A 72,089-nucleotide genomic window follows, 5' to 3' on the forward strand; every position below is an offset into this window, starting at 1 on the left:
AGAAGTTTAAAAAATACACTGCAAGTCCAAATTCCTTCAGCGGTTTCATCAATAGACCTAACAAACCAAGGAAAAAATTAGTGAGCTTGAATGTAGGTCATTAGAAACTTCACAAACTGAAATGTGATGATAATAAAAGATAAAACAGACCATTCAAAACTGTAAGATAATGTCAAAAGATGTAAGTGTATGCATAATTTGAGTATCAGAAGAAGAAAGGATGGAGCAGAAGACATTTGAAGTAATAATGGCCAAGAACTTTGCAAAATTAATGACAGACAGCAAACCACATATTCATGAATCTCAGAAAACACCAAAACCTTGCAACTGTAGTGAATAGAAAGCCCCACCTCAATGTTGCCTTAACCTTCATGACAGCGAGTACCGCTACAATTCTAGTGATCCTTGGAGGAAGAGACATTGCACTCCCCAAGGATGTAGTAAGGGAAGGCCCCGTGCTAAACTGGTGAGAGTTCCTAAGTTTATAATTTTTTGATTTACTCAAATATCTTCTTTCTCATGTTACAAATATGTTACCAGAAGAACTGGTTAGGGTAATTAACCAGTTTTGAAAAAAATTGATGGGAGGCCATTTTTTTTTAACTAGGCTGTAACAGATGAAACCAAGCCAGAAGAAAGTCATTTGTGCTAGGGGCCACGTAATCAAACTGAGCTTTAAAACAGACCAGTTTTCCAAAACACAGGAGATTCATAGCAACTGATCTAAAGAGGCCAGTTAACTTGAGCGAGCTTGAGAAAGAAGTTCCCCCTGCCTTAACTCTATAGGAAAATAACTTTAAAATGGCCAATTCACTTTTTCTTACTTATTTCTGTTTTCTTCAGCACTTTTCTGCCTACAAAGTCAGCTCAGCTCAATGAAACACCTCTCTGGTTCATAGATGGGATGATACCCGAATCATGAATCACTAATAAAAGCCAATTAGATCTTTAAACACAATTGGTTGCAATTTTAGTTTTAAAAGGACACCAGTTAGGGTCACTACCTCACAAACTTGGAAAATATATTATACTTTATCTACTCAGTGATCAGGGCATGTCACTTATCCATTTATTTCTTCTTTAAAGGTAATTTTATTTCAAAACTTTTTATTCCTGCAGGAACTTTGTCAGTATCCCTCAATTCCATCTTAGCCAGTTTCCCTAAGTTTGATTTTTAGTGAGCAGTGGTGTTCGTCCATTCTCTCATAGAAGGTTTCTGGCTCCTGCTTAGACAGGGGGAGCCTTCACTTCATCCCTCATCACCACCATCACCCATCCAAACAAAACACACAAACCCCGGCACACTGGCCATAGACTTATTATTAAATTATTTTAAGGTTCAATAATAGGAAGATGAGCATTTTATGTAACCATTACTGAACAACGGTGCTCCTCCGGATAAATCTCATTTAAGCTTTTGAGGATAAGCAGCTGGGGACTAATTGTGCATTTATGAGAAAAATGAAATAAAAAGACATGCCTCATTAGGCCACCCAAAATCTGGACTAAGTCACAGTCCATTGATTTGGTCTTCTCAAAACAAACAAGCAAGCAAAACAAAAGCACTTGTCAATCAGTTTTAGCTCCTTTATGTAAAACGAAAGGAATTATGTATTTTAAGAAATCAAAAAGCCTTTAGTATTGCTGATGTTACTTATAAAATTATCTTTCAAGATTTACAAAAGCTTTCATCATAAAAAATCTTTTTCAAAATAGACTTTGGCTCCCTAACCATTATAGTAATAGTAACACGTCACAACACTACATTTATGGTAGCCTTTATATAACAGTGTTTGTGTGAGTCAAGCATTTCTCAGCTTATTCTCTAGGGTGTACTGTCCAAACTCTAATCTCATGGAAAGGTAAACATAACTGAAGTATTTGGAGAGTTGAGGGAAAATCTCTTCCCTGAAGGAGCATTTCGTGTGTTTTTAATCATAAATGCCAAAGGATAGGGCCATAAGTTCTTGTCTCAGTTTCTTCAGAGTGTTCTGAATTTGAATTCCATTCTTTTTCTTTTCTATCCACCTCTGGTCAATGGCTATTGACCTGACCTTCCAGTATTTGTTCTTTGAACATAGCTGTAACTACTCTGATTAGTAACATGATATATAGTAAGCTATATATAGTTTCTCATTATAGTGACTTACAGGTATCTCCTAATTTTTTAAGTTCTTATCCTTTATTATGTTGGTGCCGTATTTGTCCATGCTTAAGGAGTTCCTAACTGAAGCATACTTCCAGGTACGGTAGCTGTCATGTGGCAGATTCTCCTCAGATTAATTGTTTTCTAGTATTTCCTGGTATGCCAGGTAGACCTTTACTTTCAGATCTTGGACAAAATTGGCAAATCATACCTTTCAACATCGTGCCCCTAGAAATGTTATCTGCTATTTGGCCAAGATACACCATTAATAGACTCCAGTATCGTATTCCTAGGTTTGTTAATTCAATGTATATTTTCTAAGCATTTATAGTAGCTGTTACCACTTTAGTCTTAGGGTCACAAAAGTAATTAATATGATCCACTAGGCTCAGGAGTTACAAACAGATACATTAATTGATAAACAGAAAGTCAGGAAATTGCTACTACAGGGCACCAATATTTGGACTCCATCAAGTAGTGGATACATACATTACTTTATAAAGATACCAGAAGGAATATGGAGAATACGCAAACACTGTCTTACTTCTCACCAAAGTGGAAGGTGAGTTCTTAATTTTCGAGGGTCTGACATGAGTTCTCAATTTCCCATTAATTAAATAGTGATTACACTTAGGTAATGTGGTTAATGGAATATGATGGTTTCTCAGAAGCATACTAATTCATGGCTTCATAAATAAGCACTCACATAAAAACACACCCACGTAATGTACTCATAAATTCTAAAACAGTGAATAACTAATTTTAAAAGTAACCAACCCAGATGCACAAATATTATCTTAAAAGCAGATTACCACAGATCACAGGTGACCACTCTTGCTTCCATTAGAGCAAGAGTGATCTAGAATTAATTCCATCAAAATCCCTATTAATAGGTTGCTCTGCCATGCAATCTATTATATATATTTTGAGATTGCTATGCAATCTAATATATATATTTCTCTTAAACCAACTTATTAACTCAAGAAATGTTACATCTATTTACTTTTCCTCTCTCATATTCTCATCTTCATGACTGCTTTGTTCTTCTACTGCCATAAACCAATCTTCCCTTCCTTCTTAAAGCTATGTCCTGGATACTTTTACATTTAATTGAATGTTTGCAAATTCTTGCCTTAAATATAATGTTACTTTCTCCTGAGGTCACAGCTCCCATTACAGCTTATTCAAATGCAAACTATAAAATAACCCAAATGCAGCACGAGAGAAGGCATCATTGTTATATTTGATTTTCCTTCTTTCTAAGGATTAAAAAAATCTGTCATATCTTCTGAGGCTCATATTTCTTGCTTTACCCATGTCTATCTACTTTTCCTAATTTCTTTTAACTGTCAAGATGCTTAAAAGCTAGATCAATCTCAATTCATTCTCATAGCCCTCTAAAACAGCTCTAAAATTTCCAACTATTTTTGAACAAATTTGTCTGCAAAAACACTAGGTGAACACACAACATTTCATGAATCAAATCTGGACAAATACACAAAACACTCTTCAAACGCTACCAACTACTTGAGTTTACCACCTGTCTTATGAAACATATTTTCCAAGTTTGGCATATAACTTTCCATCAAATTGCATATAACCTTCCACCCACCATTTCACAGTAAATCAAAAGCTGCAACCATTCCAATGTCCACTTTTACAGGCAAACTTCAGGTCTTTTCTGAGATAATGTGACATATTTCTTGTAGTGTTGTTGCCTTTCTTACCAGTAATACTGTGCTACTGTCTTTATTTTTTTTTAAAATACATCTCTAACAAAGCTTTAGAGTGTTGTGCCCTTACTTCCAACTTTTCATAAGCCTTGTGGCTTCTATTATTTGAATTTACATAATACAACTACATAGCGATTTGTAAGAATGCATGTACTATATTATAGCAGAAATGACTGTATCTCCATGGGCAAAATTTTCTAAAAAATGGAACTACTGTCCTAAGATGTTCTGGAGGGAATAAATTATACTGCCACATGTTTCCAACATTCAGTCACACATTAAAATCATCACCTTTTCCTCTGTGTCAACTATCTGTTCCATTCTCAGAGGTTAATTTTTCTATATTTATCTGTACTTTCAAATTTCATCTAGAAAAGTGAGTAAATTTGAGATAATAAGCTTTAGTAGTAGTCAAAACAAGAAAGCATACCAGTTTTTTTTAGATTAATTACAAATATGCAAACAAAAAAACATGGAACTGGACTATGCAAGAAGATTCATGACATTAAGTAGATAAACCTTTACCATTCTGGCTTTGATGATTGGATAAATAATTCTACCATTAATCAATATATACAACATAAAAAGGGAGGTTTCTTTTTGAAAAATTTTTTGTTTTGTTTTTTTGAGACGGAGTCTCACTCTGTCACCCATTCTGGAATGCAGTGGCGTGATCTCAGCTCACTCCAACCTCCACCTCCCGGGTTCAAGCGATTCTCCTGCCTCAGCCTCCTGAGTAGCTGGGATTACAGGCACCTGCCACCACACCTGGCTAATTTTCTTTACTTTTAGTAGAGACGAGGTTTCACCATCTTGGTCAGGATGGTCTCGAACTCCTGACCTCGTGATCCCCCCACCTCAACCTCCCTAAGTGCTGGAATTACAGGTGTGAGCCACAGTGCCCGGCCGCTTTTTGAAAATTTTGATAAATATAGTTTCATTGAATTTGAGGGATATGTAGATTAGCATATAGAAAAACACGGAGATTGAAAGAAGAACTAAGAGAAAATTTGTTCACTTGATAATTGACTTTAGTATTGGAGATGTATAAACACTGAGGGAAAGACATAAACCAATGTGGAGGAAAACTAAGGAATCAAGAAAAAAAGTTGAATCTACAAAGGAACAAATTCTACTCATAACTGAGTTTAATCCAGATAAATGATTAGATGAGTAGGGTATGAGGCCCTCCCACCGACTGGAATGCGGGGCAATGAAGAAGCAGGTACAATTGCAGGTGGCAGAGAAAGTCCAAAGCAGTTCTAGGCTGATATGGTCTCTTTTTCTAAATTTATGTAATTTCTATTTGATCACCTTCCAGAAGAAAGTGTCTGCTGTTTCCTACCACAGACAAAAAAACTAACAGAACATAGAGCTCTTACTTATTCCCTAATTGCAACCTTCAGAAGTCAGTCAAGCAACACATTTGTACATTCCGGGGGACTGGGGGGCAGGATGTATGTGTGCGTGTACATTTTCATCCACTGCCGCACAATTCCTGAATCGGTGTGAGAAACAGTCATCACTTGGTTAAAGGAAAACCAGCCAACCACAAAGAGCCATTTTAAATGACTGCCAAGATGACCAATCATTTTTTTCAATATTTCATTTTTTATGATATTAAAAAAATTCACAAGCTTCTCAAAGAAGGAAGGCATGTAGTGTTACCTCATGGCCATACCTTTATTCTTTTTCTCCTATACACATAATCCCTACTTCTGTGATGTGAAATATCAATTAAAGTATTTAGGAGGAGTATGGGATCTCTTTACACATATCTGCTTATTAAGAAACAACACTATTATCAATGTGAATCTTGGCCTGTGATATAGTTTTTTTTTCATGTTCCTAACATCATATTGTGAAAATCATTGTTTCAGTCATGCTGGAAAATATCTACTTTTTTATCCCAGCTTGTGTAAAATTTAAAACAAGCTCTTTAAAGTGATACAATCCTTTCCGGCGGTGATGACCTACCCACATGAGAACATGCCTCTTGCAAAGGATCTCCTTCATCCCTCCCCAAAAGAGGAGAAGAGCCCCAATTCCTACTTCATGGACGTGAAATGCCCAGGATGCTATAAAATCACCACGGTCTTTAGCCATGCACAAACGGTAGTTTTGTGTGTTGGCTGCCCCACTGTCCTCTGCCAGCCTACAGGAGGAAAAGCAAGGCTTACAGAAGGATGTTCCTTTAGGAGGAAGCAGCACTAAAAGCACTGAATCAAGATGAGTGGGAAACCATCTCAATAAACATACTGGATTTAAAAAAAAAGCTATACAATCATTATTTATTTAAGCAAAATACTTTATAGCTATATGTCATATGCTTATTTCTTTTGGAAGAAATAAAAATGAATAATTAATATAACAAATGTTGGCTAACACTTACGAATAGTATTACTATTTCCCGATGAGAAAGAATTATATAAGGGTCTCTGTGTAATATTTTAGCTAGTCCAGGCCAGAATTGCCCTTCTAAGAAAATTTACATTGCCCATCCTTGACATAATTATAAAACTTACCAAATGGCAAGCATTTTTGGGGAGCCAACAACACAACTTAATAGATAATGATGACAAAATAAAGAAATAGCAGCCTCCTAAGCAAGAGTGCCAGTGAACAAATGATTTTATTATGAAGGATTGCTCTGGTTGAAATTCCAGATTAGGGATACACAGTGCCTATGAAAGACAAAATTATATAGCTGAGGACATGCGATAAATACTACTGAGAAAAAATGTACAAAGTAATTGTGAATTAGGTTTATTTGATTCACTAATTTTTTTCCACTTTACTACCTATGTGTGCTGAAATGAAATCAGATGAGAGAAGTAAAATCTAAACTGATGAAAAAATGCCTTTCATGCTTTTATACTCTACAAAATCATAACTTTCTATCAAGCTTATGCTTAGGTTGTGACACTTTTTTCGTAGCAAAAATTTTCCACTTGAATACAAAGTTAAGAATTACAGTGCCATGATCTCACAAGAAGAAAGTAAAAATGCCGGAAAAAGGGTGAAGAAACAGGTTGATCTGTTTGTTGTTTTGGTCAGTTAATAGATCTGAACAATATTTTACGTCATACCTGGTTGATTTTGGCATGAGTGGTTAAAGGTTATACAGTTTGTAGACTCCAATGTTAATGGAGACTTGCAGGGTATTGTCACAAATGTTTTTAAATATATATACTTAAAATAACAAAAAAGCAATAATATATACAAATATTTAAAATATGTACTTAAAATAAATGGCATATTAATTTCACTGAAGTATTATCAATTAAAAAACCTAACCAGTTACATTTTTAATTTTGACAACTGTGTTAATCATTGTATAAAAACAGATAAAGACATTCAAGTAGTATATATATGGCACATTATGTGGCAATTTGAAAGGGTTAGATATAAATTATATATTTAAATAACATATATAATTAGTACTTTTTTGTAGTAACTTAAATAATAACTGGTATTTATTCAGCTCCTACACATGTATTACTGTTATTATGGAGTACAAAAAAGCATAAGATGTGTTTCCACCAATAATTTTGTAATTATGTAGATATAACCAAAGTACATAAAACAATTGAAAATAGCAGCATTATATACTGATTCAGGCATTTAGAGACAAGTTGAATACATGAAAACATACTAGACACATATAATTCTTTATTTTCTTTTTTAATTATAGAACACTATTGAAACAGCCCTATGTTCTGAGGTATTACCCGGAGTTATTTGAGAATAAGGAACATTTCCACCAAGGGTAACGTTGGAGCAAAGGTTTAGTAAGCTAAAGAGAAAATCTTTCCATAGTGGACAGAAGGCCTGAAAGAGGGTCACCAGCTGTGAGGCTGAGTCTAGGTTTTTATGGACTGGAAGGGAAGGAATGGGCTTACTGGTCTTTAGGCTGTCCTGGAGAAAGCACCACTTGAAGAGGCATAACAGTGTAAAGAACCAATTGGAAGTAGAAGTGAAGGCTTGGCCTGGAACCAATTGGAGGTAGAAGTGAAGGCTTGGCTGGGACCGATCAGGAGCTGAATTGATGATTCACCCTATGTAAATGAAGACTTAGTCCATAGCCAATTATAGAAAGATAGGCATATGTAAGATAGGTGAAAAGTAAGAGACCAGTAGGTGAAAAGTAAGGGGCTAAGGCATGCCAAGGGGAGAGAAATGTATCCAGAAATGAGTGAAATTTGTTCATCTGGGTTCATAGAGTGAGAGTTTCTGTTCAAGGACACAGGCTCTTTCTTATCTGGGACCTGAAATTTGATTATCAGGCTGTTCTTGGTTTGAAGGAGTTTTACCAAGGACCCACCCTAACTGCCTGCCTGACCAGTTTCTTCCTCCTCTTTCAGTATGATCTATACTGAGTAGTGATATCATGAGGGTACCGGAGCTAGGGTCTTGCTGAAAATGATGTGTAATAACAGTAGTGTGAAAATAAGATCAAGTAGAGGCAATTATATTTTGTTAATTGACAGACTAATTCCTATGCCATATCACCAGTTGTGATTAACCAAAAGCTGATTTTAAAAAGTGAATTAAACAAAATAGAAGCTCATATCTCTGAAAATATATACAAATGCCTACTGTATATATAAGTGTGAAATAGTAGCATTTCATGGTTGATATGAAAGGACCTGTGGGGTGTCATAGGTCCTAGGGTCCTGGCTACTGTTCAACAATCCTCATCTCACCGCTTGCATTGCAGGTCACCGCATCATCCGACAGGTCTGTGGGAACCCTAACTTTATGTATATACTCTAGGCTGAATGCATGAGATCGATGACAAAGGCTGCCCCTCATTTTAGGAAATGCTTCTTGGAATTATAACACAATGTTTCACTTAAATTATATGAATGGAACTTAATAATATAACCTAGCTAGCTTCAATAGAAGTCGGGACATGTGGTGTTTTAGCTGTGCATATTTGATGATATTTTATTACTAAATATAGGAGATTCTAATTTATTTGAACAGATAAACCCTGAATTAGCAAACATGGAACCATCACTCCCAGGGAAAATACAGGGTTAGGTTCCTGCGAGCCTCTGGACAAATTTTCATCAACCTGTCAATACATGACTTAGATTTATGTGTGTTTCGTTTTAAGACACCATATTTAATGTACATAGTTAATTCATTAACATTGAACTCAGAGAGAAGCTTACTCTTTTTCTTCTATTACAGGAATGCTTCCAATGGACTAGTGTAAAAGCATGAAGAAATGTCCTCCACTTAACAGTTTCTGTTGACACAAACACAGCAATACTTCACAATGTTAACCAATTACGTTGAGAAAAGTAAACTCCTTCTCCACAGTAATGGCAAATAAGGATAAAGATTGAAGAAGCAGACTATAGGAATCATCTTGGGCATTAAAAATAAATCTAGAAAGCAGACAATAGTGTGTGGATTTATGCTGCTTTTCTCTGGAAAGAACAGATGGGATTACGTAAGAAACCTAGATATACCAGAGGCGATTTTTTCTACTGTAAGGAATGCCATATTCAGAGGCTATATAACAAAATCAAAATGTTGAAATTTAGTGGCTGTCCTTGCACGCACACACACACACACACACATAAAATGCTTCATTCAGTGAGTTTATAGAAATCAATTTTCTGCACTAAAGGGGAAAATTAATATAAAATTCCTCAACACATTATTAAAGTATATAAATCCCTTTAAGGTGAAAAAGTCAATTACTGTATGTATACTTGTTCATTTTTATTTTCTATTTTAAGAACCTTAATTTACTAAGAGAAACCAGAAGTAACCAAAAAATACTAGCACCAATTAAACCCCATTGGTTTTTCAAGAGAAGATACTGTGATCCAGAGGCATAAGACTTGTCTATTCAGATTCCAGATAAAGGCATAGAAAATTTAGAAGTTAGGTGCAAGCCCACTGCTATTATTTTTAAGACTTGACAAAGTATGAGGGAAGGTTCCCAGTTGTGAAGCAAATTCAGTGTACACGGGTTACCACTTCAGCCCACTGCATCTTAGACTGCAATTTCTACTGCTTGCACCAGTCCTGTGAGACAGAACAGTCACACAAGTTACCTGAAGCAGACTTGTTACAAATAGGGAGCAAGGGACAACAGAAAATCAGAACTCATGACAAGCTAGCCCGCCTAGGTTCAGGACAGCTAGGCAGGGTAGATAGTTTTGTCTGTGTGTGTCCTAATTGCACCACAGCTGAGGGGCCCCAGAAAGTAGGCTGTCCTGTTTTGTTTGTTTGTTTGTTTGTTTGCTTGTTTCTTATCCCAGGGGCAAACTTGAATAGCTGAGTGAAATATTGTAGGACACCCTCTTCTAGGATGGGCTGGAACAAGGCCCAGGCTTTTCTGACTAGTTTCACCCTATCTCAGAATGTTACATTCCCAGCATATTCTAAAGACGACAAGCAAGAAAAGAGGGACAATTGAATTTGTTCAAGTCCACCTAGAAAATGGCCCGCACCAGTTCACAACCTGCCCATTCCATACTTCTCACACTTGGTTCCTTTTGTTCTTTGACTGGTGTCTGGACCATGCATTTAGATAATAAAATCCACACAGTCAGACTTTATCTACAACCTTAAAAGGCCTACACCCTCCATCATCATCCTCTTTCATAATTTCTTTGGCCTGAGGGTCTGCACAAATGAGGCTCTCAGGAAAAGAAGACAGAGGGCCAAGGAGAAGGTCTGGCCCATTGGATGGGGAATTCCAGGTCCAAGATTGTATTTTGGAAGAGGGATGCAGGCTCTGTGTGGGCATATCCCCTCAGTACAAATGACTGCCTGGCAGATGGGTCATGGCTGGGATCTCTAAAGCCCTAATTCAAGAATGAGATCCCTTTACTTGGGTCACAAGATGGGGCTGTCTAACTGTTTTACTTCATATCCAGGGTACATTCAGATTCCTTATAATTCCCATTACTCAAAATTGTTCACTTGTTTTAAATTTGCATTCTTTCTTCATTTGGAACAAAGAGATCAAAATCCTAATTTATTATGTGGACTCACTGCTGCATACATTTTTCTAAGTAAGTATTTTATCTTTTATCAAATGTTTGTCTCATCTTAATTTTTTAAGTTGCAATAAGATACTACATTGCTCAATAAGTGTGTAATATGTCCAACATTAAAATGGACATTCTATATTTTTAACTCTGAAAATTTTAAACTTTGCAAAATCATACATAAAAAGGTTAAAAGACAAGATGAAATGTAAAAATAAGTGCAATAAAAACATTAACTCACATATCTTAGATATAGAGGAATCATAAATGCATAATAAGACAATAAAAATTAAAAATAAATGCATACAAACTACACAGAGCACAGAAACAATGAGTAGTAAAAACACAGAATCATGTAAATAAATGTCTGAAAATGTGATGATCTACTCAGGCTTACTAATCATAAAAAAAGAGAAAGATAAATAGAAGGAAGAAAGAGGAGCAGAGAGAAAAAGACGAGGGGAGAAAAAAAGGCACAAAATATTTTTCTTACCTTTCAAAATGATAAATTTCTTAAATACAATAATGCACAATGATAGATGAAATTGGCATTGATAGACTGATAGAAATGATAATATAATATTTCTGGAAAACAAATTACAATTAGGAATTAGTTAAGACATTCCACTTATTACGTGTGTAGAAATCTAACCTAAGTAATTAAATGTAACAAAAATTATAATATATGGTCAGAAAAACCCCGAAAACACCCTAAAGATACCATATTAGAAGAATGATGAATCAAATGTGACATGTATGTAAAATCAGGGAATCTCTGAAACAATGCAAATTTTGAGCAACGTCATTTGTTTAAAAAATCCTCCAACTGAAAAAAATTATTTATCCTCAGGGTACATGTTCAGGGTTTGTTATATAGGTATTTGCATGTAACGGGGATTTGGAATAGAGATTATTTCATCAAAAATTGACAAATGGGATCTAATTAAACTGAAGAGCTTCTGCCCAGCAAAAGAAAACTATCAACAGAGTTAACAGACAACCTATAGAATGGGAGAAAATATTCGCAAACTATGCATCCAAAAAAGGTCTAATAGCTAGAATCTATAAAGAATGTAAACAAATTAACAAGTTAAAAACAACCCCATTAAAAAGTGGGCAAAGGACATGAACAAACATTTTCAAAAGAAAACAAGAATTCTCCAGATTTATCCAGTCTTGAAAGGAGGTTGACCTTGTATCACACATTTTGGGCAAACATTAAGCATCTAAATTTTAACTTAAATTTTCATCATATTTAGAAAAGAGGAGGCAGATTCAATGCTTCCTGTACTCCCCTTGCCCAGCTTAAAACTAGAGCCCAGTGCAGGCACCCAGAACGCCCAAACCAAGGTATAGGCATCAACTAAATGACTGTTTTTCAAAAATGTGATGCATGTGTGAGTTCGCGGTTGTTCTCCTGCTGAGATCATTGTTGTCAGCACCTCTGAAGCTTGTCTTGTCTGGGACCTGCCAGGCTCCTTCTGAATTTCTTTACACTGCTGGTGTTGTGGGTGTCCACTCACAGCTATTCTCTTTGCTGATGCCATTTTATTTCTGTTGTCAATTCACCTGAAAAGAATTGTTTTAAAATACAACCCGTGGCAGGCTCTCTTGAGTAGGTACTTTTGGAATCTTTGCCCTTGCCTAGGAATAACTGAAACTAGCTTTGTGATAGCTCTTCTTATAAACATACAGAAGACAAAGACCCAGAGTGTGAAGGCCTTGAGGTCAGAAGGATTTCAATGGAGAGGTCCAAGTTATCAGTGGGTTGCAAGTCACGCACGGGTCCTGGAGGCTTGCTGCCCAGTGCTACCTCAAGACTCCACTCCCCATATTCTAGTGTAGCATTCCTTGGTCACCTCACCTGAGGCTCAAAGGGACCTAGGTGAGGTCTAATGAGCACTTTTCTAGTGGGCACAAGTGGTAAGCATTGGCAACATCTACATGGTGCTAACTCTGCAGGTATGCTGAGCACAAGAGCTGTGGGAACATAGCTTCCTCCACCTAAACTTCAAAGAAGGCCAAAGGGACCCTTGAGGTCCAGGCAGGGACCTGCTGTAGGAGCAGGGTCACCACCAAGTCCCCATGGGATAATGTCTAGTAGAGCCATGGGGGCAGGGCCACTACCGTAAGACATAACTGTAGAGCCATCAATATGCAATGGCAGCCTGGAAGAGCTACAAGCACCTGACTCTAACCTGTGAGAGCTGCAGCATGCCAGGGGAGTAGGGTTACTTGGAACCTTGGGGATTCAGTCCCCTTCCCAGTGTGTCTAGAAGGTGGGGCATGTAACTAAAGATTGTTCTCAAGCCTTAAAATTTAATGTTTGCCCTAATCCATTTTGGACTCGGTTGGACCTGTTACCCCTTTCCTCTTACCTGTTCTCATTTGAATGGAAATGTTTATCTTATACTTCTTCCAACATCGCATGTTAGGAGCACATAATTGGTTTGCTTTCTCAAGCTCATGGCTACAGAGAAATTTTTTTTCCAGATGAATCATACCTTCAGTTTCCCTCATATCTAATATCTATGAGACTCTAGACTTTAGACTTTTGAGTTGTGGCTGAAATGAGTTAAGACTTTGGGGGCTATTGAGATGGAATGAATATATTTTGCATGTGAGAATGACATAAATTTGGGAGGACCAGTGGCGGAATGTTGTGACTTGAATGTGTCCCTTCCTGAATGTATATGCTGAAACTGAATGGCTGATGAAATAGTATTAAGAAGTGTAACCTTTAAACAATTTTAGGTCAAAGGGCTCCTCCCTTGTGAATGGGATTAAGACATTTAGAAAAGAGGCTTCACATAGCAATTTGTCTTCTTTTGTCCTTCTGCTTTCTGCCTTGTGAGAATGTATTAAGAAAGTCCTCACAAGGTACTGCTGCTTCCATTTTGGACTTACCGACCTCCAGAACTGTGAGAAATAAATTTCTGGGTTTTATACACTACCCGATGCATGGTATTTTGTTACAGCAGCACAAATGAACTAAGACACACCTCTTTAAGATATTGGGTTCTAGATCACAATATTTTATTTTTCTTGGCCTCCAGAGCCTCAACTGAAACCAAAACAAAAATTATTCTCATTTTAGCATGATTTTATATACTATATGTTGGTAATCATAGACACCAATATAAAATTAGACATATAGAGAGATGTATATGTAAACATAATTAGGTAGAAACTGAATAGCACAGGGGAGTGTATTTTCTGGAATTACTACTGTTGTCCGAACCAAGCAGATTGCAGACCTTCATCTTCTTTCTGGACCAGCTATCACCCAGCAGACTCAGCCGCATGTTATATCCAGAGTTGCAATATGCATCCACATTAGTGATATTTTTAAGACAAAAATCCACTAATTCTCTGCTTGTCATCTTTTATCTATCAATATACAAAATATAACTATATTGCCCCAAAAGTTTTCTAACACATTATTTTCCTCACCATGAGTTTTACCTTATTGTCCCTATCTCAGCCTGCAGCCCTTTCCCTGCTCTACATCCTTTAATACAGAGCTCCACAATTGCAGAATTCTCTGCATTCACAACTTCACTCACCTTCACTGATAACTGCACTAATTGAACTCTGGCTCTCTCTCTGGGAAACATACATTACTCCTTATTCCCAAACTCTTTTTCCTTAAACACTTTGACACCTTGTTTGCATAATTGTCTTCATACCTAGATGTCATCATCCTTAGTGAATATAAATGTCCACATAGACACAGAAAACAACTAAATTATCAGTTTTATAATTGTGTATGTCCGGTGAGCTTTTAGCCCTTCACTTGGCAATTCATTTTCCTGATTTCAAATTTGACCTTGTGATTATCTATAATAAAATCTCTTTACTATGTTTCTAAATATCACCAATTCAGTGGTTCTACAATCTAATTTATTGCCCAGCTACTTGGTCAAAAACTCTTGCTCGGAAATTGAAGCCTCTATCAATTTCTCCCCATCTACCTCTTTTTTTTCACTTTGTCATTATCCAGTTTGCTCCATGGTCCATGATTTCAAGGACATCCCTGCAAATATTCTAACTCTCTTGTTCTTCTGTTATTCCTATTTATCCTACCAAGCAAAACAGCAACCTTGGATGACCTGAACTATAATCACACAGCATGCCCTTACCCCAGCAGCTCACCAATACTAGATAATTTCACACATGAGGTCATATTAGCCTCCTAAAACTGCATTATCATCACTCACAAGCCTTTGCTACCACCCATCAACCTCACTCTTCAAAAAAAATTTGATCCTCTCTCCTTTCCTCAGATTTTGATTACTATAACTTTCTCTCACTCCAACAGATGTCTTTGTCATCTACTTGTCAAAGAAAATAAAAGTCATAAGATTAGACCACAAATACGTATTTAGTACTAAAATATATAGACATGCATTTACACACTCATCTCTTCTAAGGTTAATTGTACACAGGAAAGATGAAAAGTATCCAGCTAAAGGCTGCTTTTCAGACCAACTACTGTGTAAGTCAATGTCTATAACAAAGGGTCAAGAGTCAAGAAAAAAATATAAGGGGACATGAAAAGAGTGGCTGCCATCTTCTGCTATCAAGTTAATCTGTTAGATGCTTTCTTATTTTTATTACTTTGTTAATCTTTGTAAAAGCCTTTAAAAGCTAAAAATGTTGCTGCATCATCTATAGCACCACTTATATCCATGTGGTACAGAAATTGACCAATACATCTTCACAAAAGCAGAGTCATTTGTGAAAATGCAGTATAATAGGACTGACAAGATATAATCAGTGAAGAATAATCAAGTCAGAACTAATTAGTTAAAATATATTATACATAGACCCATTCAAATTTGATTGAGTTGGTAATACAACGAGGGCTTAAGCAAGTCAAAAAATTATTGGGTGTCCCTGAGGTTAGAGGAAAGCTTAAAGAACTGTTAACTCTTTATTTCCAGGGAAATTATAGAGGGAGATAATGATTATAACTTTATCCACAGAATGGAGAAGTAATTTCAAGAGTCCAAAATGAAATTACCACAGATTTAGAAGAAATCTTAATTTCTGAAAGGGTTACTGTTTCATTAGTTGTAAGTCAGGCATTAAAACATTGTTGAAACACTTTGGGGTCCTGTGAACCATCTTTGTATAATCTTAAGAATGCAAATATCAAACATTTATTTATTCATGCAGTATAATTCTATTAGAACACAGAAAAACTAATTGTGTGTGTGTGAGCAAATGTGCACTTATGGCTGAGAGGTATAAGAGGATTATTTATTTCTAATTTTATATTTAAAATGTATGTACTAAACATAATACATAAAATATTAATATATGACATATAATATAATGATCACACATAAGTATATGTATTTATTATTTCTTAACTTTCTATGAAGTGTTTGGTACACAGATCCATAATGACATACTCAAAAAAGACACAACAATAATAGAAAGCTAACAAATTATTATTTTTAAATGGTGATGCAAGCATGCAGCTTTATAATATACATATAAATTCTAGGATAAACTAAAAAGTAACATTCAGTGATGACATCTGGCAAGATAGCTATGGGGTGGAGAGGCAAGAACTGGCCACTGCCATAGTACCATTTCATCCGTTCAAATATACAAAAATATATAAGCTGAATTATTTTTTAAGGTAACAGTTGCTGTAAGAGATAAATCCCAAAATTATTATAGGACTGACAAGATATAATCAGTGAAGAATAATCAAGTCAGAACTAATTAGTTAAAATATATTATACATAGACCCATTCAAATTTGATTAGTTTATTTTTTATGGAATTGTACATAATGACTAAACAAGAAACATGTAAATAAAATATACCATGACTATATTTCTTCATTCACATATTATCACTCTAGACTCATGATAAAGCTATCTATGAATATAGCTTGTATATGTCATGCAAAATAGAGCAATAACAAGAAAGTATTGCCAGTTGTGAAAATTTTAGCATTATAATATTTTGAATATCCTTAACATCTTATTACGACTTCTAAATCAGCATGTTAAAATATTTGAAGTAAGGATAGTATATATGTGTATGTGTATGTATACATGTATATTTTTTCTACTGATACGGCACTGAAATAGTATACTATATTCTCTCTTGATATTCAGTCCAACTTATAAGCAGCACAAAATGTTATTTTCTAAATGCATGCTTATTGAGTATTTCATTATGGACCAAACACTTCATAGAAAGTCGATAAATAAAAACTACAAGTATATTTAACATATATTTACATATATGTTTGATATAATCATTAGGTTATCTTAATATATTAAATTATATGTAATATATCTAAGATTATTATAAAAAACAAGTTTGAGTCATTCAAGTATGCATTTTGATTATTTTCAACAGTCATAAAAATTTAAATCACTTCAATGGTATTAAGAATCTTTATTCACATAAAAATATGAAATGAAAACCAATTATAATAAAACAGAAAATAACAACTCTTTAACAAATATCTTATAATTTAGAGTAAATGACAGACTAAAATATGTCTCAAACATTTTGATAAAGACATCAGGAGTCTGATCCAAAAGATTTTTTTGAGACCTTAATAATTACAATAATTTAGAAAAAGTAATTATGTATTAAGTATTACAATAAACTTCCTTATGTAAAGAACTCTAACTGTGGAATATAAAAGCTTTCAAATGTGGAAAAATAAAAGTGTTTAATCGACAACTTATTATTCAAGTTTTGCAAAATGTGATTTTTTTATATTAACTTTGACTTCTTCAATCTAGTTCCCATCCACATTTCTCATTAATATCTATTAACACCTTTACTGTGTGAGGTGTGATGTGAAAAAAAAATTATTGAAACTATTATAGAAAATTATTATTCAATGTAATATAATCTGGTTTAGAAATATTTAGTTTTTACAGTAAAAAATGTCTAATAGTGCAGAAAACAAGACTTAGCCTTTATAATTTGTTTTTCGCATGACTTACATTGTATTATAAATTTTATGGCTACATAATGTTATATAAATGCCTTTATTATGAAGAAGACCCAAAATATATATAGTAAAAATTTTAATAGGCCAATTATAAATCAATAGATAAATTGGTATTTCTAAGTAATCTTTTGTGTACAGAGAATATTAATGGAATTTTCACTAAATCATCTAACCTAGTCTAAATTGTGATGCTCTTGAGTTCTTAAATATAGTATAACCAAAGGGTATTCATTAATAGCTTTTTAAAAACCCTGTATCCTGCCGGGCGCGGTGGTTCACGCCTGTAATCCCAGCACTTTGGAAGGCCGAGGCGGGCGGATCCCATGAGGCCAGGAGTTGAGACCATGCTGGCCAAAATGGCGAAACCCCGTCTCTACTAAAAGTACAAAAATTACCTGGGCGTGGTGGTGGGCACCTGTCATCCCAGCTACTCAGGAGGCGGAGGCACGAGAATTGCTTGAACCCAGGAGTAGGAGGTTGCAGTGAGCGAAGATGGCGCCACTGCACTCCAGCCTGAGACGCAAGAGCGCGACTCCATCTAAAAAGGAAAACCCTATACTAGTGAATTACATCAGAAATGTGTTGTTTATGCCTCCTTTGCCTTCATACTCATCCATATATACCCCATTTTCCTACCATCTCTGTGCCCTAGGAACCTGAACCTTTGGAAAGCATCAGATGGACTTATTTTCTCACTTGTGCCTGGTTGGGCTCAGCAAATGCAAAACACCAGTAAATGTCCCTGGAGAAGTTAAATAAATAAAAGCTGTAAGCATCATTTAGTTTTTGAAGAGTAAAGAGGATTTTCTCTTTTTAAATTACATTTTCATGAAATGTCTTGAGGAGACTTTTCATCTAAAGTATACTTTTTCCTCCAAACAATATACAAATATGGATAGCTTGAATATCTAACCTCAAATAATACACATACTTTTAAAAGTAGTTTATTCAATCTTTAAACAGAATTTTGAGTCTTAAATAATGGGGAGCTATTACTCAGAAAGAGTAAAATTTCTATTGCAATAATTGCTTATATTGATAAAATTTGAGCATTAGTATGATAGGGAGAATATCTGTTTATTTCTTTCTCTTCGGCCCAAGTATTGTGCCCAGCAGGTGCATACTAAATGTACTAAATGGCTATTGATTAAATTGATAAATATAGGAAAGTTGGAATCCTATAGCATTTCACAATAAAGTGCTTTCACACGTACACATGCATAAGTTATTTGACTTTTTATAACTCTATAGGTATTGCTGGGCACGTTTTATCATCAGCTTCTCAAATAGTGCAATTTAAAAGTTTTTTTCAAGATCACATGGCTAGCTAAGTTCTAGAATCATGAATCCATTCACTTTCTTCTATAACCTCTTCCAGTGATATGGTACTACAATACATATCCCTTACTGTATTTTCTGATGTGATTAAGCATGTATTACTGTATACTCATATAAGCCACTACTGAAAGCTTATTATATCTGTGATATGCTCACTTATTTATTCGTATCGTTGCTATTAATGCTTACAATGATTCTAAAAAAGAAATAGTCTACATTTTTTCATCATTATTATTTTACATAAGAGGAAACTGAAGCAGAGAAGGCTAAACTCCAATACCATTCTCTGCAAAAGACACCTAGATGTACAGCATACCAGCCCATTTAAAAAATACATTTTATTTGCTATTAGTAACAATAAAAAAAAAAACTAGTTTAAAAAAAGAAAGTAGAATTAGGGGGCAATGAAAAAATATCCAATTGGTTCATCTCCAGAAGGATAAATAATCATTGTAACAAATTTTTTAAGTGAATTGGTATTATTTTTATATAAAGGAAATCAAGCAAACATTAAATTTTCAAAGTTTTGCCCAGATTATGACATCATAGTGATCAACTCAATAATTATTTAAATACCAGTGTTCAGAATATTGAAAAATTCTTGTGCAGGGTTTGGTTATGTCTTCCATTTTGCTATCAATATCTGTATATTGTTTTCTCATATTATAAATTGCTTACCATAATATTTGAAATATTTCTAAACCAGACTATATTATATTGAATAATTTTTATTATTGTTCTAATAAATGCTTTTTCACCTCAAGCAGTAAAATTGTTAATGGATATAGAAGGGAAATTTGGATGGGGACTAGATTGTAGAAGCCATAGTTAATTTAAGAAAATCACATTTTGTAAAACTTGAATAATAAGCTGTCCATTAAATGCTGTTTTATTTTTCTACATTTGGAAAGTTCTATATTCCACAGTTAGATCTATTTAAAGGACGTTTCTATTGTAACAATTGACACATTATTGTTTTTTCTAAATTATTGTAATCATTAAGGTCTCATAAAAATCTCTTTGATCAGACTCATGACACTCTTTATCAAAATGAAAATACAGAGAGCCCCTTATTTAAAAGACAGGGGAGAGGTGCTGCCAGAGGCACTAAAATACATCATTTTGGTTTCATGGCATTTTTACTTTGCCCTAAATAACACAAATTTCTCCCACTTGAATGCCGATATATGGTTCCTCTACCCTGAAAACTTTGGTATACACAAAATGTTAAAGTATCTTGACCTGAATCTTTCTCAAGGGAAATTTGGTTATGATCCATACCCACTGTCAACAGCTGTCTTTTCATCATATGAAATGCAAGTATCCCCAAAAAAAGAAATTTGATTTTTTTTCATCTCATGTTTTTAGAGCAGGACAACAATCACTGGCCTCAGTATATTGACTTCATGTGATTCAGCTGCCCAATATTGTTCCAGCCAGCTGTGTCTGTGGATGAGAGAGGGTCACATGGTATCACACTCAGAGAAGCATTAATGGCTGTGCTGAGGCATTTCCTGTCAAAGCAAAGGGTGGGCAAGTCAGTGTCTGTGATTAACACATGTAAAATATGAAAGAAGTCATATTATTCAAATAGTTTAATTTGGCAAAACATCTGTTAAAAATAAAAACAGTATAAAATGTATGCATTTAATTTTAACTATAAAGATATAAGTGTGAATATATTCTAAAACCTTGACATTCAAGACAAGAGCTCTGCTTAAAAGTTAGCTGATGGACAGACCTATCTACTTTCTTTTCTTTTTCTTTTTCTTTTTTTTTTTTTTACATAAACCGCACTCATAATGCATCCTATGCAATTTTCTGTTTCCATCTCTTTAAAGCACATCAAGCAATTACAAACACTTGTGAAGCAATTTATGTGGAGAATCATTTTAGAGGTCTATGATTTTTCCCCAGTTTTTTTATAGTTGTCCAGCCCACACTTACTTTTTGAAAGCATCTTTCAAGTAATTCACCTTTATAGAGTTGTTTTCAATGCATACAACTTAGTTTTCATAGAAACAACCTCTTTATTTTCATACGCTAATTTTCATAAGCTTAAGTAATATTTAAACACATTTTGTAAGTGAAAAAACAAAGAAACAACTGGTATAAACAGATTTAGGGATAAACACATCTGACACTTGGTATATATACTACCGAAACATAGAGAACAGAAGTGTGGGGACAGATAGTCTGCCAGCCAAAGGCATTCAACAAGCATAGACTTCAGTAAATATGCTTAACAGAAGGAGTGGAAAGCATTGTTTCATCTGGTAAACTGGTAAAATGCAAGTCATTAAAAAAAAACTTTTATTATATTCTTATCCCTTAGTTCTTTAAATTTAGCTTATTTTATTTCAGCATTCTCAAACTGGTCTCTGTATGGAAAAGCAACGTGAAAAGGCATATTATTTCACACCTACTAAATATGTAATTAAACATTTAGACCTTACTTAATCTATATAAAGAGGTAATATGGCCATATTTAGATGATGACCTTGAAATCAATATACTGTTTAAATACATGACAGTGCAGATTTTTTTTTTTTTTTTTTTTTTTGAGATGGAGTCTTGCACTGTCACCCAGGCTGGAGTGCAGTGGTGTGATCTCTGCTCACTGCAAGCTCCACCTCCGGGGTTCACACCATTCTCCTGCCTCAGCCCCCCGAGTACCTGCGACTATAGGCGCCCGCCACCACACCCGGCTAATTTTTTGTATTTTTAGTAGAGATGGAGTTTCACTGTGTCAGCCAGGATGGTCTCGATCTCTTGACCTCGTGATCCATCCACCTGGGCCTCCCAAAGTGCTGGGATTACAGACCTGAGTCACCGTGCCCGGGCCAACAGTGCAGATTTTTAAGATGAAGTTCAGAAATGACACATTTATTACATGATGAGTATTTGAAGTTTGAAAAATATGACAGCAAGAAAAGAATGGTAGAACTATTCCAGAAACTTTTCAGAAAAGACACAGTTAATCAAGAGGGTTTACACACACACACACACACACACTCACTCACACACAGACATGAAACAGAAAAATTGCAAAGACTGAAATTTTTCCTCATGGCAAAAAGCAGTTTAGTGATTTTTAGATGGAGATTATACAAAGGGCGCTACGTTCAAACCAACCAGCTAAGAAATATTAACAATCACTAGGACCAGAATAGGTATAATTTTGGAGGAAGATGTGTTCTGTTAGATAATTAGATTAATATTTGTATTTTAATATCTGGAAGAGAAAACATTCTGAGACTATTTCAAGCCTTTGTTTTTAATTAGCAATAATTCAGTTTATTCTCCTCACTTCTCCACCCATTTCTCTGAAACAGTTGCTAATTTATGTTTCAAGATTTGTAGTCTGAAATATAAATTTAATTTTTATATTACTTAAAGCAAAAAATACAGATTTATAACATTCTTCAGTTTAAGAATACGATTCATATAATTTCTTGCTTTCAAGAAACTTTTCTTAGCAATATACATCACTAAAATATATACTGTAAAAGGGTTAGACTTTTCCTCTGTTAGATTTTGTATCTATCTCTAAAACCTAGAAAAGTGTCTGGCATAAATTTAATGATCTATCAGTTCTCACTGCATGATGAATGAGTGCTGTGGACAGTCAGTTTTCCCTGATCAGTAGTGAAATCAGCAATGGCTATGTAGCAAGCACTGGTAAAATACACATTAGTGTCCACCTGTGAACTTTTGTGTATGTATTTTTTGAGACATGGTCTTGCTCTCTCGCCCAGGCTGGAGGTCATGGGTGTGATCATAGACTAAGTTCACCTCTCGAACTCCCAGGCTCAAGCTATCTTCCTGCCTTCGAGTTGGGATTACAGGTGTGAACCACTATGCCCAACTAATTTTTAATTTTGTTGTTGCTGTTGTTGACATGGGGTCTGCTATGTTACCCAGGCTAGTCTCAAACTCCTGGCCTCAAGTGATCCTCTCTGATCTTTAATGAGTTTCTACAAAGGAGATCCTGGCTGGGAGTGTGAGCAATTTCGAGGACTTTGCTACAAGGTTAAATTTTCTTTTGGAAACAACATTACTGTCCACATTGTAAAAGAGTGCTTTAACTATAGTAGTGAGTCTCATTTTAAAAATTATATTATTTTTGCTTTTTTAATGTTAATTTTAGTTGGTACACAAAAATTGTATATGTTTATAGGATACAAGTGATATTTTGATACATGTATGAAATATGTAATAATCATATCAGAGTAATTAGCATTTCCATCACATCAAATGTTTAGCATTTGTTTGTGATGGGCACATTCATAATTCTCTCGTGTAGCTTTTGGAAAATATGCAATAAATTATCGTTAACTGTCTTCCCCCTAGTCTAGTGCTATAGAACACTAGAACTTAGTTCTCTTATCTAGCTACAATTTCGCAGCTATTAACCTGCCTCTCCCTATTCTCTCCCTCTACCCTTTCCAGCCTCTAATAACCACTATCCTACTCAACTTCTATGAGCTCATTTTTTTAGCTCCCACATATGAGTGAGAACATGTGGTATTTATCTCTCTGTGCCTGAGTTACTTTGCTTAACATAATGTCCTCTAGGCCCATCCATGTCACTGCAAATGATGGTATTTCATTACCTTTTATAGTTGAATAATATTCCATTGTGTATGTGTACCATTTTTCTTCATTAATTCATCTGTTGATTGACATTGAGGTTAATTCCCTACCATGTAATAGTAAATTAGCTAATTCCCTACCAATTTACTATTACAATAAATTGGTGGTTGCTGAAATCTCTTCAATATACTGATTTTCTTTCTTTTAGGTATGTATCCACTAGTGAAATAACTGGATCACATGTAGTTCTATTTTTACTCTTTTGAGAAGTCTCCATGCTGTTATCTAAAATGGCTGTAATAATTGACATTCCCACCAACAATATATAAGAGTTTCATTTTCTCTGCATCCTCTCAAGCATTTGCTATCTTTTCACTTTTCGATAATAGCCATTCTAACTGGGGTGAGATGATATCCATTGTGGTTTCAATCTGCATGTCCCTAATTGTTAGTGATGTTGAGCATTTCTTCATGTACCTATTAGCCATTTGCATGTCTTCTTTCAAGAAATGTTTCTTCAGATCTGTGCCTATTTTTAATTTGATTGTTTTATGACTGTTGAGTTGTTCTAGTTCCTCATACATATATCTGGATATTATTCCTTTGTTGGATGATTAGTGTGTAAATATTTGCTCCAATTCTAAAGGTTGTCTCTTCACTGTTGATTTTTTTCTTTTACTGTGTAAAAGCTTTTTGCTTTGACATCATCCCATTTTTCTATTTTTTTGCTCACTGTGCTGTTGAAGTCTTACCGATAAAACTTGTACCTAGATCACTGTCATGAAGTATTTCCCCCTATGTTTCCTTTTAGTAGTTCTATAGTTTTAGGACTTACATGTAAGTGTTCAATCCATTTTCAGGTGATTTTTGTACATGGTGAGAGATAGGAGTCTAGTTTCATTCCTCTGTCTATTAATATCCAGTTTTCCAAGCACCAAGTATTGAAGAACTGTCCTTTCATCAATGTATGTTCTGGTCACTTTTGTCAAAAACTAGTTGGCTACAAATATGGAATTTATTTTAGGTTCTCCATTCTGTTCCATTGGTCTATGTGTTGGCTTTTATACCAAGACCATGTGGTTTGGGATACTATAGCTCTATAGTATATTTTAGTCAGGTAGTGTGATGCATTCAGCTTTGTTCTTTTTGCTGAGTACTGCTTTGGCTTTTCAAGGTATTTTGTGGTTCCACATCATTTTTTGGATTTTTTTTCTGTGTTTTTCTATTTCCATGAAGAATGTTATTGATATTTTGATAGAGATTTCATTTAATCTATAGTTCGCTCTGGGTAGTATGATCATTTAAACAATATTAATTCTTCTAACCCATGAGCATGAGATGCCTTTCAAATTTGTGTGTCCTCTTTCATTTCTTTCATCAGTATGTGGTAGATTTTATTGCAGAGATATTTTACCTCCTTAGTTAAATCATTTAAACGTATTCTATTTTTGTAATTATTGTAAATGAAATTCCTTTTTTGATTTTTTTTGCAGCTAGTTCATTACTGGTGTATAGAATGTTTACTTATTTTGTATGTTAATTTTTCGTCCTGCAGCTTTACTGAATTTGCTTTTCCATTCTGAGAAATTTTTGGTAGAGTCTTTAGACTTTTCTACGTATAAGATAATGTTACATATGGGTTTGTCATATATGGCCTTTATTGTTTTAAGGCATGTTCCTTCTCTACTTGATCTGATGAGTGTTTTAATCATGAAGAAATGCTGAATTTTATCAAATGCTTTTTCCATATTCACTGAGATATATATTTTTTTCTTCATTTTGCTGATGTAGTGTATCACATTTCTTGATTTGTGTATTGAACCATCTGTACAACCCTGAGATAAATCACACTTAATTATAGCGTATTATCTTTTTGATGTGCTATTAGATTCTGTTTGCTAGTATTTTTTTTTTTTCTTTTGGAAATTTTTTTCATCTAAGTTCACCAGTGACATTGGCCTGGTAGTTTTCTTTAATTTTTGTGCCTTTTGTCTGGTTTTGGTATAAAGGTAATGCTAGTGTCGTAGAATGAATTACAAAGAATTACGTCCTCTTAAATTTTCTGGAAGAATTCAAAACTAATTCTTGTTCTTTTAAAGTGTTGTAGAATTCAGCAGCTAAACCACCTGGCCCTGGAATTTCCTTTCCGGGAGACATTTAATTATGATTTAATCTTGTTACTTGTTACGCATCTGTTCAGGTTTCTTTTTTTTTTTTTTTCTGCTTCAATCTTGGTAGGTTATATGTGTCCAGGAATTTATCGATTTCCTCTTGGTTTTCTAATTTGTTGGCATATAGTTGTTTGAAATAGTCTTTAATTACCCTTTTTATTTCTATGCTATCAGTTGTAAAGTTTCCATTTCTGGATTTTTTTTATTACTTGAGACTTTTATAATTTTTTTTAGCTTAGTTAATGGTTTGTTTTATTTATCTTTTCAAAAAAAACTTGTTATTCTTTTAAATTGTTATTTTTGTTTCTGTTTTATTTACTTTTGTTCTGATCTTTATTTATTTTTACTAATTTTAGATTTGATTTCTATGTGCTTTTCCAGTTCCTTATGGTGCATCATTAAGTTCTTTATTTGAAATATTTCTACTTTTTTTGATGTAGGCATTTGCTGCTGTAAACTTTCCTCTTAGAATTGCTTTTGCCATATCCAATAGGTTTTATTTGCTTATTTATTTATTTTTGTTTTTCTTTCTTTTAAAAAAATGGGATACATGTGCAGAACATGAAGGTTTGTTACATAGGTATACATGTGCCATGGTGGTTTGCTGCACCTATTGACCTATCCTCTAAGTTCCGTCCCCTTGCCCCCCACCCCCTAACAGGCCCTGATGTGTGCTGTCCCCTCTCTGTTTCCATGTGTTCTCATTGTTCAGATTCCACTTATGAGTGAGAACATGTAGTGTTTGGTTTTCTGTTCCTATGTTAGTTTGCTGAGGATGATGGCTTCCAGTCTCATCCTGCAAAAGACATGATCTCATTCATTTTTATGGCTGCATAGTATTCCATGGTGTATATGTACCACATTTTCTTTATCCAGTCTATCATAGATGGGAATTTATGTTGGTTCCATGTCTGTGCTATTGTAAGTGGCACTACAATAAACATACATGTACATGTCTCTTTGTAGCAGAATTATTTATATTCCTTTGGGTATATACCCAGTAATGGGATTGCTGGGTCAAATGGTATTTCTGGTTCTAGATCCTTGAGGAATTGCCATACTGTCTCCCTCACTGGTTGAATTAATTTATATTTCCAACAACAGCAAAGTGTTCCTCTTTCTTCACAGCCTTGCCAGCATCTATTGTTTTTTGACTTTTTAATAATTGCCATTCTGACTAGCATGAGATGGTATCTCATCGTGGTTTTGGTTTGTATTTCTCTAATGATCAGTGATGATGAAGCTTTTATTCATATGTTTGTTGGTCATGTAAATGTCTTCTTTTGAGAAGTGTCTGTTCATATCATTTGCCTGCTTTTGGATACAGTTGTTTTTTTCTTATAAATTTGTTTAAGTTCCTTATAAATTCTGGATATTAGACCTTTGTCGGATAGGTAGGTTGCAAAAATTTTCTCCCATTCTGTAGGTTTCTTGTTCACTCTGATGATAGTTTCTTTTGCTGTGCAGAAGCTCTTTAGTTTAATTAGATCCCATTTGTCAATTTTTGCTTCTGTTGCAGTTGCTTTTGGCATTATCATCATGAAGTCTTTGCCCATGCCTATGTCCTGAATGGTTTTGCCTAGGTTTTTTTCTAGGGCTTTTATGGTTTAGGGTTTCACATTTAAGTCTTTACTCCATCTTGAGTTAATTTTTGTATAAAGTATAAGGAAGAGGTCCAGTTTCAGTTTGCTGTGTATGGCTGGCCAGTTTTCCCAACACCATTTATTAAATAGGGAATCATTTCTCCATTGCTTGTTTTGTCAGGTTTGTTGAAAATCAGATGGTTGCAGATGTGTGGTGTTATTTCTGAGGTCTCTGTCCTGTTCCATTGGTCTATAAGTCTGTTTTAGTACCTGTACCATTCTGTTTTGGTTACTGTAGCCTTGTAGTTTGAAGTCAGGTAGCATGATGCCTCCAGCTTTGTTCTTTTTTGCTGAAGATTGTCTTAGATATATGGGTTCTTTTTTACTTTCATATGAAATCTAACACAGTTTTCTCTAATTCTGTGAAGAATGTCAATGGAAATAGCATTGAATCTATAAATGACTTTGGGCTATATGGTCATTTTCATAACATTAATTATTCCTATGCATGAGGATGGAATATTTTTCCATTTGTTTGTGTCCTCTCTTATTTCCTTTAACAGTGGATTGTACTTCTCCTTGAAGAGGTCATTCACATCCCTTGTTAGCTGTATTCCTAGGTATTTTTTTCTCTTTGTAGCAATTGTGAATGGGAGTTCATTCATGATTTGACTCTCTGCTTTTCTATTGTTGGTGTAAAGGAATGTTTTTTATTTTTGCACATTGGTTTTGTAACCTGAGACTTTGCTGAAGTTGCTTATCAGCTTAAGGAATTTTGGGGCTGGGATAATGGGGTTTTCTAAATATAGAATCATGTTGTCTGCAGAGACAATTTGACTTCCTCTGTTCCTAACTGAACACAGTTTGTTTCTTTTTCTTGCCTGATTGCCCTGTCCAGGACTTCCAATATTATGTAGAGTAGGAGTGGTGGCAGAGGGCATCTTTGTCTTGTGCCAGTTTTCAAAGGGAATGCTTCCAGCTTTTGCCCATCCAGTATGATATTGGCTGTGGGTTTGTCATAAATAGCTCTTATTATATTGAGATATGTTCCATCAATACCTAGTGATTTGAGAGTTTTTAACATGAAGGGATGTTGAATTTTATCAAAGGCCTTTTCTGCATCTCTTGAGATAATCATGTGGTTTTTGTCTTTAGTTCTGTTTATGTGATAGATTATGTTTATTTATTTGTATATGTTGAACCAGCTGTGCATCCCAGGGATAAAGCCAACTTGATCATGGTGGATAAGATTTTGATGTGCTGCTGGATTTGGTTTGCCAGCATTTTATTGAGGATTTTTTCATCAATGTTCATCAGGGATATTGGCCTGAATTTTTCTTGTTTTTGTTGTGTCTCATCTCAGTTTTGTTGTCAGGATGATGCTGGCTTCATCAAACGAGTTAGGGAGGAGTCCCTCTTTTTCCATTGTTTCAAATACTTTCAGAAGGAATGGTACCAGCTCCATTTTGTACCGGTAAAATTCGGCTGTGAATCCATCTGGTCCTGGGCTTTTTTTTTTTTGGTTGGCAAACTATTAATTACTGCCTCAATTTCAGAACTTATTACTGGTCTATTCAGGGATTCAACTCCCTCCTGTTTTAGTCTTAGTAGGGTGTATGTGTCCAGGAATTTATCCATTTCTTCTATATTTTCTAGTTTATTTGTGTAGAGGTGTTTATAGTATTATCTGATGGTAGTTTGTATTTCTGTAGGGTCAATGGTGATATCTCCTTTATCATTTTATTTTATATTATTATTATTTTTTTGAGACGGAGTCTCGCTCTGTCGCCCAGGCTGGAGTGCAGTGGCGCGGTCTCGGCTCACTGCAAGCTCCGCCTCCCGGGTTCCCGCCATTCTCCTGCCTCAGCCTCCCGAGTAGCTGGGACTACAGGCACCCGCCACCACGCCTGGCTAATTTTTTGTATTTTTAAGTATAGACGGCGTTTCACCGTGTTAACCAGGATGGTCTCGATCTCCTGACCTTGTGATCCACCCACCTCAGCCTCCCAAAGTGAGCCACCACACCTGGCCATCTTTATCTCTCTTTCCCCTTATTTGAGTAGTTTAACTGTTGTCTTTTCTGTTTGTATTTTTCCCCTAAAATAATAGTTCTTGAGTTTAATCATTAGTGCTGTATTTCTCTTCATTATTATTTTTTCTTTTATCTTTGTTTCCCATGTTTCTTGAGGCTCACTTTAATAATACTTCTGCTAATTGATTGATTTTACTTAATTAAATTCAGTAAAATTTTATTTGGGTTCCAATTTTTTGGCCCAATTCTTTATCATATATAGCTTTTTTACTTTAATTAACTTATAAATTATTTTGACTCAAACATTTAGCTTTATTTTGCCATGAAGCAACTAAAGTAGAGTACGAGTTTGTTGCAGATTTTCTTTTATTTCTGTAATTTTGCAACATCATTAAAAAAGGAAACCTGTAAAATTTCTCCTTTGATGACTTTTGGAAATAATTTTTATCTGTGTGTGTGTATTTGAATGCATGTGTGTATGTGTGTGTTATTTAACTCCTAACCAATGATTATTGTTTCAGACTATTTCATAGGCCCTTAAAAATGATATATGTCTTCTGTATTGTTTATGGTTATAATTATTTAATAAGTCTACAGCAATCATCATATTCCATTTTCTTGTATCATTCACTTTTGCCCACTCGATTGCTCAAGGCTTAAATGAGTTCTAAAACAGCTGTTCCAGTGCATTTTTGATGCATCGTAAGATATTTTTTAAAATATATTTATACCATTTTTATGTTGCATTAAGGTCCATGAATGTTAGCTTATCTTTTTGGATAACTTCATTTATTTAATAATGTTTTTTCTGATTTCTACATTTTAATGCAATCGTTGTGATATGTGGTTATACTGATGTTATTGTTGATTAGACTGAATCATTTCACTCTCAAGATATTTTGTACAATTGGTTTTAGTTTTGCTCTTTATACTCATTAGAAAATACACAGTAAAGAGAATGCTTTCTGGGTTTTCTTTGTGATTGATTTGTTTTTGTTGTTTCTTTGTAACTGCACATGATAATTTTATTTTTAGCAAAGAGGTTTTAAACTGGTTTATTTTTATATTCCAAATTAATCCTTTGTTAACTTTCATAAGTTTTCCTGTTATATTGTTGTGGTGATGGTTGCTGTTTTCTTGATTTACTATGCATGCTCTATAAACTGCTTATCCTCTTTTTCCTCCAGCATTGATTTTAGCAAAAGTATATATCACATTAATAGCTTTCTTTTTTTTTTTTTTTTTTTTTTTTTTTTTTGAGGCGGAGTCTCGCTCTGTCGCCCAGGCTGGAGTGCAGTGGCCGGATCTCAGCTCACTGCAAGCTCCGCCTCCTGGGTTTACGCCGCCATTCTCCTGCCTCAGCCTCCCGAGTAGCTGGGACTACAGGCGCCCGCCACCTCGCCCGGCTAGTTTTTTGTATTTTTAGTAGAGACGGGGTTTCACCGTGTTAGCCAGGATGGTCTTGATCTCCTGACCTCGTGATCCGCCCGTCTCGGCCTCCCAAAGTGCTGGGATTACAGGCTTGAGCCACCGCGCCCGGCCTAATTATTAGCTTTCTACACTTGGGATAGGTAATATTATCCATACTTCAAAATACTTTTAGTAAGAAGCAAATGTTTAAAAGCATTGTTTGTCACTAGCCAGTTAAAAGTGGTAAAAACTAGGACTTTAACATAAGTCTGATTTTAAGGCCCATATTATACACACCTCACAGAAATGAAAAAAAAAAATCCACTTGTACATTTTCCCAAGGCTACTAGTTAATGTACTGAGCCATAAAACAATATTTGATACTGCAAGAGAACATGGGCTGAGATGAAATGGGATGAGCTCATTTCAATAAAGTATATCTGCATATTTCAGGGTCTGTGTCTGTTAATTGGCATAGTATTTTAGAAGACATGGTCAGTAATTTTCATTTGATGTAAGTGGCCATTTGGCAACATGGTGGTGCTGTAAGAAGCTGAGTAATGGGATCAAAAGGACACTTGCCTTAGCTGACTATTACTTCTTATTTAATATACATTAAATAGACTATTAGTCAGGAAACCTTGTAAAGAAGCTATGGCATCATTTATAGTTATTGAAAATAATTTAACTAAATTCTGGTAGAATGATTAGAAGAAAGTGATACACAGAAGAAAATGTACAAACAAAGGGTTAGAAGAATGTGGTGATGTCCTCAATGAGATTAGAAGTCACCTGAAAATGACAGAGAACCTAGTCTCTGTGACTGCTAAGGTCAACTTAATACACGACCAGAGTTTGGTTGAGAGCAAAATAGTATTATTTTTGCATATGTTTAGTTTGCATACAGATGAAAACAATTAGGACCAAAGTATAAGAATTATGACTATAAACATGTCTTCATCTGAAAGTCACACACAGATAAATATCCTATTATAGGTTGCAGAAATACCTTCCTATACTACCTTAGTTACCTCAACCACAGTCATTGGAAGCAACACATATGGAAGGTGAGATGCCCATCAGAGGAATATTTTGGTGGCATTTATAAATCATTATAAATTTTTATAAATTATTTCTATAACGATGAACACATTAATAAATCTAGTATTTAAATGTGTAGGAATATTTTGAATATTTTGGAGCTTGGCTATCCTTTGAATTTCCGAGAATATCAATTAACTGGGCCATCAGATTTTTTCAAATATGATGTAATATTGTATTAAAATAACATATTTCTGAAGAGAAAAACAGATCAATTTGTAACTCGAAATAAATCAAACTAGAAGTTGACTCATGTAAAGAACATAATCATGATGGATAATCTAAGACAAAAATGTTTGTGTTGTGTTTCAGGTGTGTTGATAGATTTCATCCTATGAGAATAGATTTTTTTACTGTTATGTCATTTACATTATAATCAGATAAACAGGCCATTGACAGGTAGACAAATAAGTGAACAAAATGATTTCAGGAAGAAATAACTTATCTGAAAATACAAAATACAGGGATATGATATAAGATTACCAGAATGTCAAAGAGATTATCTGACTCATTAATGTGATGGTACATTTAATTAATATTAAGTACAAAAAAAATCAAATTTTAGATCCAAAAAGGAAGGTAACTTCTAGTGAATTCTATTGTATGTTTATCATATTCCAACTCATAATGTGAAAAATAGGAGAGAATGATGCCAACATTTAGAGTAAAGCACAGAGAAATGATGAATTAAGATCACCAATTTCATCACTAAATATTAGCCCTTATAATCCTTGTAATTCATTGGTTCCACTCCTTGAGCTCTCTGAGAATATATACAGACTGTCAAATGCAGGCAGGCCAATAATTAGTGCATGATATTAAGGATTTCAAATGATAAAGTCTATACATGAAACTGCTTAAATAAGACGGTATGTGACTAATGAGATTCCTCCATTTTGTGCTTGAACAAGTTTCTTAGTTTCAACAAACACACACACAAACGCTCAGCTAAATTTAAATTTCTGATAAACAGTTAATTTCATAATATAATTACATTCTAAATATTGCATGAAATAAATGTATACTAAAAATAATTTGTTGTTTTTCTGAAATTTAAATTTGACTAGTCATCTTGTACTTTACCTAGCAAACCTAGGCTGATAAGACATACTTATATATGATAGTAAAAAACTTGGATAAAATATTGAATTTTTTAGCTTAGAATTCACTACCAAGGCTCTGGGAGAATATGAGCCATTGTAGAAAAATAAGATTCTCTAAAAAATATCAAGCTACTGGTGTGTGTCAATGACTTATGTTCACTCTTCAGTAAGGTGTTAAAGGAGACAGTCATCAATGTTACTAAAGAGAGGAGCTTCGCTATATATAGTGTGAGAAAAGAAAGCTTTTCTGCTTCTTGCTAAAAATCCAACAGTGCTAAGGATCTATAATTTGAAACTGCCAAAAGTGACTTGTCTGCTCCAAGGTAAAGTTGTGGCAAGCCAAAAAATGAAGGTCAGAAATGTCACAATTTAGCTTGGCATCTAAGGGGAAATTAAAACAAAACAAAAATCAGCAAGGGATCTTTTTATGTATCGCTTGCTAAAATACATCAATGGATGCTGTGTTTGACAGAGATAATAGTATCCTTACACATAGACATAACGTAAAAGATGGCAGATAGGGGATAGGGTGATTTGTTTTGTCCATTATTTCTCATTAATTAGAGTCAAATATCAAGTAATGAAGTCACAAATTGAGACCTACAAATCTATGGATAAAATACAGAAAAGTCAAGTGTGGGGTCCACATTCAACTTTCATGATTTAATAGATTTCTGCTGCTGGATGTTAATAAAAGCCTATCCTCCCCATTAAAGCTTTGGGCAGCAGTCTAAAGTTTTAAGAAAGAACTCTGGCATCAAGCTGCATGGAGAATGTATGAGTCTTCCTTCTAGGAGACTCACATCAACAGTGAATGGGCAGACTACAGATCAGCAGCCTTGAAAACATGTCAGTGATCAAGTTACTTTAGTATTCCTGCTTTATCAGAGGTGATGTAAGCCCTGTACAAGTGATCACTGTGTATATTTTCAATTTACAGCCTTTTCTAAATGAAAATTGTGGCCAGGAACTGTGGCTTATGACCACAATTCCAGCACTTTGGGAGGCCAAGGTAGGAGGATGGCTTAAATCCAGATGTTTGAAACCAACCTGGGCAGCAAAACAAGACTCCATTTCTACAAAAACAAACAAACAAATAAATAATTGAAATTAAAAAAATTTTTTAATGGAAACTTAAAAAAAAGAGAATTTTACTGTGGTTGCCTTGTTTTTCCATTCACTGTTACATTTTCTGTGTGGAGTCATGTTTAAATTATCAGATAGTTCAAAGGTTGCAAGTTTTAAAAAGAAACATCTAGATATTTTAGGTTTATATGTACCTCATGTTCATATTCTGCAATATGATAGTACCTCTCAATAAAGGCATAATGGCTACCTCTTCATTCATATAATTGGTGTATGAGAGTGTTGCATTGTATTAAAATGATTGAATGTGTATATTTCAGTGAAGATAGCGATCTATATACTTTGAGCATGTGAGGCATTGGATCTTGAGTTAAAGACTAGAGGATTTATTGTTTATCTGAGTTCATTATCTGATTTCTTTATGTGATTATAGTAACCAAGGAGGAGCACCCTTTTCACCAGGGATTGGGTTATAAACAGCCAATTGACTACTTGATTCACATCAGAATCACCAAACTTCAAAAAATTATCACTTTTTTTATTTTTTTATTTTTCAGACAGGATCTCACTCTGTCACCCAGGCTGGAGTGCAGTGGTAAGATGATGACTCACTACAGCCTCGGCCTCCTGGGTTCAGGTGATCTTCCTATCTCAGCCCCCTGACTAGCTAGGACAACAGGCGTGCACCACAACGCCAGGATAATTTTTGCTTTTGTTGAGATAGGCTTCCCTCATGTTGCCCAGGCTGGTCTCAAGCTCCTGGGCTCAAATGATCCTCCTGTCTCGGCCTCTCAAAGTGCTGGGAGTACAGACATGAGCCATGGTGTCTGGCTAAGATAAAAGCTTATGACTCCAGAGTGTATAGGTTTCATATTCACTGGCAGAAGGAGATATAAGAGAGAAAAAAGGATTCAGGAAGAAGAGGGGAAAGAAACAAAAATAAAGTACCCTGAAGGAAGATAACCCTATATACTATTGTTTTCAATGTGGATGTTGTAAAACATTTGTGAGTTGTAAAACTAATTTACTGGTTGATGGTCAATAACTTATTTTTTAAAGAAACAGAATAAAATAGAATTAAATAAGATGGAAAATAGAAGTATTAAAATCATCAATGTGCATCATATAGAGTAAAAAGTATTGTTTTATTACACTTTTATTTATTTGAACAGTATATGTGTACATGTGTGATTTTCTAGGATTGTGATGTAAAATATATTTCTAACTCTAAGTAGTTGTTCGAAGATGTTTGAAATGCAGTGATGAACATATTCTAGTTCCAGGAGGTTATCATTTTGATGTATAAGCTACCCCAAGATTCTCTCTACTATCTGCATTTCTTATTTTTATCTTGCTTAGATTAATAAGTACTTTATATACAATAAGTCATTTAATCCTCTCAACATTCCCATGAAGGTGTTACTATTATTATCCCAATTAATGCAGTAATATAATTGAAATGTACAGAATTTATGTAATTTGCCAAAGCTCACTCAGTCGGCAAATGACAGGGTTAAGATTTACACTGGCACCCTGGAAAACTATCTATTGAGTGGAAGCAATGAAATATGAAATGAAATCTGTATTTTGTAAAAATGTATTGTAAAATGTTCCCTGGAAAAAAAGACAATGCTCCTGAAACTGGAACAGATACTGTCATATTACCAGTGGTGCGTTAGAATGGAGGTCACACCTTTCTGTTGCTGAGAACTTTAGGCCCATCCTGGACCAGTTCCAGGTCTTATGAGAATGTGGTACACTATGATAACTGCTTAGAAATTGCTGAGAAATCCTTGAATCTTGAAATGCCCACATAAATCTTTAAAACACTCATTATTTACAATAACATTAGTAACCCTTTTTCTTGAAAACTAATAGTATAATATAATTCATTGTTAAAATTTTTGTTTCAAAAATAGGATTTAGAATATCTATCCAGAGACCAAAACAATATCTTTGGTAATTAAGAAAAATGCAATTTATATTTTAAAATAAAATATTGAATTTAAAGTGATATTATCTTTACGTGATAATATTTAATTAGCTCATAAATACTTAAGATTATTTATTTATTTATTGAGATGGAGTTTTGCTCTTGTTTCCCAGGCTGGAGTGCAATGGTGTGATTTTGGCTCACTGCAACCTCTGCCTCCTGGGTTCAAGCGATTCTCCTGCTTCAGCCTCCCAAGTGGCTGGGATTACATGTGCCCGCCACCATGCCCGGCTAATTTTTTTTTTTTTTTTTTGTATTTTTAGTAGAGACGAGGTTTCACCAGGTTGGCCAGGCTGGTCTCCAACTCCTGAACTCAGGTGATCCACCTGCCTCGGCCTCCCAAAGTGCTGGGATTACAGGCGTGAGCCACTGCACCCGGTCAATACTTAAGATTTTTAATAATAAAGTCTGGGAATGAACCAGGCTCCCAAATGAAGATGCAGAAAACATAACTAAATATTATCCAATTTCATATATATATATATATATATAGCGCTATTATCTAATTGTTTATATACATAAAGCTAAGTATTATCTATATATATATTTACAGCAATTTATAAATAATGTAGCCACTGTACATAGCTTTAGAAAAATAGAGAATAAAGATGCTCATAGTCATCCTTATACCTGTCTGTACAAGATACCTTCTTTATGCTAGGCATTTTATGTACTTCATTTCAAAACAATAATGAGACCTGCTAAACTGAGGGTCAGTGAGATTAACAAAATGGCCCAAGAACTTGCAGTGCATTGGCTGAAGAATAAACATGAAATTCCAAATTTGTCTGAGGCCAAAATACGTACTTTTTCAACTACAATGATCTTGCATTTTTAATACAAGCTGGACACCTGTACAAAAAGGAGGAAGGTAGAAAACATTATTTATTTTCAGAAAAAAGTAAAAACAGACCTAAGTTCAGTAGAAAAACGTGTTTCTGTGCCTAAATGTAGCTTGTGACAGAGACTAGTCATTAAACGAACTCATTTTCACCCAGGACATCTTGTTGTATGCGTTGAGAGAGTAGAACTCAGTTGGATGGAGTCAGGGTAGTGTAGGGTATGTAACCATGTTAATTGTTTCAGATTGTGGGCCTTTTTAACTTAAAACTGATTTCCTTTCTGTACTAATATGGAAAGACATGATAAAGCAACTACAAAGAATTTAGTACTAACGTTTCTGAAGTCATTCACATGTCTAAGTTGTCTTATTCAGATATTACAGCCAAAAGTGCTGTAAAATCTTTGTGAAGAGATGAATTTTACCAAATTTAAAACACTTTTTACTAGCTTGGCATTTTATGAGCTTGGTTGAAGACGCAAACTTTGCAGAGAAGAAGTTAACATTTTTCCTCAGATGTACATATATATTACCAAGATCATTATATTAAAGTCAAGAGATAAATGTCCCTACATTAATAAATAGATAAATAATTTAACGACTAAACAAAAAGGCAGCCCCACCAAGATGTCTTTATCCCTTCTTTGCAACACTTTTATCTCTGTTACTGTGCTCTTGATTTTTATTCCCATTAGGTATACTACCCTTAATTCTCCTCTTTAAATGTCCTAGATGCTCTCAGCAACATCAAATTCTTATGATTCCCATAGTGCCTTCACAGTTTTAAGTATATTTTACTGCTCTGTGACTTGCAGGGCATAATATAAAGCTAAAATGTAACTTTTAAATCTTTTTTAGTTCAGTAAATTTATGTCTATGAGAAGTGAAAGAACTGCAGGAGGGATAATTCTCCAATGAATTAATATTTTCGAACCACCTTACCACGTTGCCACATTTTCTCAGCTGTAGGGCTCAGCTGAGCAGGAAAGGCCAAGAGAAATGTAAGGGGGCAATGGTGGTTCCAGTGATAGTGAAAACACTGGCATAGCTGTTTGTAACCATGCTCACTGTCACTGTAATGGTATTGCAAGGTCTACTCAATAATATTTAAACATAGTCATGCAAATATATTTCTAAAATTATGATTTTGAATTAACATACCATATTCTGAAAACCATAGTACAATTCGACATTCCTATATTCTGAAAACCATAGTACAATTCTACATCCCTATATTCTGAAAACCATAGTACAATTCTACATTCCTATATTCTGAAAACCATAGTACAATTCTACATTTCTATATTCTGAAAACCATAGTACAATTCTACATTCCTGTCCAAAATTTCAAACATAGCTCAAGGTCAATGATATGTGCCAATCAGAAATCCTTCTCCTCCCACATTGGCTAATGAGTCATTTTAAAATCAATGTAAACACATCAATTCTCTGCTAGAAAATAAAGTGGGTTAGACCACACATGTGAAGATACTAAATGTAAGGCTTTAGATAGGATACTCTGACAATATTTGTATTTACTGTTCAAGCCTATATGAGTAGTTACATATCTTTTCACACACTACTGAAAAGCTAGATGAATTCTAATTATGTGAATTTAAACTGACTGTTGTGAGTAAGACTCTGTCTTCTAGCATTAAATCTGAGAAGGAAAAACTAGCGGAAAGCAAGTGGCTAATGGGAAAGTAATTGACTTTGTATGGCTACCCATTTCTTATTACACAAATACTAGATTATAAACAAAAGGGGTATTGTTTAAGAAAAATTCATACTGTGTTTTTCTTTGCTCTCACACCACAGCAATCATCAACACACCAAAGGACTTCTGTGGCCAAACTGGTGTGTGGTGGGGGTTGATTTCTGCATCAGACACAATAGGGTATCCTCCAATTCAATTCTGACTCTATCCACGTAGAGGTAAGTGTCAGATTCCACAGGTGGGGAGCTCAGTTTTCAGAACTGCCCTCCCTCCAGACACTAGTCATGAGGGAAGAGAGAGACCCTCTCATATTTTTTTATATTGTTTTATACTCAGAAAAGGAAAGAGAAGGGAAACTAAAGGCAGGTAGCCCGGTGCCCAGGAACCAGACCCGAAACCAGACCTGGGCCTGCCTGACGTAAGGCTGGTAGTTAAAATTTGACCCCTGACCTAGCAACTGTTGTTATCTATAGATTCCAGACATTGTACGGAAGGACATTGTGAAACCTCCCGTTCTGTTCTGTTTCACTCTGACCACCGGGGCTCACAGCCCCTGTCAGGTACCCCCGGCTTGCTCAATCGATCTCGACCCTCTCACGTGGACCCCCTTAGAGTTGTGAGCCCTTAAAAGGCACAGAAGTACAGTACCTGCGAGCTCGGATTTTAAGACACTAGCCTGCCGATGCTCCCAGCTGATTAAAGCCACTCCCTTCACTATCTCGGTGTCTGAGGAATTTTGTCCGCGGCTGGTCTTGCTACATTTCTTGGTTCCTGACTGAAAATTCTGAACAAGCAGCTTCAAGATGTGTTTTCCACAACCACCTCTTTTGGTTCAAGTAATTTTCTACAACAGTTCACAGTACTCAGGGAAACACTTAAATGTGCCAGTTGATTAGAAAGGATATTACAAAGGATACGGATGAAGGACTGCCTAGGATCAGGTATGTGAGAAGGGGCACAGAGCTTCCGTGCCCTCTCTGAATGTGTTGCCTTCTGGGAATCGCCACTTGTTCAGGTGTCTGTAAACTCTCTGAATCCTGTCCTCATGGGCCTTTTACGGAAACTTCATTGGATAGGCATGATTGACAACTGTGCGGAAATGTGATTGGACAAAAGGAGTATAATCCTAACCCAGCAACGTTTGTCTGTTCAGATTCTTCTTGGCCTTGCATGCAGTATTGCTTCCTTCAGTGTGTGAGGCAGGACCCCCTCTGGAATGAAGGGCTTAGGACCCACAGTCAGATTAGAGTCCTGCCTTAGGCAAGTGAAAGGAAGGCAGGAGAAGGTTGAAGAGAGAGATTCTGTTTTCTGAGACCCAAAGTCCCCCAACATTATGAAAAGGGACATGGGAGTTATGAGGCAAAAACTGGATGTGTGTATATATATACAAATATATATACAAATATACATATACGTATACACATATATATCTGTGTACACATGCACATACATATATACATATACATGTATGTATACACACATGTACACACATATATGTATACACACATGTACACATATATGTATACACACATGTACACATATATGCATACACATATGTATCTGCGTACACCTGTATCTGTATACACATACATATATGTATATGTATGTATACATGTGCATACATACATATATGTATACATGTGCATACATACATATATGTATACATGTGCATACATACATATATGTATACATGTGCATACATACATATACATATATGTGTGTATATGTACATATATACATACACACATGCATATACGTATATGTAGTCATATACACATACATATACATATATACATATACATATATATGACTAACACCAGTATATTGCAGAATAAGAGCAAGAAAATTTAACCTAATAATTTACTGATTAAATGCATACATCTGGAAAGTTATTCAGCACAGGATAGAGAATATTTTCTCAGAAAATGTGTGCCTTGTGATTAAATATAAGATAATAGCAGGCCGGGCGCGGTAGCTCAAGCCTGTAATCCCAGCACTTTGGGAGGCCGAGACGGGCGGATCACGAGGTCAGGAGATCGAGACCATCCTGGCGAACACCGTGAAACCCCGTCTCTACTAAAAAATACAAAAAACTAGCCAGGCGACGTGGCGGGCGCCTGTAGTCCCAGCTACTCGGGAGGCTGAGGCAGGAGAATGGCGGCGTAAACCCAGGAGGCGGAGCTTGCAGTGAGCTGAGATCCGGCCACTGCACTCCAACCTGGGCGGCAGAGCGAGACTCCGTCTCAAAAAAAAAAAAAAAAAAAGATAATAGCACAGACATATGGATATATATATACACACACCTTCCAGAGATGGCAAGAAAGTGAGAAAAAATTTCTGAAAAATAAGAGAATAAATACAATAATAGAGAAAATAACACTACCAAACCAAGCAGGTAGGGTATATGCAGTCCTTTATGACTTAGAACTGTGGACACAGGAGACAAGCATGTGGCCCTTTTTACTAGAAATAACACTATCCATTTGACAGGGATAGATACTGAGAAGAAAATCTGCCTCACCAAATTTCTAGTTTCATGACTGTCCTCCAACAGGTTTGGGATTAGAATTTACACCACACCTGCTTCCAGAAAAACCCAAGTAAATAATTTAGTTTAAATACACCTAAGTTACGTTGTTGCTTTATTTCCCTGGGAAAAACAAAAGCAAAACTTAATTAAAGCAAATCTCAAAAAAATTCCCTCAAAACTGTTCCCAAATGGTGGACTCCATAATCAGGATAAGAAAGATAATAGAAATATTAAACAAAAACCCTGAGACAGTAAATATTAAACTTATCAGAAATGGAATGTGAAGTAAATCTTTTTCACATATTCAAAGAAAAGTTGTTAACTTTAAAAAATCTCTGGGATTATTAACTTAAAAAAAAAACTCCAGACATACTTATAAATACTAAGCCAAATAAGGTATAAATTAATTGGTATGAGACATACTAAACAAATTTGACATTAATTTTTAATAAATCACTGCATAATAGTAAAATATTTGATTCAGCAAGAAGATATAACCATCTCATGGTAAATTGCCTGGTAACATAGCTTGAAAGTAGATGGAACAAAAATTGACAAAATTCCAAGAAGAAATTAAACAAAATTCAGAATCATATTGAGCAATTTTAGCACACACCTCCTAGAAGATAAATCAGACAAAATAATCTAATAAATCAGAAAAAATAGATAATTGAGGATCTGAACAATACAAGGAAGTTAACCTAATTAGTAGATATGAGCAATTCACTCAATACCTAGAGAATGCATATTACTTTCTAGAATTCATGGTAAATTTAAAAAATGACCTTAAAATAATTAGCAAAGTAAACTTCAGAAATTAAAAAATGGTATTATATATATCTTTCTCTGACCATAATGTAATTTGGAAATCAACCAAAAACATAACTAAAAGAAACAATTTAGAAAATATAAGCTGCACTGAAGGCAAACACAGGTAAAAGAATCAGTCACAATGGAAATTAGGATTTATTTACATTGAATTGTTTGCCATCACAACATAGGTGAAAACTTTTGAAAACATACCCAACAGCATAATTTTACCTTTAAATGTTTATTTGGGAAGAAAGGAAATCCACGCCCAGGTTCTAACTTATGAGTTTATAAAAGGAATAAGAGAATAACAGCAGTGCATAACACATTTTTAAAAAAACCACACACACACAATCAACAAATGTAAATTCTTGTAATTTCAAACATAATAAAATTGATCAACTTGTGGCAAAATTGATGAATAGATACAATTAGGAATTGGAAAGAAGACAAAATTCAATATGTAGTAAAAATATTAAAAGAAGAAAATAGGATAGAAAATTATACTATCAAATAAAAAATGTTCTTTTAAATAGAAATTTAAATGGAAAAATAAAAATTTCCATGCCTAACTAAAAATAGGTAATATGATTAGTCTCACATTACTAAATAATAAAATTAATACTTAAATAATAACCAAACAGTTATCATCATTCCCAAAGCATTTTAATGTTGAATTCTTTCCAATATTTGTGGAATAAATCATTCTCACCTTAAAACAAGATTAAACAAGAACAACAAATCTCTTCAAATTTATGAATCTTGTATAAATTTGATACAAAAATTGTAGGAGAATGAGACACTACAAGTTAATACACTCATAGCTATAAATAAAAATTTAACATTAATATTAAAATACTAAATCCAACCGTAGTTTAAAAATATAATCCTCCCCCAAAATTGAAAACTGAATGAACATTTGAAAATCCACTGATGTAAGTCCCGGGATGAGAAGATTAAAGAAAATCAACATGCTTATTTCGATGGATTTAAAAGAATATTATTAGATTATGTTCAATAACAGTGCATGATCAAATTGAAAAGAATCTTAAATAGAATGACACAAGTAATTTCCTTAGTTTATAAAAACTTATAATAAGAATTATATTTAACAGTAAATTTTAAGAGCTTTTCCTTTGAAATGAGAAGCAAGTAAAGTATTTTTGCCATATCTCTTCAACTCAACATTCAGTGCATAAATAAACAAGCCAAAATTAAGTTGACATGATTGGAAAAAAAAAAAAAAAAAAGAAACAAAATAGTTAGCTTTTGCAAAGTGAAGACAAGTTTATGTACATAGACAACCTGGAAGAATCTACAGTCAGATAATTAGAATTGTAAGGTTGCTGGCTGGATTAGTCAGGATAGCAAGAATACAATATAGTAATTAAGAAATAAACACAACCTCTGGTTTGATTCATGCACACATTTATTCTTGCATATACTGTGTCTGATCTTGGCACGAGAAACTCTCCATAGTGTGTCCTACATGCTGTTATTCAGTGATCCAGGCTGATGCAAGCACATGACGCTGCTAAACTCCACACTAGGCCTCTGCATTTCCCAAGCAGGGTAGGCAATTGCATTAGTGCCTTTGTGCTGCTATAACAGAATACCACAGCCTGAGTAAATTACAAAAAAGAGAAATTTATTTTCTCACCGTTCTGGAGGCTGAAAAATTCAGTATAAAGGTGCAAGCATTAGTGTCTGGTGAGGGCTGGTTCCATCGATGGCATCCTCTCACAGTGACATCCTCCCATGGCGGAAGACACAAGTGCAAAAAGGGGTGAACTCTTGCTGAAACCTCTTTTTATCGATCCATTCATGAGCACTGAGCACCGTGACTTCATCACTTCCCAAAAGACCCCCACCTCTTAATCTCATCACAATGGAGATTAAGTTTCAACATGAATTTTGTAGAGGTACATTCAACCCATAACAGCAATTATGTTCACACATTAATATAAAAACAAAGATCTGTCTTTATAAAATGTTATACATTTATTTTGCATTCCATATTCCCAAATCCTAGAGTTAAAATCATTGTGAAGAAGTGTTTGAGCTTCTATTAGTGGCTGCAATATTTACAAACCTCCAGATATTTCAAAGCCACTGTTTTGGTATTGATTAAATGAGAATACAATGTGTTACGAGCACACCTCAATTGCCCTGTCATATAGTATTTTATCCCATTTTTATCTCTCTCTTCCTCATAAAGCTTTTAGAGCAATAAAACAGTAAAATATATGCAGGAATAATTTTTGTGTTATAAAGATACACACAGATGTAATAGAAGGATGTGCAAGATACATTCCTAAGAATGTCAGAAATACAAACATCTATGATGGAGTTCATGATTCCCCAGTATTAATAAAATTGTAATGGAGAAAAAAATACAGACAATGTATAGGTTTAAATAAATAATAATAAATTCTCCTGTTTTGAGAGCCCCTCCAACTAATTAGCGGTTCCAGTACCAAAGTAGCTGGCAACCCTGCCTTAAGAAAATATAAAGAGAGTTGGATGTGAGTGTTTACAGTGTGCCTCTCACAGGACATTATTTTACCTGGTGGGCGACCTAATGCCTAGTTCTTTGACCCATGACCAGGGGGCTTGTCACACGGGAAACTTGCTTATACTGGCAGATGCCCTTGTGGCTCTTGTCTGATCCATGCCCAGTTTATACCTACCTTACCATCACTCTGGTTCCAGGACCTACAGATGTCACTAATTTTTCAGATGGAAGGTACAAATTCGGTACACTACCACTATAAAAGTGCAATGACTTTTACGTACATATCCTGAGCAGGGAGGGCACAAGGAGTCCAGAGGACAATTCTCCATTCCCAGGTCCCAGGAAGCAGGAATGGAGGATCAGGCGGACAGGACAGAACATTTTGGCAATCAGCAGTATGCATGAGGAAATAGGGTGTGGGACACTTTAAGTTCACAGACGAGTGCCTGAATGTCTGTTTAAAGGAAGGGGAACCAGTCAGCTAGGTGGAGAAAAATGCTGCTAAGTTCTTATCTCTAGCCACCAGCTTGAGCCATTTGGATGTGGTATAGAACTGGAAACTATGTCAAGGATGACTGAGCCCTGCTTCTGGTGTTAGAAAGTTACACCTGTGCTCAAAATGGAGGTGAAGCCAACATGAAATTATAAAAACACACCACATCCCTCACCGCCACTGCAGGAAAAAAAAAAAAAAATCCCAGAATGGTATAGATGGACAAATAAGCCAATACTTATTTCAAAAGTTTAAGAGAAGAAAGATTTGATACACATAGGTCATTGGAGCTAAGCCTTGCAGGATGTGCAGCTTTAAACAAAGATAGATAAAAATGAGAGCCAATGAATTCCAGCCATAAGGAAAGAATGGAAATCAACATGGAAATTTACGAAGGCTACATGGATCATACTGACCAGTTCAGTGTGAGTGAGAAATGAGATTCATAAGAGGAAATAGTGGAATAAAGAACTTGGAATGGTGGTGAGAAGACAGGCCAGGGGTGAGGTCATGGAGGTCTTTAGTTATATTCAGTAGAAAATGTGTAATCATACAAATTCTCTGCCAGCATTTTGAGGCAAAAGAAAACAAGGCAGGGGTTAGAATGTTGTCCAAGAAAAGAACAAAAGAAGAATGATTTGTGAGAGATGCAATTTGCAATTTAATTGTCCGAACTTGGTCAGGGATAATATGTGTCTGGGCAAACAGTGCCTGAGAGAATGGGAACACTATTTATCTAAATGGTGTTGTAATACCGATGAGTGGAATCATATTGCTGATAATTTTTTATATCACACGCTTTACGCAAACTATATTGAAACATTTAAAAAGAGCTTATTTTTAGTTTGAGGAGCAAGTAGACTAGCAACCTATCAACTAAACATGTGCAACTTGAACTCAATAGGTCAAAGTGAGGAAGGAATACAGATTAGTGACCAAACTTATGGACGTGATATCTGAAATCATGGGAGTGTCTGACCATTCCAAAACAAATATGCTGTAGAAAGTTGAAAAATAGAGCTCCCGATTTTATTTAGCTCCACTAAAATTAAAGGAAAATAATTATATACTTTAAATAGCATTTATTAATGACAACGGTATGTAAGGTGCTAAGAATGTATTAAAGACATAGGGCTTAAACGAAAATTTACTCTTATGTAACATAATTAAATAAAACATAGATTAGTAAAAGAAATATAATCTATTATTTTTCAGCCTTGAATTGTGTTGGGTATTTGGGCTGATTTCTCATAAATCATATATCGCTAAATAGCCTTTCAAATGACTTTATCTAAATGTGGTGTATAAAGAGGAAAAACATTTATTGAAACTGACATAGGCAATGCCAAAATATGGATTCATGTATCATTTAAGAACCTATGCTGGTTTTTTGTTGTTGTTGTTTTTTGTTTTTAACTTCATGAAACAAGAGAGGTTAAGAAGTAGGATGGTAAAGGAAATGTCTTTATGATTAAGAAGTCATTAGAAACCTTAGAGGACCCGATTGTATAGACTGTTACAAGAGGCAGACATAACTCTCAGTGATTAGTGAATTAGCCTGAGGAAGAGAAAGCCAAAAATGACATAATATTCTGAGAAATATAACCGAGGAAATACAGCCAAGAATATGATCTTCAGAGAAGCAGCAGAATCATCGGAAGATGCTTTAAGAATAAGTGCAACTAACATGTTTGCAGGCAAAATGAAAATAGGAAGGACATAAATGATTTGGAGAGAATTTCTTAATTGATTTAATAAGATCCCTAAGAATGAATAAGGGCATCAAGTCAAGGGTCTAATGCAAGAGACACATCAAATGATGAAAATAATGAGAGAAAAAGTACAAACACTGATTGTATGGATACAACACAGTGATTAGCAAGGAGAAACGCTGGTAAAATTATAACAACAGAAAATGGTGACGCCCTTTAAAAATGTCCTTGAAGTGAGGATTCTCGACTTGCATTACTTCGCTTTTAAAAGTCAAAGACTCTTTTAAAAACATAGGCTGTTTAGGCCGGGTGCGGTGGTTCACGCCTGTAACCCCAGCACTCTGGGAGGCTAAGGTGGGGGGGATCACGAGGTCAGGAGATCGAGACCATCCTGGCTAACACGGCGAAACCCCGTCTCTACTAAAAATACAAAAAATTAGCCGGGCGTGGTGTCGGCGTCTGTAGTCCCAGCTACTTGGGAGGCTGAGGCAAGAGAATGGCGGGAACCCAGGAGGCGGAGCTTGCAGTGAGCCGAGATCCCGCCACTGCACTCCAGCCTGGGCGGCAGAGCGAGACTCTTGTCTCAAATAAATAAATAAATAAATACGAATAAATAAATAAATAAATAAATAAATAAATAAATAAATAAAATAAATAAAAACATGGGCTGTTTGGATATTTATTTTCTCTTAAAGCTGGAATTTAATTGTTATTGTGCTAACACTACGTTATGGTCCTTATATCAATTGCACATACACCCAGACACACATCTACAGTGCCTATGTAAAATAAAATTATAAAAATATTAATAATGTAGACAAATGTATAATTGTATGTGTATGTAACTTTGTTAGGTATATGTTTCTTTTGGAAAGAGCGAAAGTTAAGTATTAAAATACAGTGAGAGTTTAATAAACATATGGGGTTTAATTTGTACTCTTTAGCAATACAGCAATAAATCTCTTAGTCATAGTAATAACATATGTTTACTGTTTATGTTTGCTGTTTCAATAACATAACGTCTAAGTTCAGATATGTACATGTAAGATCTTTAACTTATTCTATACTCAATTTCTAGGATTCTCTAGAAATGTGACGTACCTCTCTAGAATACCTGCTTTATCTTGAAAGCTCTCCGCTTCATTAAAATTTTTCAAATAGACATTCATATATATATTACTATAAGTATGTGTAGACACATATAATTATGTGTATATATGTACTTTATGCATACATATATGTACTTTATTCTGATAAAAACACATATCTATCTTAAATCAACTTTAATTTTACTCAACTTTTTTAATGGTTGAATATTTTTGATTTTGAATAATTTCCTGATCTTAGCTTCCTTGGGGAAGTGTGTATGCCCTGAATACGGAAGAGATTCAAAGGAAATAGTAGTTTCCATGGGAAAGAATAGACTTCACACCCTGATATAATAAATTAGACCTGGTTTGAGCGTGGCAGATCATTTTGGCTTTCTGAGTTCAGCTTCTCATATGTAAAATAAGGGTATGAACTTTTATCTTGTAACCTAATGCAGCTGACCCTTGAGTAATATGGAGGTTGAGGGGCCAACTCCCATGCAGTAAAACATCTGCGTATAACTTTTGACTCCAAAAACGTAACTACTAATAGCTTACTGTACACTGGAAGCCTTACTGATAGCATAAAATCAATTAACACATATTTTGTAGGTGATATGTATTATATACTATATTCTTACAATGAAGTAAGTGAGAGAAACGAAAATGTTATTAAGAGAATTATAAGGAAGCAAAAATATACTTACACTTACTATTCATTAAGTGGAAGTAGACCATCATAAAGGCCTTCATCTTCATGTCTTCACCTTGAGGAGGCTGAGGAGGAGGAGGAAGAAGAAAGGTTTCTCTTGCTGTCTCACAGGTGGTAGATGCTGGAAAGGCAGACAAGGTAGAAGGGTAGACATATGTATAAGTAGACTTGTGCAGTTCAAACTCATATTGTTCAAGGACCAACTGTATGTAAAAAATTATCACAGAAATGCAACATTATTAATAAAATATATTGTAATTACATCATTGCATATTGTAATTACATCATTGCATATTGCTATTTTTATTTCTTCATAATTAGGGAGCAAGGTCTTTCTAGATCTTTCAGTATTTTTTTGCCCATGTTAATAACTGATCATACATTAGTAAAATCATATTGATTTTTTCCCAGTCAATAACATTATAATATTAACATACCAAAACTGTAAATGATGTAGCATTTGGATGTATACACTAATCACTTTTATATAAAGATAAAAATAATTTTATTGGCGCGGCGTTGTGACTCACGCCTTTAATCCCAGCGCTTTAGGAGGCCGAGGCAGGTGGGTCACCTGAGGTCAAGAGTTCGAGACCAGTCTGACCAGCATGCTGAAAGCCCCTCTCTACTAAAAATATGAACAAAATTAGTCAGGCGTGATGGCAGGCGCCTGTAATCCCAGCTAGTCAGGAGACTGAGGCAGGAGAGTTGCTTGCACCCAGGAGGCAGAGGTTGCTGTGAGCCGAGATCGTGCCATTGCACTCCAGTGTGGGCAAGAAGAGCAAACCTCCATCTCAATAATAATAATAATAATATTGTACAAAGTATGTGGTGTTAAAATATGACTGAAGCTGTCGAATATTAAAATTTGACATTTGCATGCTGGTTATTGCTACATATGAACGTGTGGAGATGCCAAATTTGTGATTTAAAATCTATTTCAAATTACGCAGAGATACATTTCTCCATCTGAGTTTGAAATCACCACAGTGTTGCACAAATATTGGAATGCTGACACCAAGTGCAGCACAAACTGCCTGAGCATCACCTCTTATCTTCAAAATGTGGAGCATAGGCCGGGTGCTGTGGTCCGGGCCTGTAATCCCAACACTTTGGGAGGCTGAAGCAGGCGAATCACGAGGTTAGGAGTTTGAGACCAGCCTAACCCACATGGTGAAACTCCTTCTCTACTAAAAATACAAAGATTAGCCGGGCATGCTGGTGTGTGCCTGTCATCCCAGCTACTTGGGAGGCTGAAGCAGGAGAATTGCTTGAACCTGGGAGGCAGAGGTTGCAGTGAGCCAAGATCACACCACTGTGCCATTGCACTCCAGCCTGCAGGACAGAGCAAGACTCCATCTCGAAAAAAAAAACAAAACTAAACTAAAGAAACACGGAGCGTAGTAATTTTCTTTCCACAAAATGAGCTTTAAATGAGATGTTGACCGTGAATAATTTAGAATGCAACCTTATATGTAGTATTTCCTCAATAAATATAAGCTCCTTTAAATTTAAAATGTTACTTCCTTGAGATGCTAAAAACTTTGCCTCTTCTCCTTAGAAGAGGGAAAACTGACTCAAAATTTTAATTTATTACTTTTCAAAGTTAAATATTATATGATGCATTTCCAAACCAGATTCTTATTGGCCAGAATCGTACTATTTTTGTGAAAATGGAGGCATGAACATATCTAATGTTTAAGCAAAGAATCTTTAATATCTTTTTAAAATAAAATTATTTCTTAAATCATATTCTAACAATGTCCATTAAAAGTAGAAAAGGATCTCTTTTTACTAAATTGTTAGATTAACCCATAAGAAGTTATTTCTGAAGGTCAGAATGGTTGACTATCACACTTCATACAGCTCAACCTAATTAGTGCTCATTCTCTAAATCCCAATAACGAGTAAATGTGTCAGATAAGTCAAAATGTGAGTTACTGTTGTAACTACGCTGCTTGTACATAAAAAATAAAGCCATGCTTCTTGAAAATGTTTAGTCCCAAATAAAATCTTGTTATACAATAAACAGAAGCCTTACTTTAACTTATTTACAAGGTTAAATTATGTGCAAGGTTTCTTTAATCAGAAATTTTTTAACATTTTAGTTATGATGTATTGACTGTATTTAGCTATGAATTGGAATGTATTCATGTTTACATTTTTGTAGATTTACTTTTACACTTGTAAATATGTGTTTTACTAGGTATAAACATGTATAATTTTCTTGCTATGCAAAGTAATTAATGTTGCCTTTAAAAGAAATACTTTTTTTGGTACTGTTTGATTTCTACCTCATATTCCTCACCACTCATCCACTAATCAAACTATAGTAGCAATATTGTTACAGCTATTGAGTAACATATTGGAGATTTAGAATGTGTCAGGAAACCTCACTTATGTTACCCACTCACATTCATATAATGCTCAAAATTACCCTTTGCATCTGTACTGACACGTCCTGTTTTTCCACTATTAATCACAGATGAACTGTATGTTTCTAACCAAGGCGTGTGCCTCTGCTGTGTAGTAGATCCCATCATTCATCATCTAACCAAGGACACTACAAAAGTAATTCTTCCTCTCCCCAGCATTTCCCCAGAATATAAACAAGCAGATACTTCTCTCTCATAAGTTACTGGACTATTTATTTTCTCCTCTTCGTAGAGGTGCCATGTTTCTTGGAAGAGTCATCTTGAAAATAATGTCCGTAAATTTCTTTCCTAGATTCTTCCTTTTATGTCGTTTCTATTTATAAAAGTATAACTGTTATTCAGAATAGGATACTAATTGTAGGGGTATTGCTTGGTAAATTATCACAAAGTGAGATCGACAACAGGTAACATTAGAAGCACTCAAGATGTTTTCATAGTGCCTCCTCCCAGTTGGTGTCCTCTTGCATTATTCCTCATTTTTGCTTATTAAGAATAATATTACTGGCCAGGCACTGTGGCTCATGCCTGTAATCCCAGCACTGGGAGGCCGAGGTGGGCGGATCACCTGAGGTCGGGAGCTCAAGACCAGCCTGACCAACATGGAGAAACCTGGTTTCTACTAAAAGTACAAAAAAAAAATTGTGTGGCGACACGTGCCTGTCATACCAGCTAGTCGGGCGGCTGAGGCAGGAGAATCGCTTGACCCAGGGAGGCGGAGGTTGCCGTGAGCCAAGATGGCACCACTGCACTCCAGCCTGGGCAACAGAGCGAGACTCTGTCTAAAATAATAATAGTAATAGTAATAATAATAATAATAATAATAGTAATGAAGAAGCATACTATGTATATTCTTGCATGCTTGTACTGAGGCATTTAAATAAAATTGATTGAATTTTAATTTAATTTTAAAATACACACATTTTCAGTACAAATAATCATTTCAAGGCTTAAACTCAGTGCACTCTTGGTTCCCACCTATCCTTCTCTAGAGGATGTTCTTGAAACATGCTAGTGTCAGAGAGAAGATAAAACGTGCCTCTTGATGGTCCTTGTGCTAGTATTCAACCAGGTGTACTTCATTCACCCTGTATGTGTGTGTTCTCTACCTTAGATGCGATGCTCGAGGTCTCCACTCGCTGTAGTCTTTTTTCATACACCAGACACCTATTCATATGTAACTTCTCTGAGGACATGTTTGAACTATCGGAGTTCTGGTGCTTGTTGGCTGCTTCTGCCTCCCCAAGTTCGATGTGTTTTTCTCTGGACCACTTGCGTAAATATTCTCATTATCATCTTTTTTTTTTTTCTAGACGGAGTTTCGTTCTTGTCGCCCAGGCTGGAGTGCAATGGCATGATCTCGGCTCACTGCAACCTCCGCCTCCCGAGTTCAAGCAATTCTCCTGCCTCAGCGTCCCGAGTAACTGGAATTGCAGGCATGTGCCACCACGTCTTGCTAATTTTGTATTTTTAGTAGAGACGGGGTTTCTCCATGTTGGTTAGGCTGGTCTCGAACTTCCGACCTCAGGTGATCCACCCATCTCGGCCTCCCAAAGTGCTGGGATGACAGGTGCGTGCCACCGCGACGGGCAGTCTTTCTTTTTCCTAATCCAGCGCTTAAGCAGGACAGGAGTAGGATGCTGGATACCAAATGCCTCTAAGACACTGAACAATTTCAAAGGCTATTCTCTGGAAGACAAGGAACAAGAGCCTCTACTGTGGGCTTTACCGGAAGTTTCCTGGATATTTCTGAAAACACCCCATCACCTAAGAGCAGAGTTTTGATAGAAATCTCTGTGTGCTTGTGTGTGTGTTTGCAAGAGGGAATGATACGGAGCAGTCAATACATTCATCCCCCAACTTTATTCCTTTGTCCTCTTCTGATATACCCATTACCAAAAGTCCTTTTAATGCCTATTTCTGTCTAGTGGGAATCTATTCTTTTCTTCCTCATTTTAGTTTCATGACTTTATGAAATTGGCAAATGGTGGCAGGGGTAAAAGTCTGTTATTTAGGAAGAAAACTATAGGCAAACCTTTTTTGTTTTTCTTAAATCCCCTGTACATCCTTAATAAGGATTAGTAAGTGCTTACATGAGAGAATTAAAAATGATATAAGAATGTCTAAGATGGTTACGTGAACACACTACTGGAAAAATAGTTTAGTTTCCTACGTAAAAAGTGCAAGAGTGATTTTTTTTTTCTTATCCAATGAGTTCAGCTGCCTCTGAGTCAATTTCATTAATAAAATTTTTTAGAAATTTGGAATTATACATGACCAAGTAAATTAGAAGTATACATTTCATGTTTGTTGAACTTTGCACAAAATAGAATTTATACAATTCCACTTGAACATGTTCATAATTATCTATTATTTAGTTTTTTATAGAAAAACCAAATCAGATGTCTATTGATTTTTAAATTCTCATTTTCTTCTCAAAGAGTAGAATTTAAATGTCCAATGATAGCAAATTTGATACTGTATCATTATGACAACAGCAAAAATAATCTCATTGAGAGATGTTAATGAAATTTCACGTATATTTAATTTCATTACAATTATTTCATTGGTCAGCATATTTTAATGGAGTTTTGTTAGCTTTTTCATATTCATGTGTGAGAGCAAAAAATAGGCTAACATGCTTTAATAGAGTCTGCATATCTTTCAAAAATTAATTTTTGAACGTTGTTATTGGTTAAATTCAAAGAGGTAGATGAAAATTAGGATAAATATTTCACTTGACATCTTACTCTATCTCTGTGTAACAGAGTTATTTTTTACTTTACAGCGTGACTGAGCAGTTCTCTGATTATTCTTCTCTTGGTAAGCCTAGACAATTGCTCTTGAAGCTTGTCTATGATGAAAAGAAGTCATAACGATTTATAGTATACTGTTTAAAGTTCAAAATTGCCCTGCTTGTAAACCTGGGAAAAACATACTTGCAGGTACCTTACATGTAACTTGTTGGTGATATAACTAATTGGAGATATGGTTTGACTACATGACTAGGGATATAAAAGTCCTGACTGGACACTTGGGTTGATCTCTCCTAATCAGGTTTCTTTACATATGTGTTGATGGTTATTTTCCAGAGACAAAGAGAATTCTGAATAACCAAAGAAAGGATCCTGGTGAGCTGTTCCTAGGAGATTTGCCAATGCCCAGGGCTTATCTGTGCCTTCTTTCTCTGGCAGTACTGTATACTTTGCCTCAACAATGTCCTTCATAAGCATGCTCTGTGAAGTCTAATGAGTCATTTCATTATCCATCTGTCCAATGCCACTACCAGATATATGCACATTGTACAGCTTCTTCTTAATTCTATTGGTAGTGACCTGTGCAGTCTTGACAACATGCTCATACCTCAGTTTATCAAACAAACAATATCCAGGATAATTGCTTTATTGAATTTGCCTTACTTAATATACCTCTTCCTTACCAAATATTTTATATATTTTTGTCAGTTTCATGTTTCTTAATCCATTAATTTTACATAATGTCTCAATGCCACTATGTAAGAAAAGAAAATATGTGTTTCAACCCTCTCTCATCTATTTCTAAGTAGTTTCATCTTCCAACTTCCAGCAACTATAATTTGATTTTCCAATTCTATAACATGTTTAGAAACTATAAGTTTCTATAAGTTTCTGTCAGTTTCAAAACTTGTGTTAGGTTTTCAAAGTCTACAACACGTTTAGAAACTATAAGTTTTGATGAGTTGTATAAGGATAATTTATTTTTTATTTTTCATTTTTTGTCTATGAACAGGGAGGCAGCTACTCTGTACCTCTTTAGGGTGTTTGATATAATAGGGTTCATCTTTTGATTTTAAACTATAAAATATCTTCTAACCCTGGAAATTGTGAATCCATACCTTTAAAATTAACTCAAAAATCTCTCATGAAGTGTACAAGAAACTATAACTCAAAGTAGAAGTAATTGTTCTCAGGGAGATAAGAAAAATTTTACATTATTGTGTAATTTCATGTGAAATTTTATCCAGACTGTTTTCTCTTGCTCAGTACTCGCATGCATATAATCTGATCCATACTCAATAATAAATTGGCTCTTTCCTTTCTTAACAGTATGGAGGTCTCTTTGTGTGGTAGGATTTTTTATTCTCTCATTGTTGCCTGTTTGTTGGTTCTAATAATTAAACTCCAATATAGAGTGCTTGCAAATTTATGATTGTATAATTTTGTCCACCAAGAAGATTGATAGGAAAGAATGGACGATCTACATTAAAGTCATGAAGCTTGTCTTATTTGAATAAGAATGTTAGACACCAATATAAAATGGTATCCTTTTATATAGCACAGAAATAATTTTCAAAATGTATGTCACAAATTATATCATAATTAAAACATGATTTCTTTTGATAGATTGTTTTACCTACAGTAGGCAATACTTTTTGCACTTTTATGAAAGATACATATTACTTCATTTTATTAATAAATACACCAAGCACCTTCTACCATATTACATGTTAAAATGAATCTTACTTATATTTGGATGCGTCCATCTCAGTGCCCTGAATTTCCTTTTCAATGCAGATTGGTCACTTTTTAGGCCTGCTACATGTTGCAGAATGTTGGATTCCCCAAATATCAACAACACAACCTGTTTCTAAGAGAAAGCTGACCAAGGTAAAGGATAGCACTGTTTCTATGAAGCTTGGGCAATGTCTTGAAGTAGGGAGGAGACATTCAAATTTATTGAGAATTGGAGATTTAGTTTAAGGCAAGAATTTCAATGTTGTTGGGCTTGATTAAGACTGGGTTAAGAATAATGCATGATACAATAGTCTTGGATTAGTGAAAAACAAGGTGAATGTTTTGAAGCAGAGAATTCAATGAATCTCAGGTCACACACTGTTAATTTTTATTGAATTGAAGAGCTGAGAGGTCTTCAGAAAGTTTCATAATGAACAATTAAACAATTTGCTTGGACTACAAACACTTGGGAAAGTACAGTAATGTTAATGAAGACAGTGGAATAGCAAAATCATGTTATTTTAGTGTTATGGGCTGAAATATGTCCCTCCAAAATGTATGTATTGAAATTCTAACCACCAATATTTTAGAATGTGACTATATTTTAACATAGAGTCTTGAAAGAGGTAATTAGGATAAAATAAAGTCATAGGCATGGGCCTTAAAACAATCTCACTGGTGTTCTCATACGAGGGGGAAATTTGGACATGGATATGCATATTCACAAAGGAGCAACCATACTAATGCCAGGGGAGAAGACAGTCATCTATGAATCAAGGAGAGAAGCCACAAAATGAAACTAATCATGCCAGCACCTTGATTTCAGTCTCCTAGCTTCAAGAATTTCTGAGTAAATATTGACCATGTCTACCCACTTTGAGTTTCTTTTGTTTAAGTCATTCAATCCATGGTATTTTTTACAGAAGCCCTAGCAAATTAACATATGCAGGTAAATGGTGGATTGGTAGTTTTGGTCCCCCTGTATTCAGGTTAAATGTAGGGGTGGGCATTTTGATTCAAAACATATATTTTCTTTTTAGCATACTCCTGATTTTAGTTCACTGTTTATGCATACCTATGTATTAGTTTTAATTTTTATGTTGGTAATATATATTTTTTAAATGTTTTCGTATATTTGCTTAATGTTTAGTTTTTTTCTGACCTTATATTTGATTGGCATTTTACTGAGTATCAAATTTATGTTCTATTTTACTTCCTCTTAAATATTATTCAGTTGTTTTCTAGCACTTTGTTATTGAAAAAAATTAATGTTACTTTAATACAAACTGTAAATGTAACATATACACATTTTTTCTGTCTTACATTCTAAAAATCTTTAAAGAACGATTATTAATACCTAGTGATTATTAGTTATCTACATAATTATAGACATTGTCTTTATGTTAGTCGACTCAGGCTGCTATTGTGTTTTTTTTATATTTATTTATTTTAATTTATTTTTTTGAGATGGAGTCTCGCTCTGTCACACAGGCTGGAGTGCAGTGGCCCAATCTTGGCTCATTGCAACCTCTGCCTTCCGTGTTCAAGCAATTCTCTGCCTCAGCCTCCCAAGTAGCTGGAATTACAGGCACCTGCCAGCACAACTAGTCAATTTTTGTATTTTTAGTAAAGACGGGGTTTCACCATCTTGGGCAGGCTGATCTTGAACTTCTGACCTTGTAATCCACCCTTCTCAGCCTCCCAAAGTTCTGGGATTGCAGGCGTGAGTCACTGCACCCGGCCTCAGGCTGCTGTTTTAAAAAGTAGCATAGACTAGGTGGCTTGTGAAGAAAAGGTATTTATTTCTTACAGTCCCGGAGGCTGGTAAGACCAAGATCTAGGTATCCACAGATTCATTGTGGACCTGCTTCTTGATTCATAGATGGCCTTTTTTTTTTTTTTTTTTTTTTTTTGCTATGTCCTTACATGAAAGGAAGGGGCAAAGGAGTTCTCTGGGGTTCCTTTTATAAGGGCTCTTATCCCATTTGTAAGAGTTGTCCTCATGACCTAATCACTTCTCAAAGGCCTTACCTCCTAGAGTCCTCTCACTGGGGGTTAAGATTTCAGTAAGTGAATTCTGGGGGACACAAACATTCAATGTATAATATTGTTCCTAACTGTGGCTGCACACTAAAGTAAGGCATCAGAGCTACTTTTAATAGATAGCAGGACTGGATGCCAGACCAACTAGATAAGATTCTATGAGGGAGGGGCCTCTCAACCTCATTCTAAGTATTCTCTAAATGATTACAGCATTATTGGGAATATACATACATTCCTCTTTATATAGGAATGCCATGTTTACCATCTTAACTACTAGAATCAACTTAAAATTAGCAGAGTGCAGATGATAGATTTACTTTTGCTCGGTTGAAACTATGCTAGTAATTCTTGTGTTTTCTAGGCAGATAATTCCACTTTTTTAGATCCCTATTCTAGAAGTCAGTGTTGAAGTGACAATAATTCTATGCAACAAGTGGGAGAAGTTATTAATAAAAGCTAATGTAGCAGGATGAGCCACAGACAAAACCCCTTAGACACCATGTTAAAGAAGGGAGAGGCTTTATTCGGCCGGGAGCCTTGGCAGACTTGTGTCTCAAGAACCAAGCTCTCCAGAGAAAGAGTTCCTGGCCCTTTTAAAGGCTTACAACCCTAAGGGGTCCACGTGAAAGGGTCATAATAGATTGAGCAAGCATGGGGTATGTGACTATGTCCACATACCTTAGCAGTGGGGGTAAGCAATGCAAGTATTTCTGCATACCATTGTCTGTGATCTATAGATAGCACAAGCAATTAGGGTGGGGGTTAATCTTTAACATACAGGCCCTGCCAGTGGCACTGACCAGTCTGTTGTTTTTCAGCTTTCACTTGCTCCTTCTCTTTGGAGACAGGGGACAGTAAGAGAAATGGCCTCTCTCCTCAATAACAAAGAATAATTAACAAAAATTGCAACTGTTGGCATAACCTTCTGTTAATACTCTGCTAATGCCTTCCTCTGCTATTCAACTCCACATGTCCTTCCTCTGTATTCCCAGCTTTGAGCTTCTTGAGGCTGCTATTGGGGAGAAGAGTGCTTCTGCAACCATTTCCTGTGTGTATATTGGACCATGACTCCCTTCACTATCTTTGATGGAGGCTTAACTTTCTATCTGCCTCTGATTTCCCAAACATGTGTTAAAATCTCTGAGCCACCAATTATTTTCTTTCTTGCTACCTCTGTATATTATGTTACTTTTTTTTTCCTTAAGTAGTCATCAGAGGGAAAAAAGAGAAATATATTTGATATATAACAGACATTAATGCCTTTCACATTATGCCCCTTTTCAATTGTCTCAGAGCACAAGGCTGTAGATAAAAGCTGTTAGGATAGAATAAAATAAAACCATACTTACATTGTGTTTACGGAAAATATCTGTTTATATGCTTGTTTTTGAAATTTAGTATGGAAGTTTTTTTTTTTTTGGAATGAAAAAAAAAGGTTCGAACATTTTAATCTATTGGCCTCCAAGGTACGACTTTGGTGTTTTCCCATTCCATTTATTTTAATAAAAAATACCATATAACTGGGTTGAATTCACTCTAATTGTCACCATATCTTTACTGCTGAGGAATTTCTTATCCTGTGATTTCATCTTCTATCTGTTCATGAATAATTTTCAAAAACGAAGCTCTCAGATTCAGACAGCTTTCTTGCAGTGTAACACCTCATCACCTGCACTGCAGGATACCCCAGATGCATGTCTCACACATCACGTTGGGTGTATCAAAGACAGAATGTTTACATTTATCTCAAATGCCTCAATGTTCTGTTTTAGGTCATTCTGTTTAGGGTCATTAGGAAAATCTGCAAAATTGCTGTATCTGGGATTTTATTAAATTAAGACATCTCTTTTAATCTTAGTTTTTTTTAGGAGTATATAAATTTTGTTGGAAAAAAACTTGGGACACAAACTTTACATGGGAAAAATATGACTAGGAAAACCATGGGGCTTCAAAAGAAAAATAGATTATTACATTTTGAGGACAAATAGATTGTTACATTTTGAGGACAAAATAATACAGAACTATGTTTAATTATATATGGCTTAAATATGCTTTCAAAATGTTAACTTCTGATGTATCACAGAAAAGTTGAAATAAGCATTTGAGTTGCTGGGGACATCGTCACCTTTCCAGAGAGACCACCTTTCTGGCCTCTAGGGACGGAAGCAGAAGCTGTTATTCCAATGTTTAATCACTAGAATATATACTGAGATGACACTTGTGTGGCACTTCTGTGATTTAACAGCAGTAAAGTTAGTAATGTCAGTGAAAATGCTAGAAAAGATCGAAGAAGCAGAACCCTCACAGAAATATTCAAACTTCATGCAAAACCTGTTAGAAACAACTTTGTCAGAATTCTGGGAAACAGTGAAAGGTTCATAGCAGCAAAATAAATGCTGAATTAAGAAAAAGACAACTTAAAAATGATAGAAATATTTTTTGACATTTTCACTTGTCCTTGCCACACTCCCCTACTCAGCTCAGGGGTGTCTTGAAGATGGCAGCCTTTGTTTCTAGTGGAATCCCTGGTTCCAGAGGAGGAAAAGAATTGCATTTCCCTGCTCTAAATTGCCTGGGGGCTTTCCGAAGTGTTGAGGCAAGGAACTTGTCTTTGTTTAGCATAACTGGGAACTGGGTCTGAAAATCTGTGGAGTTGACTAATAAACATTGGAAGGCAAGTGCAAAACCCACAGCCGCCTGGGGCAAAATATTACACTTGAAGCAAACAATAGAGTCTTACAAGCCTAGGAGGGAAAACAGGGGAGAGAGTTTCATTGGGAAATTAGGGCATTCAAAAGTTTCTGAGTCTACTTGGGATTTAGAAAATCACATGCATGCCCAGGGAAACACTCATGCTAAGAAAAGGCCTGTGAATACCCAAAATGTTCCCCTTTGGTTAAACTCCATGCACAGTGCAAACAGGATGTGCAGGCAAAGGCAGAGTTTTAAGTGGCCTGGCTGAGTATTGAAGGATTGCCTCATCATAAAGCCAGTCGGTAAAGATTGGGGAAGGTTTTAGATTTTTGCTTCCTATCTTCTCTCTGCCTGTCTAGGGTCTCTCTCTCTCCCTCTGCCCCTGACAGTCAAGGAAATAACTGCCAAAACACTAGCTAGACAAAAATGAAAGGAAAAGGTATGTCAGCGACCAAACATTACAAAAATTACAGGTCAACAGTTAAACAACGAAAAGACGACCAAATTAAGTGGGCAAAGGGTATATACAGACATCTCTCCAAAGAACTTATGCAAAGAACCAAGAAGCAGAAAGCCCTTGAAATGATGCTCAACATCATTAGTCATTAAGGAAATGCAAATCAAAACCTACTGAGATAGCACTTGTCACCAACTAGGATGCTTTTTTACAAATTTAACTTACGGCTGGGTGCGGTGGCTCACGCCTGCAATCCCAGCACTTTGGGAGGCCGAGATGCGTAGATTACGAGGTCAGGGAATCAAGACCATCTTGGCTAACATGGTGAAACCCAGTCTCTACTAAAAATACAAAAAATAAGCCAGGCGTGGTGGCAGGCGCCTGTAGTCCCAGCTACTTGGGAGGCCAAGGCAGGAGAATGGCATGAACCCATGAGGTGGAGCTTGCAGTGAGCCAAGATCACGCCACTGCACTGCGGTGACAGAGCAAGACTTTGTTTCAAAAAAAAAAAAATTATATTTTAAGTTCTGGTGTACAATAGCAGGTTTGTTGTATAGGTAAACTTGTGTCATGGTAACTTGTTATATAGGTAAACTTGTGTTTGTTGTACAGATTATTTTATCACCCAGTTATCACACCTAGTGCTCATTATTTTTCCTGATCTTCTTCCTCCTCCTACCCCTCTGTCAGGCCTCTGAGCCCAAACTAAGCCATCACAATCCCTGTGACCTGCACATACACCTCCAGATGACCTGGAGCAATTGAAGAACCACAAAAGATGACATTCTACCATTGTGATTTGTTCCTGCCCCACCCCAACTAATCAATCGACCCTGTGACATTGCTCCCCTGAACAACGAGTCCCATGATCTCCCCACCCTGCACCTTGAGACCCCCACCCTTGCCCGCAAGAGAACAACTCCCTTTAATTGTAATTTTCCACGACCTACCTAAATCCTATAAAACTGCCCCACGCCATCTCCCTTTGCTGACTCCTTTCTCCAACTCAGCTCGCTTGCACCCAAGTGAATAAACAGCCTTGTTGCTCACACTAAGCCTGTTGGTAGACTCTCTTCATACAGACGCGCGTGACACCCTCTACCCTCCAATAGGCCCCAATATGTGCTTTTCCCCTCTATGTGTCCATGTGTTCTCATTATTTAGTTCCCACTTACAAGTGAGAGCATGCAGTATTTGGTTTCTGCGTTCGTTTGCTAAGGATAATGGCCTCTGGCTCCAACCATGTTCCAGAAAAGGACATGATCTTGTTCTTTTTTTATGCCTGTATAGTATTCCATAGTGTATATATACCACATTTTATTTATCCAGTCTACCTCTGATGGACATTTAGGTTGATTCCATGTCTTTGTTTTTGTGAATAGTGCTACAATGAACACACACATGCCATGTGTCTGGGAGGGAAGGAAGGAAGGAAGAAAGGAAGGAAGGAAGGAAGGAAGGAAGGAAGGAAGGAAGGAAGGAAGGAAGGAAGGAAAGACAAGTGTTGGCAGTAAATACGTAGAGAAATGAGAACACTTACACATTGTTTGTAGGAATATAAAATGATTCAGCTGCTATGGAAAAGAGTTTGGGAGCACCTCAAAACATAAGCATGGAATTATCATATTATTTTCCAATTATCTTTCTAGAGGTATACCCTCCAATATTGAAAAACTAGTACTCAAACGTTTAAGTCGGTGTACATAAACATTAATAGCAGGACTATTCGCAATAGCCAAAGTGGAAATAACCAAATGTTCACAAACAGATAAATAGATATCAAATTATGCTATGTATTTATATATATACAATGGAATATTACTGAGCCATATAAAAAATGGAGTAATGCTATAGTGTGAATATTGGTGCCTGAGGCCATTTTATGTTGCTTATAATACGTGAATCTGGGTAATTTATAAAGAGAAGGAATTTATTTCTACAGTTATGGAGGCTGAGAAGTTCATCGTCAAGGAGGTGCACTTGGTGAGAGCCTTCTTGCTGATGGGGACTCTCTGAAGAGTAAGGGTAAGACAGGGCAAGGAGGATGACCATACTACTCAGATACCTCTTTCTCTTAGCATAAAGCCACCAGTCCCTCCTCCATGATAGCCCATTAATTCTTTAACTCATTAATCCATTAATCCATGAATGAAATCTGCCCTCATGATCCATTCACCCATTGAAGGTCCCTCCTTTCAATACTGCCACATTGGGGATTAAATTTCAACATGAATTTTGAAGGGGGCAGATATTCAAACCATAGCAGTTGGTGCCGCCACCCCTATCTAATTTACGTGTTAGAACCTAACACCCAATGTGGTAAACCCAGTGTGATAGCAATGAGATGGGGCCTCTGAGAATAAGTAAGTCATAAGAACTCTGCTTCGTGCCCTTATAAAAGAAGCTTAAGGGAGCTGCCTGGCACGTTCCTGTCATGCAAGGATACGGCAAGAAGCCTTCCTCTTTGAAGCACAGCACAAGCCTCACCAGATATTGAATTTGCTGGTGCCTTCATCTTGGGCTCCGCAAACTCAACAACTACAAGCAATAAATTTCTGTTGTTTACAAATTCTCTAGTCCAAGGTGTTTTGTCGGAGCAGCTAGAACAAACCGAGACAAGAACTGACATAATAATGAGGATGAATCTAAAAAAAAAAAAAAAAATTATACCTAGTCAAAGAAGCCAGACACAAAATGTCACAGATTGTATGATTCCATGGATGAAATATCCATAATAGGTAAATCCAGAGAGACAGACAGAAAGGAGATTGTTAGTTGACAGAGGCTGGAGGATGGGAGAATGAGGAGTAACTGCTTGATAGGTACAAAATTTCCTTAGGGGATAATAACTGTATTTTGGAGTTTAATAGAGGTGGGTGTATATAAGACTGTGAATGTACTGAATACCATTGATTTGTTCACTTTAAAAATGGAGCTTAAAATGGTTAATTTTATGTTATATGAATTTCACCTGAACTAAATTAAACTAAAATAAATTAAACTAAAATTAAACCTAAATTAAACTAAATTAAACCTAAATTAAATTAAACCTAAAGTAAACTAAAACAAAAAAATAAAAGCTACAAACTGTCCTCAAAAAAAAAATATGTGATATCCAATTTATATATGAAAATCTCTCAAAGATCAGAGGTGTTTATGTTATTTTGGAATTGACATAAACTGAAAGAAGGCAAATATTATTTATAAATTTCAGTGGCCCTGAAAACTTTCTGTAACAAGTTAAGAAATAACAATATGTATTAGTAAATTAATTAATATTTCCTTAAAATCCTAAGTTTCTTCGACTAAATCATATGACTCTCTTATGTGGAAAGGTTTAGAGACATTGTTGTGAATGGGTACCAGAATATGCCACCCCAACACAGACCTTTTGCCCTGTGAATTATTTTGAGCTAGGACTACTGAGAACCAGCAGACTCAGGAAAAGCTCTGAAAACAGGGCATTAATTTTCCCTTTGTAAAGGAAATTTCTATTTGTAAAGGTCTCTCCTTATCGCGGAAGAGGTGGAAAGTTCTCAGAACATTTTAAGAGTGTGCCTTGGGCCTTGATCACTCACATATGACTCAGAATAAACTTCTTTAAATATTTTACAGAATTTGACTCTTTGTCAAAAATATCAGATTAAACATTCAAAATTTCTACAAATTGAAATGCCAATTTCAAATTTTTTTTCACAAGAACACAAGTTGTTGTTAAATTTGGTGGCTGTTCATACTCACGGGAATAACACAACGCATTTTCCTGCATTGGCCATTTACCCAGAAGGTCTACATTTTTTTCCGTTTCTCTCTTCAACTTATTTTTCTTAGCAGAAATTTTGATGTTTTAGAATCTACCAGGATTTTTACAGTTAAATAGTTAATAATTTCATTCAAATTAATTAGAGATTTAAAATGAAGTTAGTGAGTAAATATTTGAGAATATTGAATCAATAATATATTATTTTTACACCATTCTTCTTGGTTTTTTCTCTCTCCCTCTCTCCTCTCTTTGAAAGTCATTTAACTATCACCTGTTGAAAGCCCTGCAGGTGGCTCAGTGTTACCCTCATTATTCAACAGGAGAAAGAAAACTAAAGAAGCTTTTGTTCCTAGGCAGTCAAAACAAGATAGGCCAACAATAGTTACAAAGCTATGAATTTGGTGCTAATTAGAGATTTGGAGGGTTTTTGTGAAGCTGCTATTCTTTAGAAATGCTTCCGTTTCTCCTTTCTCATATATTCTGTCTTTTCTGTCAAGTGAAATGTAGCATCTGTGTATATAGAAAGTTTCTGAGCTAACTATATTCCTTTCCAAGATTCAACACCTATGCGTTGCAATCAAATCTCTTTTATACCACATTGTATAAGCACATAAAGGCAACAGTTTAATAAATTAATTTTTATTGAGCCTCTGTTAGTAAAAACTTATGCAATTAAATGGTATAGTGCATTAAAAATATATGAAGTGGTTTTATACTCTTTTCTGTGCAAAGGTGTTGAAAAAGTAACCATCCAAGGTTAATTACCAGCAGTTGTAGAAGTAGTATTTTTAGTAGGACAATATTTTGTTAAGTAAAACTAAATTATGCTTATACCTTGCTGTGATCTTATTTTATAATATTAAAGTTAAAGGTTACCTTACAAAACACAATTACCAACTTGCAAAAGTAGTTCAAAGGTCTGTTATTACTTTGCATCATTGAATAAAGTGTTTAAAAAATTGTGTGATAGTGAACAAAATGTATTTAGATTATATTAGTAGATCAATAATAATAATAATTACACTGTTTTTGCCAGGCCTAGCATTTCAGAGAAAACTAGGAAGAAGCAAAGGTATAGATGGTAGAAGGGAATATAGGACAGAAAAAACACATTTAAAAAGCTTCTAATAATTTTCCAATTTTAAAAAGTGTCTAAAATCTCTATTTCTTTATATTTTTGAAAAATTTTGATGACTAGGAAGTTGCTGTTTTATCTAAAATATGATAAATCTTCTGAAAACTAAGACCAGCCAATGTGAAATCTGGCAGGGCCTATTATCTCTGAGCTACTTCTTGGATTAACCTCTGTAGTGTAATGGAGACTGTTAAGACTCCTGGGAGTGACGGCAACCACAGTGACAGGAGAACACCTGGTTATTGGCATTTCATCCTCCATAATAGATGCCCAAACAGGTCCCCAGACACCTGCAGAAATTACTAGGGTGTGTTAGACCATGACAGTTGATAAATTATTACCAGACACAATCTGGAAATGGGCTTCTAAGCTTTACTATCATCTCTGAAGGAAAAAATACTATTTGCCTACCGGGAGGAAAACTCAGATAAATATTCTAAATAAAAAATCAAAATATATGCATAAGATAAGCAAGCATTCATTATAGTAAATTCAATAGCTCTTAGCAAAATTCGACAACAAAATAATGCTTAGAAAATGATCAAAAATAACAAAGGCATAATATAATTAATGTATATCAAAAAATGACAATTTTATGGAGACTGACAGTTTTTATGCACAAGGACACAGTACTGTTAACAGTAACTATATAAAATTTTAAACAGAAAATAAAAACAATGGTAGAATATTAGCATTAGTGTCAATTCTACATTTTAATTATGTATAGTGCAAAATATGTTAGACTTCCGTATATTCATGCTAACCTAGTTGATGTTAATCTAAATCTAACTTAGTTCATGCTAACCTAGATGATCTTCCCAATGTCATAGAGGAAAATTTAGTGACAATAAAGCTTATTGAGTGTCCACTCCGTATACTTACTCAAATATTTCCTAATAGGGGTATGTAATCCACATATATGAAAACTCTTCGTTCCTCCCTACTCTTGCACTCACACTTAACACAGAACTCTTCCATAACCAAACGTGTGTTGCTTGTTTTTTCCCTCACAACAATTTAATTCTCTAATTCTCTGCAGACCCCAGTTGGGTGCCCTGCAATTGAATGAATTCTGACATTCACTGTAATTAGCACAAAACCTACAGTTTAAGGGCTTAGTCTCACAAACCGTCCACACATGTGAAGCCAATCATAAGTCCCAGGTTTTTACTTGTACTTCTGACTTCCTGGCTATAAATTGGGGTTTCCATGACTCCCTTCCTCCAGTTCAGTCATATTCCAAAAGGGTTCATATGACTCAGGGAAGCATTTTACCTATATTACCAGTTTATTATATAGTTAAGGATATGATAGAGGTTACAGGTGAACAGCCAGATGAAGAGGGGGACATTGGGTGAGGTCCCGAAGTTTCCTGAGTGCAGGAGCTTTTCTCACCACAAACTTGAGGGGTGCCACACTCCCCATATGTGGATATGTTCACGAAACTAGATATTCAAACCCGATAGTTCAGGGATTTTTTAATGGAGGCTTCTTCATATAGACTCAGTCGCTAGTCCCTCTTCCCTTCCCAGAGGATCAGAAATAGGGCTGAACATTCCAAACTTCTAATAATGACTTGGCCCTTCTGATGACCAGCCCCAGTGCAGGAACCCACCATGAGTTCACCCAGGGATTTTTATTTTTATTTATTTTTATTTTTTTTGAGACGGAGTCTCTCTGTCACCCAGGCTGGAGTGCACTGGCGCCATCTCGGCTCACTGCAAGCTCCGCCTCCCGGGTTCCCGCCATTCTCCTGCCTCAGCCTCCCGAGTAGCTGGGACTACAGACGCCGCCACCACGCCCGGCTAGTTTTTTGTATTTTTAGTAGAGACGGGATTTCACTGTGTCACCCAGGATGGTCTCGATCTCCTGACCTCATGACCTGCCAGCCTCAGCCTCCCAAAGTGCCGGGATTACAGACATGAGCCACCACGCCCGGGCACCCAGGGAATTTAAAACTCTAGGAGCTCTGTCTAAGGAACTGGGCTCAAAGATCAAATATTAGTAAAAACGATGACACATCTAGTACCCCCATTTCTCAGGACATTACAAGGTTTTTAGAAGCTTTGTGACAGAAACTAGGGACAGAGACCAAATATTTTTAAATTATGTCTCATATCTATATCTATATATATCTTACACCCAAATAGACATTGGTGTCACAAACTGTTGTATCTCCAATCTATTTATCTTTTTAAAAATTATTTATTCTCCCACAAGCAGACTTTCTTCCTGTCTTTTACTCTATTAAAATGGTGCATAAACTCTCAAATCTCATCACTCTTTTGGATATTCACCTCCTCTTGTCATGCTCCCATGCATACAAAATTAAAAATTATACATTTATATGCCTTTTCTCCTGTCAATTTGTCTCTTGCCACTTTATTTTTCAGATCCAGCAGGAGAACGTAAGAGGTATAGAGGGAAAGTTTTTCTCTCCGACAGGGCGAATACAATATGCTATTGTTAAAATTGTAAACTGAGGCATAATAATATTTTAAAGTGTTTATTTGAACAAACAACAATTTGTGAATCCAGGAGCTCCAGACCAGAAGTAGTTCAGGGATTCCCTGGAGGATGCATAAGGTACAGGCTTTTCTAGAGTGAATATGAAAATAATATAAAGAAAGGAATGTGATTTGTCTGTGTCCCCACCCAAATCTCATATTGAATTGTGATTTCCATAATCTCCACATGTCATGCGAGGGACTCAGTGGGGGGTGATTGAATCCTGGGGGTGGGTTTTTCATGTGCTGTTCTTGTGATAGTGAATAAATTTCATGAGATCTGATGGTTTTATAAAGAGCAGTTGCCTTGCACATGCTTTCTTGCCTGCCACCATGTAAGATGTGCCTTTGCTCCTTCTTTGACTTCTGCCATGATTTTGAGGCCTTCCCAGCCATACGGAGCTATAAGTCCATTAAACCTTTGTTTCTTTATAAATTACCCAGTCTCAGGTATTTCTTCATAGCAGTATGAAAATGGATTAATACAGAAAGTATATTTGATTAATTATAGTTATAAAGTTGCCTTATTTGGTCTATCCTGCTGGAAATATCTAGTCATATATTTAGAAGTTTGCTGGCTGCCTCTGATTTACTGAACTTAGGTGTATATATATATATATATATATATATAGAGAGAGAGAGAGAGAGAGAGAGAGAGAGAGAGAGATTTGCAAGAAATAACTCAAGCTAAATTTTGCTTATGTTTTCAAATCCAGCAAGGTTAAGGTCACTTGTCAGGCCTAATTAGTTTTGTTTGCTCTCAGGGATTAGTCAGGCCTGGTCTCCATTTTAATTTACTTTAATACTATCTCAAGCTAGATGTAGACCAGTGGTTCTGAAAGCATAGTCCAAAGGCTCCCACCAAAAAGCCATACAATGTTTAGAATCCCAAATATTTTTGACCCCAATTTATAGCAATAGAGGATGAAGAATTTGAATTGACATCCTTAGGAAAACATACACACAATCAAGTTTTGGTAATGTTCCGGTAAAGATATATTAAGGATATTGCTTTTCTGCTCAAATCCATTGTTACAAGGGACATCTATTACACTGAAAGAGACGGACCTGGCTAGTAGACAGAGGCCATATATGTTTAGACTTAAAAATTATGTTAAGTATAGAATAACTGTTGCTCCTTAAACTTGGAATTTATAATAAGCCAGCTGATAATTATCTGATTAGGTTGATGAAAGAGTTGGATTGCCAAAGAAGCCACAAGTCTGCACTTCAAAAGTCTGTGACTAGTAAATCTGCAAATTAAGCCTTGAACCCTTAAAATATCAATTTTATTTTATGGTTTATAATCTTTTGCCAGTAATTTGGAAAGTATAATGAAATCCTCAATTTCCTAAAGAAGTATAATTTATCAAAACTTAGTAACAGAAAATCTAAACTCATCTAAAATAATTAAATAAAACTAATCAACATTAAATATTTACCTCCCCTCCTCAAATTCCACATGTAAACAAAACTATCTGGGCCTAGATGGGTTAGCACATTATCTAAAACAAATACTTAGATATTTTCAAACTAACATGTATTCTGCCAGTGAGAAAATATTACTTCAATTTATTTGAGTTATAATCATAATAAGAAAAATAGAAGGAGAGTGAAAAAGGAACACAGAAAATAATTCAATTTTTTTTCTTTTTTTTGAGATGGAATCTCACTCTATTGTGCAGCCCAGAGGGCAGTGGCACAATCTCGGCTCACGCAAGCTCCACCTCCCAGGTTCATGCCACTCTCCTGCCTCAGCCTCCCAAGTAGCTGGGACTACAGGCGCCGGCCACCAAGCCTGGCTAATTTTTTTTGTATTTTTAGTGGAGACAGGGTTTTACCATGTTAGCCAGGATGGTCTCGATCTCCTGACCTCATGATCCACTCACCTGGGCCTCCCAAAGTGCTGGGATTACAGGTGTGAGCCACCGTGCCCGGACAATAATGCAAATATTTTAAGTAACTTTTAGCACATCAAACCTAGTGTTATATATAAAAAAATACACAAATAAGTTTACTTCAGCATAGAAAAGCAAAGATACCATTTGAAATTTCTTAATATATTATACGTAATTAGATTAAGGTTAAGGCTTTGAGAAATATATTTGATAATATTCAATATTCTCCCACAATAAAATTTCTTGTCACTCTAGCACTAGGAAGAAATGTTATTAGCCTGCTAAATGTTGTTCACCAGAGAAAATACAGCTAGAATCATAAAGGTAAAAAGCTAGAAACATTTCATTAAAAAATCAGAAAAAAAACTAGCAATTCCACTGTTGTGTTTATAAACTGCAGTTTCTATTGCACACGTACACAGAGTATGTTAAAATATTTATAGTAGAGTCTCTTGTAAGAGTAAACCTTTGGATAAGGCATAAATGTCTGCCAAAACATTAACTGAGAATAGACTGCCCTTCCCTCAAAAGTATATACATTCATTCTTTATATTACCTTGCAAGATTCTTATAAACATAACTGAGTAAAACAATACAAGCTTCAGGCAGACACCTACAATTTACACTCATAAAAAAATAGCATATGTGGGGTTAATGATGAATATACATGTAGTAAAACTACCCCAAAACTGCATAGGAATAATCAAAACTAAATACAGTAGTTACTTACCTCTGGCAAAGGAAAGGTAAAGTAAACACACCCAGGGATGTGGAGGGTGGTACCTATACCCTACTCAGCAAATTTTATTTTTTAAGCTGTATTGTTGGTTCATAATTAATTATTATGCCATTCTTTACTCTTTCTTGTATTTTATAAATAAACATTTAATAATTCACTCTTAAAAATAAAGAGTGAACACAGTTTTGATAGTTCTCAGTTCTGTGATGTTATTTCATGAAACTACGTATACACACATGTAGATTTATGGTAATAAAATGCACAAATCTACATGTATGTGTGCCTGTGTATGTATATGTATGTATATAGATATTCCACAGAGGGAGTACACAGAAACTGAAAGTGGTCCACAAATGACAGAATTTATTAAAAAGGTATAGTAGAAATACATGATATGGAAAAATGAATAAATGTTTTTGAGATTACGTATGGACATAAAGCAAAAGAGCATATGCATAAATATATACAAAAGTTTAACATGTAACTTGTATGCTAAGAATTCATTTGGTTATTTCCAGATCATTTACAAAACTTTGAAGAACAGAACTGTTGCTATGGAGATTTTGCTTAATAGTCCTCAAACTAAAGGCTAAAAAAGCTAAAAATGCATTCATAAGAACATAATGCTCATGTTTATATTTTGAAGATCTATAGCATGAAGCACATGTTCAGGTATCGCCAAATTTTGAAGCAAAGTTTCTAATCCTACTTAATTTAAAATTATACTGCTATTATTTTAGATTAATTTATATTAATTTATATTTGATTCCTATTGATCTGTATTCATATTGACAAGAGATCAATTATATATCATCATTATGGGTAGCAGCTGGGAAAAAATCCTCATGAATTATCTGAAAGTCTTAGGAAGAACACATTCTGAATCTTGCAGTTTTGTTCAGAGCTATCTCAGAGGTCCCTGCGCATAAAAAAGGAATTTTCAGAGCAACAATTTTGGTTTTTTTCTTCCTAACAATTTGGCTTGGGTTCATAACTTGCTTATAGGGATTCACAGATTTCTAAGCATCCCAATCTGCAAAATTACCACATTTCATACATATTGCCCACCTAAGAAAGTCTGTTCCTTTTCAATCTGGCTTGCTCATCTGTGATCTGACAGATGGATTCTACCCACAGGCAAGAGAAAACCTTATTTTAAAAATAAAAATTAATTAAATCAAACTGAAAATCTCACATCAAGTT

General features: G+C 35.3%; 1 protein-coding gene and 1 long non-coding RNA gene across 2 annotated transcripts; one reads left to right on the plus strand and one right to left on the minus strand.

Moving 5' to 3' along the window:
* Nucleotides 1-5,868: 5,868 nt before the first annotated feature.
* On the plus strand, nt 5,869-6,126 carry LOC112429632 (small ribosomal subunit protein eS27-like). The gene has a single exon (XM_024798194.2). The coding sequence runs from the start codon at nt 5,869-5,871 to the stop codon at nt 6,091-6,093; it is 225 nt and encodes a 74-aa protein (XP_024653962.2). The 3' UTR covers nt 6,094-6,126.
* A 14,274-nt stretch (nt 6,127-20,400) lies between these two features.
* On the minus strand, nt 20,401-39,750 carry LOC139362592 (uncharacterized). The gene is made up of 3 exons (XR_011621741.1): nt 39,514-39,750; nt 37,115-37,159; nt 20,401-20,746 (listed from the first exon to the last, which is right to left on the minus strand). It is a non-coding gene; the product is annotated as an uncharacterized lncRNA (long non-coding RNA).
* Between the last annotated feature and the right edge of the window lie 32,339 nt (nt 39,751-72,089).

The sequence above is a fragment of the Macaca nemestrina genome, chromosome 4 (assembly GCF_043159975.1).
Source record: "Macaca nemestrina isolate mMacNem1 chromosome 4, mMacNem.hap1, whole genome shotgun sequence".
In the NCBI taxonomy this organism is placed as follows: domain Eukaryota; kingdom Metazoa; phylum Chordata; class Mammalia; order Primates; family Cercopithecidae; genus Macaca; species Macaca nemestrina.

Excerpts from the sequence above, each read along its gene's own strand:
- LOC112429632 (XM_024798194.2), top strand. The coding sequence starts at position 5,869 with ATGCCTCTTGCAAAGGATCTCCTTCATCCCTCCCCAAAAGAGGAGAAG.